The sequence below is a fragment of the Hevea brasiliensis genome, chromosome 16, assembly GCF_030052815.1.
Source record: "Hevea brasiliensis isolate MT/VB/25A 57/8 chromosome 16, ASM3005281v1, whole genome shotgun sequence".
Lineage (NCBI taxonomy): Eukaryota > Viridiplantae > Streptophyta > Magnoliopsida > Malpighiales > Euphorbiaceae > Hevea > Hevea brasiliensis.
The window spans coordinates 62,521,810-62,584,462 of record NC_079508.1 but is presented as its reverse complement, the minus strand read 5'-3'; the positions used below and the strand labels follow the sequence as shown (position 1 = coordinate 62,584,462).

Genomic DNA, 62,653 nt, shown 5'->3' with positions numbered 1-62,653 from the left:
TCTCGTTATAAATATATTAAGAATATTTAATAATATAATTAAATTAATTAATATATTATTATTATATATTATATATATTTATATATTATTATTATTATATATAATATATATATATATATATATATATATATATATATATATATATATATATATATATATATATATATGCTAACTCTATTTATAATTGCCTCTTAAAATTTATCAGTGAATAAATAGTAGGGTGTATGTTCAGTCAGCTTGATTTGGTAATATGAAGCCGAAAATTTTGACATTATACTAGATGGTTGAACTTATCAACTAGATACATTGAATTTTAACTATATATTCAATAAATAAATAAATAAATACAATGGGTCATGATATATCAAACAAGGGCAAAACTCTTAACAAGAAAAAAGCTCCAGATTTTTTTTTTTAATCTCATCTTAATAAATTGAATTAAATTATTTAATATATTGAATTAAAATTTTTAAATCAGTTTGATTCGGTCAGTTATTTCAAATTTAAATCAAATTATACTAACCCCTAATGAATAGTATACAATTTTTATACGTAATTCAATTAGAGACATAAAATAGCAAATCATATTTTAATTATAGATATAAAATAATTTTGGCATATATAAATTCAACTATATCATGTAATTATATTAGTTATACATACATTAATTTATAAATTTATAAATTTAAGCGTATATTACAACAATTAAGTATACATACATACATTAACATTTATAAATTTAAGCATATATTACAATAATTAAGTATAAATCAAATTTAATTTAATTGAATCATATATGGTTCTATATTTGTAAATTTGAAGCATATCTTATATAAAATTATGATTCAATTAGAGATATTAATTTTTTTCGACATATATGAATTGAACTAAATTTTAAAATTATATTAGTTATGCACACATTTATTTTTAATATATTCACATGTGTATATTTATACATTTATCCTTAATTCATATTTTCTTAATATATTCAAACGAGTATTTAATTAGTACCATTGAATAAGTAGTTTCCCATTTTCTCCATTTAATGTATTAAGGTTATAATTGTAATTTTATTTAATTTTAATACATTAATAGACACTTAAAAACTAAAAATTATGAAATTTCAACGGATCAATTTAATCTATTTAACATCCCTCAATATTTAATTTGACTTCTCGTATATGCTCGAATTTATATTATATTCATCCAATAGCTAATGGCCTGAGTTCAAATTGACCGTCAAGAGAATAGTCTATTCTGCCAAATAACTATTATTACATTTTTTTAATTATATTTAATATCACTTGAATAATAATTCATCAGAATTCATATAATATTAAATTTAGAACTTTATTGTGTCTACGACACTACTGAATTGATCATCTAATTACTTTTTTTCTATTAAAATATACTTATTTTTATTTTTATATAAATTAAAAAATATAATTAATTAAAGTAATAAATTTTATTTTATCTTTCTTAATACATCCTCCATGTATATTATTTCATTGAAAATTTAATATGCCCGAATACACCATTTCATATTTGAATTTAAAAAAAAAAATTATTATAGCACCCTAAACTTTTAAAACATTTCATTACACTCCAATCGTGCTGACACAATAATCAATGAGATGTTTTACAAGTTTAAAGCACTGTGAGAGTTTTTTTATAAAGTTTATGGTAAACTTGTGTATTCAGTTATTAAATAACTCATATTATTAAATTATTCTTGAAATTAATGAATTTAACTTTTCAATACATATTAGACAGGGATATATTAGTAAGCTAAAAAATATACTACTTAAAAAAATAACTTATAATTTGGGACAACTAAAAAAAAATAATAAGTTTATCATTGCATAATAGAGAGAGTATTAAAATTGTGAAAATTTAAATGGCATACTTAATATAAACTCGATCTGTTAATGAACTTTAACTCAATGGCATGAAGCTATGAATTCTTGAGTTTGAATTATAGTCAGAATCAATCATATATATATATAAGAGTTTGATTTTTATATAAACAGAACTTAACAATTCATAAATTAAATATTTATATTAAAATGTGCATAGAAAAATTTTTTCTAACTCATTTTTATATAAAGTCTAACTTAAAGAGTCACACCCAAGTTTGAAATGGACAAGGTTCCAACCATCATTGTTTGTTAGACTACGAAATCGGAACAAAAAATAGTGAATTAGTTAAGGGCCTGTTTGGTGTTGTTATTGAAATTACTGTTAAGAAAATTATTTTTTTAAATATACTAGTAAGAGAGTATTAAAAAATAATTTAAATTAAATTTGATAAATTTTAGTCATAAGAATACTAAAATAATAAAATATTTTTTTTCAACAGCATCTAATATAGTATTTTTATTCAAAAAAGTAATTTTGGCTCCAAAACACAATGCAAAATAGGCATTAAGTCGTTATTCAGGCTCCGTTTATTTTATAAAAAATATTTTCTACATTTTTTGGTATTTGGGGCTCTCAAAAAAATCGGTCAATTGAAAATATTTTCCTAATCAAAGGGAAAACTAAGTCATTTTTAAGGAAAATAATTTCTATTTTTTCAAGAGAAAATTATTTTTTATTTTCTAAAATTTGATGATCTTATTAAAATGTGAACATATTTACATATACATAAAATAAATACATATCATTAATTTAACATTACAACTAAATAATAGAAAATATTTTCATGAAAAGTATTTTTTTGAAAAATATTTTCTATCCATATACAAATTATTTTTGCTAAACAAATGAAACCTCAATATACTTACAATTTTTTCAAAATTTATCGACTAGAGTGTCAATTGATAAGTCTATTTTAAAAATAATTTCAAATCAGTAAAAAAAAGTTCTTGTTTTTTGTTAATTATAATTTTAAGAGAAAATGTGCAGTCGAACGTTAATATAATAATTTTAGTTGGATAGTTTTGTAACTTAAAGTATTTGATATATTATTAACAAAATTGATAAATTTAATTAAACAGTCCGACAAGGAAACATTGATCTGCAGGGCTCTTAAATCTCCATAATCCTAGTCATGGTCACAGGATTAGATGGAACGAGACTTCCTGTAAGGAAATAACCAATAATATCGTGAATTCAATGGGCGCTGAAGTCGAAACTTGCTTTCAACTTTGATTTTCCTGAAGACATCTATTATTAGATGAATAAAATATTCCATATTGGTAATAAAAGAGGCGAAAGAAGATAATACATAGCAACGGGAAGCCAAATCAAATTAGCATATTAATTTTCTTGAAAGAGGACTTGGAAGGACGAGGAAATCAAGCTTAAGTTTCATTTACTCAACTAGCCAATTATGATCTAACCAAAAGTACTGTCTCAAAACTTACCCAGATATGTTAAAGGCCCTGATATCAAGATATATATACCATAATTTTATGAAAATCCTACTGCTACTGATGTTATGTTAAACTTGGGACAATGAAGAACAAAGAACATAAGCCTAGAAGCCTTTGTTTCATCAAGATCACGATATAAAATGAATAAAAACACTCCTTGTTTGTCACTGCAAATGCCCTCAGGCATGAAGTGTTTGATGCAGAACAACTACTATTGTGATCCAGATCACCTGGTATACTCCATGTTTTGCTGGCACTACTGACTAGAAGAAAGAAGCTAAATCTAGAATGTTTTAACTTTTAAGACAATGGTGAAATTACAACATTTTCATCTTCAAATGAGAAGCTGTTTTTACAGGAGTTAAAATACATGATTTAGCTTAATTTGACTCGTGTTCTAAAGGTACATACAGATATACGTAAAAAATTACACTCGGACTTTATGCATGTTACAGAAGCAAGGGTTAAAAATAAATAACGTCTTCAAGTGGACCCATGCACATATTTTTATTGAAGAAGCTCCTTGTATAAGCAATCACCAGACCAAGCCTTTTCTTCTCCTAAATCTATCAACACGATCAGTGCTCATCCGAGACTTTTCAGGTTTATTTGGCTTCTTGGACTTCTCAAGTCTACTATCTAAACTATTTCTAGAGACTTCTGGAAGGTCAGCACCCGATTTAAAAGTATCTGATGTTCCACTCTCAGATGGTTTGTTCTGATTTTCCAACTCTACTGTTGTTTTCTTAGAGCCATTTGTTGCCGCTTTTGTTTTGCCTATGGTCAACACAAACTTCTTCAGATGTTTGATGAACTCTGGATAAAGCTCAAGATTGCAATGTCCGCCCCCACTTATCCATAATGGTTCATACTTCTCCTTGCAAAGCTCCCAAAGCTGTTTCCCATGATAGCAATCAACAACTTCATCTGCTGTTCCCTGGAAGAAGAAAAAATCATAATAACAATTTCATCTCTAATATCTGCCAACTAATGCCACACTGATTGTATCCTAATTCCCATCAACAATATTGTCAAAATAATTAGTATTTGATGATGGAATCTGTGAGGATCAGATGAATATTGCAGAGAATATAAAAATTGCTAACACAATATATAAAGCGAACAACAACGACAATAACAAAGTACAGATTATGATCTTACATTCATCCAACAATGTATCCCTGGTTAATTTACTATTAAAACAATCTTTTTACATTTGAAATTCTATAAAATAATAATCTAGCACATGAATGCATAAAATAATGCAATAAGACATCCTTCATTCAAGCAGCCAGCTTATTCGGTGGTTAATATTATGTCCCAAGCAGCCCAAACAAGGAGACAAATGAAGACAAGGAAGACAGTACTTACATGAATTACCAGAACAGGACAATTCACCATTCCAATTTTTTCGATGTTCTGAAAAGAAGAAAAATAAGTTATCACATGGAGAATTAAGCAGAAATATATAATAGAATTGGATTTAATATCACAAACATTACCTTGTAAATGTCAAACCAATACGTCCTCTTGACTGGGTATAATACCCTCATTCCGGACAAAATTGGGCTATGTAGAACCACGCTTCTCAAGTTTGGCAACCTTGAAGCAAGATCAACTGTAGGTCCACTACCAACAGACTGACCATAAAGTATTAATTGTTCATCTTTAACCCCATACTGTTCTCTAAGGCAATTATATGCAGCGTCTATATCTGCGTATGTATTACATTCAGTTGGCTGCTTTCAAAGAGCAGCAATGTTAGGAGCAACATCAGATAATTTCTTAATAAAATTTAACCATTGATGTGAAAAAACATGACAACTCAGTTTTTGATTCCAAAGGAACACAGCAAAATTGTATAGCAGCTCCAATGTACGCAGAGATGTCTCACACCATACTTTTTATTTATCTTTTATAGTCCAACATCAAAATTACTCTAGATGTGGCATAGACAATTCAATATTTAGTATCAAGTCCAAAGAAGTGTCAAAAACCATAGGAACACCTAGGCCTAATAGGTAAAACCGACTTGAGAATTTTAGCAAGAAATTCAAGAAAAAGAAGATAAGAAAAGGAAATGAAAAACTTCCATACACGTAATTGACAACCATAAGGATGTGTTTAATAAAAAGTTAAAAAATCAAGACTTAAATGTTATCCTTATAAGTTTTAACATTTAAAAAGTGTAATTGTTAACCTAGTCCTCCAATATTAACATTTAACCCCTCAGGAGGGTATAAACATTAATGAGATGAAAAGTTAATATAGTCTCTTTAAATATCCAAACAACATTAATGAGGGGTTAAAAGTTACAAGGGTAATAATTACTCCTTGTTAACCTTGTACCAAATGCCTCCTAATTGGAAATCAAAATGAATTGAAGTTCCACAAGAAAAAACATTAAAGGGATTTAGAATTCATTAATGAGGACCAAATACCACCAAGATCTTGTAACATTAAATATGAAGTGAAAATTAGAATGATATGGCTGGAAAATTGAGACAAATCATTTCCATAATAATACTTAACTCAACTCAACTCAACTCAACTAAATCTTTATCCCAAAAATTTATTGGGGTCGGCTATATGGATTCTCTTTCTCAACTCTAAACAATTTTTGGTAAAATCCTCGAAAATGTGTAATACTTTTACCTCATGTTGTATTACTCCCCTCCAAGTTAGTTTAGGTCTACCCCTTCTCTTCTTTCTATCCTTTAACTCAATATGCTCTACTTGTCCAATTGGAGCTTCCGTATGTCTATGCTTCACATGACCAAACCACCTCAATCTCCCTTCTCTCAACTTATTCTCAATTGGCACCACTCTTACCTTTTCTCAAATACTGTTATTACGGATTTTATCTAGTCTAGTATGGCCACTCATCCACCTTAACATTCTCATCTCCGTAACTCTCATCTTAGACACATACGGCTCCTTCATTGTTTAACACTCACTATCGTATAACATGGTAGGTCGTATGGCTGTACAGTAAAATTTTTCTTTCAACTTATTAGGAATTTTGCGATCACATAAAACTCCCGTGGCACGTCTCCAATTCAACCATCCGGCTTTAATCCTATGGCTAACATACTCCTTACACCCTCCATCTATCACCGGTTCGGCCTTCACTAAACTTGTAATGCATGTATTTTGTCTTCGTTCTACTTAACTTAAAGCCCTTTGACTCTAGAGTACTTCTCCAAAACTCTAGTTTTCTATTAACTCTTTCTCGCGTCCCATCTATCAAAACTATATCATCCGCAAACTTCATTCACCAAGGTATACTCTCTTATATATGTTTCGTCAATTCATATAGAACTAATGTAAAAAGACAAGGGCTCACAGTTGAACCTTGATGTAATCCAACTGAGATAGGAAATCTCTTTTATCCCCTCCCACTGTACGAACAATAATAATTGCTCCTTCATACATATCTTTCAACACTGATATGTACCTAATAGATACTCTCTTTTATTCTACCACTCTCCATAAGACATCCCTTGGAACACTATCATAAGCCTTCTCCAAATCTATAAAAAACATACGTAGATCTTTCTTCACATTTCTATATTTCTCCATTAATGCCTCAGAAAATAGTTCCCATCCCTTTCAGAATCCAGTTCTCATAAACAAATGTCCATTTTTCTAAAATGGTATATGTGTGTGTAGTGTGCGACTATGTGTGTGTGTGTGTGCGTGTGTGCGTGTGTGTGTGTGTGCGTGCGTGTGTGTGTGTGTGTGTGAGAGAGAGAGAGAGAGAGAGAGAGAGAGAGAGAGGGAGAAATTGGGTAGGTTCCATTAATACTACATGTGATAATGTGTAGTAATATTTGCATATGATATGCATCTACATAGCATATCAAGTCAATGATTCCATGTAAAATAAATTAATTCTATATGATTTAATTTTTTATTAAAACCTCTGAATTGTGAAGAGCATAACAAAACAAAGACATCTAAGTATGTGATAAAAGATGGATATTCAAAAAGGCACATGAATTTGGTAAAGCGAATATAGCATAAAGCTTCCGGTCAATCATTAAGAACTACGACGAGGAAACTTGGAATCTAACCTTTCCACTTGATTGTCCGTAGCCCGAGTAATCATACCTGAATAAAACCATGCAAATGATAGAAAAAATTAGCCAAAGCCAAACAAATATAGTTAAGTTCCCAAAGTGGGGTGAAAAAACCATCAACAATATGGAATATTAGTCTGTTTTGCGTTTCTGTTTTTGTCAGAGGAAATTTGTGTTTTATGTGCATGGCCAATCTAATGTTATACATAGTTTGTCACAAAGCAGTTATTATTTGTAAAGGAAGACCATATTAACAGTTCTGCAATCTGAAAAAATATTAGGGAAAAGGATAACTATCAAGGAATCACTTGAAAGATGGAGTTTCATTGCTATCATTTTCACTCCATAGACTCTGAATGCTAATTTTTTACTTAGCACAAAACAAATTGAAAATATCAGGACATATCTCTTCAACATTTTTTTTTCAACTTCTTGTGGAATCCCCAAACAAAAAAACTGCGAGTAAACTCAACGTTCACTAGAACAACCAGGCTAATTAGATAATACGAAAGCCCTTTTCTGGACAGATTCTATACTGCCACACTAGATTCCATTTTTGTTCCAATAGCGAATGAAGTTTTTCATTATCCTGCCATTGAAATGCACAAACACCTCCAAGATCAGAATGTGAAGTAACCACATCTCTCACATTGCTTAGAGAAGGTGAGAATGCCTTTCTAGCAATCTCTCAAGCTGTTAAAAACTATTACTTGTATCCAATTAAGCAGGTGTCATGCTGGTTGATAAAGGATTGTTAAGGGTAGGGTTTAGTTGGGATTTTTTTTTTTTAAAAAAAAAAGGAAAATAAGGTTGTGGCCAACTGTAAAGATGCTGGTTCTATAAAACAGGATATTTTATATGTTAAAGATATTTTTATGCTAATTGATAGCGGGAAGAAAGAACTGCAGATCTGTATTTCACTCCGCATTATCTGAAAATTTGAAGAAAAGATTGAAAGCTTTGGGATGTACTTCTAAAAGTCCTTGCCATCACACCTAAAGCCTTGTTGGCTCTACACCTGGATTAGAGTTCTATCAAAGAATCTAAAAACAGCTAAAGCTTCTGGTATTTCTGAAAAATTTCTACTCATCCATTAACAAAGTTAAGTTTCGAGTCAATATGATAGAGAGTCCTAATACTTATAGGACCAAAATGATATCACATCCAATCTTTTTTCCCTAAATAGATGTTCAAAAAAAATTTCCCTAAAAAGGAATTAGACAATTTTTTAGAAGAAAGAAGAAAGCAAGGGCTTGAGCAGTTGAGCTACCAGCATTGCAACAAAAATACCCAACCAGCAGACTATTGCTCAATGGCGGAAATTACATATTCAATCCCCAACAAGCTGCTCCTAAACTGCTTAGTTTTTTTATAGCCCTACCAATAGCACTGATAAAAGTAGAACTCATTTTTCCAACATTGTACTTCTTGAATTCACTCTCCAATAATATTTGTAATTAACTTCCCCCGAAACATACCCTATATCCCACAAGTATCAAGCAAGGATTGTAACAGAAAATCCATCAAATAAGTTTGCAGACATCAAAAACCAAGATTCCTTCTTAACAAATTAAAAAAAAAAAAAAAAATTTCTTCCGCATTTACAGGCAGAAAGCCCTCCGATAACTTAACGAACTGTTTCAGAACGATTAATTCAGACACCAAAAAGTGCATCTAATCCACCAAATTAAGCAACATTTTTTAAGTTTTATAGTCTACCTATGAAGTACTAATCAAGAAAAATCATATTAAAATTAAAGAAAGGAAATAACAATACCCCATGAGATTAATGCGAAGGCGTTTACTCAATTCGACGAAGAGCTCAAACATCTGCCCCAAATCAGCTGCATTTCCATGGGAATATAGCAGAGTTAATGATGCTCTGGGATGTTTTATATGAATGGCCACGATTTCGTTTCCTCGTCGAGTCCGGAGCTTCAGAACATCCACTTCATCGCTCCTCGGGACCTCCGGAATGACAAGTTTACCGGGGCTGGACTCGTCTGCTACCACAGTGTATGAGGGAGGATTTGGCGGGAAGAAAGCGAACTTTGCTGCTATTGACGAGGTGACTCCGCCCATCTTGTAATCATCAGAAGCTGTGGATTCATAAATTACTGCTGCCCACTCTCCTCTAAAGCTTCAGATCTTATACAAAGACAGAAACTAGAGAGAAAGAGTGATATGATGATCAGAGAGAAGTGGTGCTACTGGTGTTATTGATGGTGGTGGCGGTGTTAGTGGCAGTGATGGTTATTAGGGAGAGATGGAGGAAATAAACGGAAGGAAGTAGAAGGAGAAAAGAAAAGTAGAGAAAGTGGCAAGAAAGAAAAATAAAAGAGAAGGAAAAGAAAGGGCAAAAGAAGAAGAACCACAAGAGATCGAATCTGGGGGCGCGTTCACCGCGAGAGGGCGGAGCGTGAAAGTGAATCCAGAAAGAACCGTGTCAAAATTGGCCGAGGAATTTCACCTTTTTCGCAGAATGAGCTTTTTTTTTTTTTATGGGATTTGAAGAATAAGCTCTCAATTGTCGTTTTAGACTGGTTTTTGGCTTGAGAGAGAGACCGTTCAGTGGAGATTGTCGCCTGGGCTCAGGACGATGCCTTCTACAGCAAAAGGACACTATACTATGCCGTTGTTATTGAAGTATAAATATACTGAATACATAGTAGAAGATGGTAGGGTTGCTCAGGTTCGATTAATCCGAATCATTCCATTTAATTGTTTTTAATTTCTTCATGAGTTTTTTTTTTTTATGAAATAACGAAAAATATTTTAATATAATTTATTTAATTTAAATTTAAATTTTTAAAATTAGTTATAATATTAAATATTTTAATTATAAAATAAAATATTAATTTATCAATATATAATAATTAAAAATATAAATAAATTTATAAATCTGATTAATCGACTTTTACGAGGTGGTGGTTTTGGGGGGGCAGGGACCCACAGGTGTTGTATTGGCATGGAGAAGGATGGGGTCTACGTGGAAAATTGGTGACGTGTAATAAAAGGTATTGAAGATGTCATTAGCGAGTAGGTATTTTGAACGTTGGTGGTCCTGCGATGTCGCTTGGATGGATGTATACGCGAGAGCATATGGGGTGGACCTTCCCATATGGGAGTTTCCTTAGTGGATTTGTGGGGCAAGACTCAGCACTCGAGAGTGTGTTCAGACGTCAGTCGCACGCGCCTACTTTTTTATAATTATTCAAAATTTATTTATTTCAAAAAAATATTTTTTAATTTTTTAATATTTAAAATATTTAAAAATTAATAAAAAAATTTTCTTAATTAAAAAAATTAAGTATTTTTTATTTTTGAAAAAATATTTATATATATAATAAATTTATATTATTAATTTAATATTAAAATTAAATAATAAATATTTTTATTAAAAAATAAAATAATATTTTTTATAAAAAATATTATATATATATATATTATTTTTAGTGAAATAAATAAAATTATAATTTGAATATGTTTATTTTAAAATTTAAATTTAAGATATTTATTTATTTATTTAGGGTGAAAAGGAGAGTATGAACGAGAGTATGATAACCAAAAGCTGATGCCAAAAAAAATCGTCAACAGGGCCAACTATTTCCCTTCATATCTCAATCATTCATTACCGCTGCACGTGCCGAAGAAGCAACTGCCAAGTCCTTATGCTGCGTTAAAAAAGAAAAAAAAATCTACATCTATATTTTTTTTTGTATATCATAATATTTTTCTATATCTATTTTTTCGATTTATAAATACTAATGTCTCAAACTATATGGCCACCTCTCTATATTTATAATTGTTTTTTTCAAAAGGCAGATTCATGACTTAATTACAAACACAAATGGCTAAAACCAAGGCTCACCTAAGAGAATCCTAGAACTAGTGAGATAAAAACAAAAAAAGCCAAATCAATGTCGCCTGCCTCACGTTACCACACCGTCTTGCCAGATCGTTGAGAAGCTTAGCCTAACATATTAACAATAACCAACACGAGCAAGAATCGGGGGAACGCTTCCTTTGGTAGCCATGCACGGCGAAGATTGAACCATATGCAAGAATAGATCCATTGCAGGACACAGCACCCCAATCTCTGGATGTTGAATTATGTGCCTCTGGTGGAAAAGAATGACAGAGCTCTCAGCCTCTCAATTTCATGCGGCTATAGAATTAGTGATATTATAGAGAGAGTTTTCCTGCAATAACAATAATAATAATAATAATAATAATAATAATAATAATATTATGGAGCCGATAGTTATCAGTTATTTGATAGCAATTAAAAAATGAATGATTAAGAGTTAACATGTAAAAAATATCAACTAAGAGTTTTAGTTTTAGTAAAATTATAAATTATTTTAAAATTTTAATTTAGTTAAAAGCATAAATAGGAAAACTTTGTTCTAGTTATTCAATATTAATTTTTAATCGATTTAAATTATATTTTCAATTAATGGACTTTGATAAAAGGAGGAAAAGCTTGAAGGTGGGGTATGGAAATGGAAGTGGTAGGAAATGGATGGCACCTTTGATTTTTTTTTTTTTTTAATAAAAAAAGTGGGTCCCGCCCCAAGCACATAGATTATTCATCACCAACTTTCTCATAATTGAAGTCGGAGAAAAAAAAAAAGGTTGAAAATGGAAATAATCACTCCTCAATTTCACCCTTAATAAACACAAGTTCACCATCGCCCTCGTATGTCCTGTAATACCTTAAAATGTACACTAATACCATTTTTTTTTTTGGCGAATTATGATAAAGTTGTTAAGTAATTGCCTTTAATTTTAAATAAATTAACCTATACAAATGACAAAGAGCTGAAAATTTGGACGAAATTATTAAATAATTGATGAAATATATTGTGAAATAATTAACCTATGTTTTGCTCCATGTTGACAGCCTCTGAAGATGGTGGCGACAGCGGTTGCTATTTGGGGCCGTCTACCACAGCTAGGGTTTGGCAAGTTAGGCTGGACTTATGTGCTAGGGTTAGGTTTCCTGTGTTTAGCCAAGGGTTGATTTGTAATATGAACCCAGATTTTTTATTTTTATTTTTTTAAAAATACAATACCAATTAGGATAAGATTAAACGGTTTTTAAAATCATTACTACACTTATAAGTTTAGTCTATGGACTCTTACTCCCATATTGATACTTTTATCTCTTGTGGAAAAATAAAGGAGATTTTTTTTGGTCTTTTCAAATCAGTAAAGTAAAGCTGAAACCGAAAAGCATTTCTTTCTAATTTCCATAAATTTTCATTACAAGTCTTTTCTTTTGGCTTTCATTGGAAAGGCCATTTGTCCCCCATTTTTTTAACTCTCTCTCTTTGGAAATCATCTCTTCAGGCTTAATTAATAAGCCAATTCAAAGCGACAAAAAGTTCGTATTATTTTGATACTCAATATATCCATAATTTATTGCTCTCACATCGGTCGATATATATACATAGGAAATTGGGAATTGTCAATCCTGCTTGAATTATGAGTATTGTACAATCTTGTATGCAAAGAACTTGTATTATATATAATTTAAAGAAAATAAAACTAAGGTAGTTTAAAAAACGAAGAGGCCAACATGAATTGCTGCTCAAATTAAATTCGGCTAATGACCAATTAAAGAATTTCAAGTCGTTGTAATTTTAGCCTTTGTTGAGCTTCCATCAAAGGATGGCAGGCAGTTATCAATTGATTTTTTTGTTGGGGTTGGGGGGGTATAGTATCGATAATTTATAAATGCTGTATTAAGTTTAGATTTCTAATAAAATTTTGTTTGAAATGGAAATTTATTGGTGGGATGGATCTGAGTATTATTGTTGCTGCATATGATTTGGACCATCTCTTATGCTTGGTATTTACTTATGTAACACCATGTAACATCTCTCACAATTGTATACCCATTGTCCGTATTAAAAAGATTTTTTTTTCTCTTTTAGAAATGCATCACTATTTTTAATACGTATGTAAGTTCTATTTAGTATGACATAATTAAAATTATAATGTAATCATAATTATATTATATGTTTAATTATATTATTTGGTAATACAAACAAAATTAATGTAATAGAATGACATATATAATGTAATGATTATTATATATTTTAATTATAATTAATTACGTTATGTAATTATTATTCTATTATATTAAATTTTATTTTTGTTATCAAACAGCGTAATCAAATATATAATGTAATCATGATTACATTATAATTTTGATTATGTCATATTAAATATAGTCTTAGAGTATTCTATAATTTTCTGTGATTATCAATTGTCAAATTCACATCTAAAAAAATTTAAGTAGATCAAACTTAGATAAAGAAAATATATAAAAAATTAAATAAAGAAAAAGAAAAGCATCAGAGCAGGCAACACAAAAGATGCCCCCCCAAAAAAAAAATTCCTTCCATATCTGGTGCTTTTTTGCAGCCATAGGATCTACTGTAATTGACCAATTCTACTCTTATTCTTGTGTATTCAATTCCATTTATTACGAAAAGTTTAAAATAAACTCTCCATATGCAGTAATTTAATTATACATAATAAAATAAGACTAATTTATTAAATAAATAAAATTTACATATTTATATCTTAAATTTTATAAATTTAAATAATTTTTTTATATGCAGAATATATATGCAACTCCTCTTAGCTTAATTTAGTAATTAAATTATATATATATGGTAATATATTTGCAGCTTACAAAAGATGATAATAATAATAATAAAATATCAAACATGTTCATAGCCTAACTAGTGTATAAAAGATATTGATAATACTTGCCCAAAACCAAGTTAAATATTCAGCACTTGAAACAAATGATCTAATGTGATAATCAAAGTGTCGAGACTTGGTCAAATGGTCAAATCGAGTGAAAGGCTGCTCAACTATCTAGATTGAATAGGATTGAGCCGAGCAGAGGATAGTTCGGTTTAAACTCAGACCGAATAGCAATAGGAGAAGCAATGCTAATACTCACTTGCCAACATGAACATCACATATACTGGATAACAACATTGCCAAGTCAAGATTAAGCCCTGATTTATAAAAAACAATCTCGAGATATCAACTCAACGTTAGCGAGATTGTAGCAGATCGCGACAATAGCTATTTTGCTTAAACTTATAAATATTAGTAGCTGCTATTAATCAAGTACAAAAACTCTGTCAAATTTGTTATTCATTTGCTTTCTAATTTTCATTTACACACTCCTTATGGAAATTCTAACTAGAGCATTAGAATAGCTGGTTAAAAGATCACCGACCTCATATCTCCTTGTTTTATAGGTTTATCTGACATTGGAATTGAATTTCAGAGACTCACAGTAGCATCAACTATATAAATATTAAAAAAAAATCAATTATTTTTCATTATGAGATTCAATCACGATGGAGAATCCATCTAACTTTTAAAAGTTAAATTCATTAATTATTATTTGGTAAACGGTGAGATTAAACTTGACTTTGGAAGAGAGAGATTGTAACAGGTGATATTCAAATTCTAGTGTACATTCTGAAAATCTCATCTATCTTTGACAACCAAAATAAAATAATTGGTTTCTCCATATGGAATAGGTCTGCAAACTAAAGTCCCACATTTTATGTTTCTATTCACTTCCATTTCTTTGTACAAACCCAACTTTGAGTTTCAATATCATGTATGAATTGCTCTCTCAATTCAAAGCCCAAGTTCCTCATCATTCTCTAGTTTTTGATGACACTGTAACAGCAACTATTGTCCAACCAGAGTTCCTCAGTGAAGCAGTATTTTCAGGAGGTACTTATACTTCTTCTGTCTTCTCCTTTCTCACATTCTAGCTTTTTTCTACTATAATTAACACATGGGCATTGCAGGTAGTTTCTGGTATCTTGAAGCTGCCTTTGGTCGTGTAGATGGAGTCATCAAAACAGCTACAGGTTACTGTAGAGGAACCTGGGAAAAACCCACATACAGAGAGGTAATTAACAACCCAAAAATCTTGTTTATATTATTTTTTTTTCCTGATTACAGAAACTAAATTCTCTTTTGGATATTAATCTAATCACACAGGTTCGTGAAGGTAGAACTGGCCATACCGAAGCTGCAAAAGTCATATTTGATAACAGAAGACTCTCATACAGATTCTTTTGTGATATCTTCTGGGACACCCATGATCCTACTAACAAGGATTACCTTGTAATATTCTCCCCTCCTTGGAACTGCACATCACTTTCTTTTTGGGTTTTTTTCACAGCAGAGTATATATTATCTGATGCAGAATTTTTGTTTAAGCACACACTACAGATCTGCCATCTTTTACTACAATGAGGAAGAGAGGAAGCAGGCACATCAGTCGAAGATCAGACGGCAGATGAAGCTGAACAAGAGGATTGTTACGAAAATTGTACTATTGGATTCCACATTTTACATGGCAGAAAACCAAAATCAGAAATACTATTTGCAGAAGAGATATAGGGTGTGTGAAAGCCTGAGTCTCAGAAGCACAGAGCAGTTCGTAGAGTCAAACATTGCTTGCAAACTCAACGGGTAATATTCTGCATCGAAATCTAAAATATTATGAGAATATCTTTGATTAGAAGACATGTCAAATAAGCTAGTTATGCAGAATTGAAAACTGTTATTTTTAATTATTTTTTTCTTTAAAATATTAGGAGCATGATGCACTCTCTGCATAAAATGTTTAAATTTATTTTGACCAGCAGACTGAGGATATGACATTGACACCATGGATGACATTTCTTGGTTTCAATTCTCTAACAATGGCTAAGCTGGCATCATACCGTTTAAGATATTTAGAAATTGGTTACTAGGGCTCCAATTAATCCTCAGCCAAACTGAAGAAAAAGAAACAAACTGAAGAAACAGAAAATTTCCTGGTGAATTTTCTAGTCTTAGCGTCATGGTTTTCTATATAATACTTGACAATATCTCATGGCATGACCTGATTGCAATAAAAAAAAGTGTTAAATTAGTTCATTTTGTTTGCAAGGGTTGTTTTTGTTGATGGTAAAAATGCATAATTAATTCATATTTGACATAAGTAATTAGTTGTAAACTAATCGAAGAGATTATAAATTTGTATTTGGGTGTACGAATAATTTTTCGTTTTTAAATGTGCAGGATTCTTGCCATGGATGGGAAAATGATTGTTGATGTTGACAGCATTTTTAGAAACTAATGTCCTTCCAAAGCAAACCCAATCAGCATGTGCAGAAATAACTGATGATGTGAGTAAAAATTGACGAAGAGAAAGAAGTTAATTTACTCGTCCAAAGATCAAGTCAGGAGAAGAGGGCTGATTTTTCGGTTGCCGAAACAAAAACTCGAGATTGTGTTTGTGCTGGTGTTTGGGTTTCGGCTGACAGTTTGAGCATTATGGGCATTGGGATGGACGACAGATCGAATGTCTTAACAGTTATGGGCTTCATTACAAGGGTTTTATATATATATATATATATAATTTATTTATGTAACTCGCATATAATATAACGGCTTCAGGTCTTTGGGCTTGTACATTGAATTTTTATCTGTATTAATAAAATTATTATTTTAATAAATTATTTTATTATTATTATTTAATGAAAATTTTATTTTATGTGTTGACCGTTGACTATGTATGTACGTCCTATAATATACACGCTAAATTACATTAAAAATTTTTTGACTTATTTTTGATAGCAAAAGAAAATGTTGTGTTTTTGAAGAGATGTAGATTAATAGATAGTCTTCCTATCTTCACGTCCAAGTGATTATGATCTGCTCTTATCTTATCAATATCAAATATGAATTCTCACACTCCTATCAACACCAAAATGTTGTAAATATTTTAATGTGTTCATGTATGATTTTATCAATATATTATGTGGATTATTTAAACCAATTAAATTACTATTCATTCGATCGTCGATTATATTATTTCTTTTTTAAGTAATTTATGCATTATAAATATTTCTAAGTTTCATGCGAAACATAACTATAATAAGTGAATTCGTAATACAAATTAGACATTTCTTTTTCAAGTATTTATGTGGTCGCAAGTAATTTTTTTCAGTATAAAAAAAAATTTATCTTTAAATATCTTGTATAAAATTATGTAAAAAAAATTACTAATAATAGTATTAAAACAAAAATTAAAATTTAAAGATTCTTTTTATATTTCTATAGACCATGAGTTAAATAATAGGTTTTATTTGAATAAAAAAATTATATTTTTAAGAAATATTTTTTTTTCCTGAAAAACTGAAAATATACTATAAAAGCTGAATCAGCAGTTGAATTACTTTAATATAGCATATTTTAATTTTAATTTTTTAATAAGTAACATTTTAAATCACCTTTCAGTTGGCTATCATGTTATCATAGGTATTTATACCCTTAAATAATAAATCTGCATTACAATTATTTATGTATAATTTAAAAAAAAATGATCTTTAACCTTTATTGAAATTAAAAAAGAATCGGATAGCACAAGACTTTAAAGATTCGATTCCAATTGAATTTGGAATTAAAAATTGACGAAAATGGATAGTGATTTTGGTCTCTTTGCCTTTATCACGAGCTTATTTTAGTCATTTTCATGTATTATGTATCACATATTGACATAATTAATAGCAAATTCAATAAATAATAGAACTATATAGCTAGTGGAATGCTGGTAGGACAAGATAGGTTAGCAATCTAATGACCTTTGAATGTAAAACAAGCAAAGCAAAAGCTTTTTTAGCTTATGCTTCAAAGCAACAAAGATCGATTTACAAAGTCCAAGTGGACCTTAAGTAACCCTTAAATACAGGAGCTCAATTGCCAAAAAGAAGAACATCGTTCCAAGTTCAATCATGCTCTTTTTTTTTTTTTTTTTTTTAAATGAATAGCAACAGTTTTTGTCTTGCATAAAATAAAAATAAAAACTAACATTTGTTTTGGAGAAAAAGACAGAAAAAATATATTAATAATGTAAATATATTTGACATTGACTGGACCATGAAATTATCACATAACAGGGATTCTCAAACAATGTTTTACTTTTGCCATTATTATAAGTTTGAAATCCTAACAGGCTCCCTTCAAATTATTATTATTAATTGTTGGGGGTGTGTGCGTATATATATATATTCAAATTGTGAACTCTTCTCATGAGTGATTGTTAGCATCTTAATGTGTGATTAGATTAGTATTACAATGACAAAGTGCACATATGTCATAATATCAGAGATCATGATTTAAATGTGACTTTTTCTTGATGCTATAATTTTTTTTTTTATTGTTAACCCAAAATATTATCTTAATGCACCTCTAACCCCAAAATTAAATGAAATCTACATTAGCATCTCTACACCCCCAAATTCAAAGACCATGATTACAATTTAACTTTGTGTGAAATGATGAACATCATTTAAAACCCCAAAATTGGCAAATGTGAGACTCCACTAATAATGACAGAAATGTATATGTACCCAAATTAAAATTTTACAATAATTGAGGAGATATACAAAACAGGCATACACCACCCCTTGCCAACCACATAAAATCCTCAACACAATTATGGAACGTCCATCCCTGAGCACCAACACATGGTGGATGCAATCAGACAGACATTTTATTAAAACATATTAATTGTCTCGTATCTCTGTCTTTCTGCTTGTCCTCATCATCTATAGCACCTTCAATGCTTCTACCCCACCCAAAAATATTAAATATTTATATACACAAATAAATGAATCAATCTCAGCATTTCAAATCCCTCTATTTTTCTATTAAAAATTTGTATAGAACAAAAAGCACTTCCTTGGTCTTTCTGCCTTTTCCTTCTTATCTACTACTAAGCCATTGCAATATAGGATCTCTTCCTTTCGCAATTAATCCAATCTCTTTTTTTATTTAATTTTTATTTTTACCATTTTAATATCGTTAAACCACTTTAACCCTATTTCAATGCTTTCTATTATTCTAACGAACACTAAAAAGCCTAAGTCTCTTAATATGATCTATACCCATAGGATTTTCAACCTCCCTTAACAACTCCTAAGTGAGCTTACTGCTCCCTAGAAATTTAGCGCCTATGCTAACGTGCATCCAGTCAACACTGCACCGACTCTTTCTGGCCGTTACGCGAACAGTTAGATGCATATGCTAGCAACGGCCCCCGGTGCACATTAGCATGATATTAACATCTAAAGAATTATTCACTTGGAATTTGTAGATTTTTTTTACACACATTAAGTAAACACGAAATAAATATTAACAGAGAAATGGGACTATTAAATTCTAAAATGCTTTACGAAATTAGCTAAAAATTAAAAAAAAAAAGCTTTACGAAATTAACAAAAATGGAAAATTATTTATCAATTTAACCTTACATTTTTTTTTTGCAGATATTTCACTACTCAGGGATGGTTACCAACACCGGTCGCCAAGCTCTCCTCAGTAACCTATACCTAAACGTACCAGATACCGGTCTCAGCGAACCACCTCCACCGCGCCGAGCAGCCAAACCTCCAGCGCCACCGCCACCAGTGCCACTGGCACTACCGGCAACCGGTAACACCTCTACTGCATCATCACTATCATCCGGATTATCATTCTCCTTATCTTCAAAAGGCGGCGATGAAACGAACAGGTCCTTCAATTTCCTCCTAACTCTCTTTTTCTCTGGAGGACCGTTCTGGAGCTCAGATTGGTCATTACGGCGGGGAATTCGGCGGCGGTGGTGGTCAGCGGAGCGGGAGAGAAGCATGCGGAGTGTCTTGCGGCGGCGGAGGTGGACGACGGGGCTAGTCGTGGGACTTTGCGTAGGGCTTCCGGCTACTGCACATTGAGTGGCGAGAAGCTTGAATTTCTGAAGAGTCGCCATTGAATCCGTTGATTACTCGCTACCAATTCACAACCTGATTAGCAAAGGAAGTGAGATCTGAAAGAGATTAACGAATTGGCCATCTGATTCTGATTTGCTAATTATTATTTTGATTGGAAAATAAAAGCCAGCGATAAGAATAAAAACGGGCTTATGGGTCTTTGGAGTTCTTATTGCGTGCTTCACACGTGACATAGTGTGGGGAACCTGGAACTTTTTGCCGAATAAGCCCACCAAATATTAATAATATAAAAAGTTAAAATTTTTATATGATATTGTATTTTTGGATGAAATATCATATATTATGTAACGTTGATGGAAAATTAATAATAATTTTAAGACAAATTTTTTTATTTAAAATTAAAAATTCATACATATATAATAAAAGAAAATAAAACATTTAGCATTACTAAGGAAAAATTAACAAAATAAGAAAATAAGTAGGAAGAGAGATAGGGAGAGAAAAAGAAAGGAAAAAAGAAAAAAAAAAGTAAAGCAGGCAGAAGCCAGCAAAACCCATTACCATAAACCAATTAACAAGAACAGCATAATGGTGTTGAATGGATTACAAACACACTGTCATCGTTTTAGGTTAGTAGATGGAAACAAGAAAGGCAAGAGCAAGAGAGGATTACAAACACGTTTAACGTAGGGAAAGCAGTGCAATGCCTATCCAAAGCTACCTTGCCAGTGGACCAAAGCCAGGCGGGCTACATCTACTTGTTGAGGTGTTATTTACATTCAATTTCATATAATAGATATAAGATTTTGGCTTACTAATTCTTTTTTTATATTTTATTTTGCATCTTTTTTGTAAAGAAAAAACCTTTAGTGAAAGCTTAAATCATTTAATGGTAAAATCAAACTGGCAATTGAAGTTGCAAACCTAACTACTGATCTCACGTATTTGGTGTAAAATACAGAATCAGATCAATTGATGGACAGGTATGAGAATGCAACAGAATCTTCCTCACGTCAAGGGACGAACTTTGGTAAAATTAATTAATCATAATTATACACAGATACAGAAATTTGCAAGCTGAAAAAAAAAAAAATTATACATCTCCCAAATGCTGCATCCTACACCAGCGAGAAGGATGGATTCCCATTGTTCAGGAATGTTAGTGTCTTGTAGAGCTGTTTATTGACGAAAAAAAGCAAATTTTGTTGCAGACAAGGCTGAAAGTTTCATCTCCAGATCTGAGCAAATGCTCTCTTGAATCCCAAAAGCCAAAATTACTGAAAAATATTGCCATCCTATCTCGCAAGACCTCAGGTCACAGTGTTCTCATCATCCTCCCCTGTTACAAAAGATACAGAAAGGTAAAAATTTTAGAATGTCTTCCACCAGTTTCAAGTGCAAATGACTTCGGAGTTGAAACTCAAAAGTACATTATCTTCAAAACCACCATAGAAGAGGTATAAATGCATCCCACTGAAGAACAACAGTGTGAGTAGTGATGGATGATTTAATATGTACATTGCCTGAACCTACTTTATTAACAACAAAATAAAACAACACCAAGCAGATGGAAAGATAGTGACACTTCAACATACTCAACGGCATTTGATAGTAAGTGCACGATAATTCAACCACCTATTTTCAGGTTTTAAGGAAAAAAAAAAAAGGATAACCAAATCTCAACTACTAGAAGGAAGTATTATTAGTAGTAGTAGTAGTAGAAAGGCTAACCCATTTGTCAGTTGTCTCAATTGAGTCTGGTGAAAATGGAGGGACATGATTCAAAAGCCCAACATCATCCTCCTTTATATCCAGAATCTCTGCTTTCTCTGATCCGTAATCTTCCTTCTCAATTTTTTTCAGTGCCTCTAAGACTTCTCCCATGGTAGGCCTCATATCCCTCTCCTGTTGCAAGCATCGGAAAGCCAATTCTGCAATGGATGTTGCCATCTTCCTCACTGCATAATCCTTCTTGAACCCAAGACATGGATCTACCAACTCATTTATTGCATGATTTTGGATTTTGTTGACAGCCATGTTGGCCAAATTAATGTCAAGCTTATGCCTATTGGTGTCCACTGCCTGTAAAGATGATATAAGCTCGATCAATACCACACCAAAGCTGTAAACATCACTCTTGTCCGTGAGTTGGTAGCACTGATAATACTCTGGATCAACATAGCCAGGTGTGCCTTGGGGAGCAGTTGAGACATGGGTTACATCATTAGGGAACAACCGTGACAATCCAAAATCAGCGACTTTCACCCCGAAGTTGTTGTCTAGCAGAATATTGTTGGTTTTGACATCACGGTGTATGACATCTGAAGCATGTAGATAAGCCAGAGCATCGGCTGTCTCTATGGCAATGCTCAACCGAACAGACCAAGGAAGAAAACCAGATTTCGACCGGTTTCCGTGAAGATGATCAGCAACAGTTCCATTTGGCACATACTCATAAACAAGGATTAGCTCTTGGCTACGTTTTGAGGTGCATCCATAGAGTGACACAAGGCTCTTGTGCCGTAAACGAGTTAGGATCTCAATTTCATTCATGAACTGTTCAGCACGCTTCATATTGTTCTCAAACAGACGCTTGACAGCAACCACACGCCCATCATTGAGAACACCTGATCAATAAAAAAATCCAGAAGAAGAGTTGAGAAAAGGGAGATAAAGCATTTGATGTAACATAACATAGAATCAGTTTCATCTTCTAACCGTAGTAAACAGTGCCAAAGCCTCCGTCGCCTAGTTCCTTGGAAGGACTGAAATTGTCTGTGGCTTCCACAAGTTCCTCATATCTGAATACCTGAGTTCCAAAGTAGGTACTTCCCTTTTCAAGGTCAGACTTCGAGGAGGGATAAGAAGGGGTGGTTTGAGAGAAATTAATTATAGGAGCAGGTTGGCCTTTGCTTGAAGGAGGTGTAGGCAGGTCTTGACTCTGTGTCTGGGCAGCAATTCTTTTCCTACGTTGTATGATGAACAAAGCCCAACATACCAAACCAATACCAACAACTGCTGCACCTGCTATACCAAGTCCTGGAAATTTAAGAAAACAAAATGATTGCTCAGATTTTGTTTCTGCATTACTAACCTTCATAAGAATGTAAACTGCATTTGCAATGGAACATAATTATACCTACTCCAAGTCCAACGTTGCTAGATTTCCCCCCTGCAATGTTCAGGAGATCAAAAAATCAGTTAAGACATCAATGACCACACAAAAACAAATTTTTAGTAAGGAATTAACTGGTCAGCAGGCAATAATTATTCCTTCTAAAACGAACTTGTTGATTGCTGTTTTTTCCTTTTAATACAAATTAATTATTGAATTCAATCAGATTACATACATGCCATTGGCCCAAATAGCCTGCCACTGCAAAAGAAGAAGACGATTGGTTGTACTAGAGAGAAGGGCATATAAGTCAATACATGACAAATGAAACAAAAGAGAACTCTAAACTTTCTACTAGAGTGATGTTCTTCAATTAATTCATCAATCTATGAACATACTCGCTTCTATCAACACTTTCTGACTGATTAAAATGGCAAACCAAATGTGAAATTCAAGGTGATCTTCAGAATCAACAAGGAATTTAAGAAAACAACAAAGGTCTAACTTAATCTCCAAAAACAGACAGAAAATTGGCGCATCCACAGCAAATTTCAAGATGCATAGAGATTTCAACCTCCAATGACAGGGTAAAATGGTACAAGCAAATTGAATCCTCCACTTATCTTTTTCCCTAGCCACTAAATGAAGCAATTTCTTATGTCCTTCCCAATGGGATGAGTAGTTGACAACATCTAATGAACAAGATGCTCTGACCTAACAAGACTGGGACTGGTAGGGGCAGAATGAACATAAGACCTAAGGAGATGAAACCTAGCTAATTTCGAAGAAGACTTACCGGTGAAGATTAAGATGTTCCATTATCGAGCCAACTAGGAAATTAAAAGAGTCAATACCTTGGTACTTAATGTAATTCAGTGAAAAGCTAATTCATTTTTTACCTTGGCAACGCCGATCACCGCAAATGCAAAGGAAACTTTCCGAGCCTGAATCAAACCCGCAAAACCCGCCCTTGCGATAACACTCGGCACAATCACCAGCATAAGGAATAGTATAACTCACATTAAACCCCTCTCTCAGAACCTCCCCAAGTAAGGACCTATTGCCCTCAAGAATATGGACTAAACTATTGAGAATTGGCACCGTCATACTAACACTGCACTGAAATATGTTCATAGTGGGATCACTGGGAACCGGACCAAGCAAGTAATGCGCGTCTTTCTTCCCGTTTATTTCACAAGTGAATAAGTTATGAGGCTTAATTGGCATGAAAGAATCGTTGCACCCATAAAACAGAGAAAGGATTTCATTGTTGGAGCCGAGAGTGAAGTGGGTGTGATTGAAAGTGGTGTTGGCTGATTGCTGAGTGCATGTAGAATTGGAGAGGTCCGACCGCGACAGAACCATAGTCTGGCTGATTTGGTCCAGTTGGATGACTCTATAACTCAGCGAGTTAATCGTTAGAAGAGTGATGGAATCGTCGACACAAGTTAGTTGGAAACCAGGAAAGCCGCAGGAGGCAGGACGTGGGCCGCCAGAGAAAGGGTAGTAGATTTCTGTGATATGCCCACAATAGAAGGTCTGGTCGCAGCTGTAAAGAGTATTATCATTGGATGAAAACGACGTCGCAAAATCGACGTAGAAAACGAAAACGATGATGGTGAACGTCAGGGTGGTGGTGGTAACGGGGTGCATTGGTGGAGAAGGAGAAGGAACAAGAGTTGGGTGGGAAAAGGCATAGAGTAATAGGGTAGTGGGGAGATGGTGGGGTGGCTAGGGGCTTGGAGCTTTAGAGTTGTAACGCCAAGTCTCACCAACTTGAGACGTGCGGGCGTATACACCATCTAAAATTCTGATAGGGTTTATTTAAAATTATAATTTGTTAAATTTTTATTAATTAGGTGTACTTATATTCAGATGTGTGCAAACATTGTCTGGTTTTTTTTTTTTTTTTTAAATGATGAAGGGTACCATATCATCCTCAATTTCTTCAACTTACGAGGAATAAAAATTTAGGGATATTTTTATATTAGTAATTGGAATACACAAGCACCTATAGCTCAATGGTTGTTGAAATCCTGCCGTGTTTGGATACCCAAATTGACTTTTCCATGCCCACTATAACCTTCTCAAGCGTGGTTTTTTTTGAGCAAAAAGTTTTCGCTAAACAATAATGGGAAATCTACAAGTAATTGTTGTATTATTAATTGAAGTGGTCCCTGATATATCAGTTTTAAAGGCTAGATTTCATGTCCTGTTCAGCCTAACCACCTGAAGAGTGTAGAATTGGTTGAAATTTTATTAGTTTTAGAGTAAAAAAATATTGATTTCGTCAAAATGCAATATATTATATTCTAAATAATGCTTGCCAGTACCGAATCAGCAATAATTTTTTGCAATTTTATTTGTATTAATTTAGAAAACACATCATCATCATCAATTTTTTTTTTTAAGTCTTCTGGTAAACAGTCAAGTTAATTAATAATACAATTAAATTACACAAGAAGAAAAGACAGAAGGTAATGCCTATCCAGTTAGAACTCTAGCTTCTATTACTAAAACAAATAAATTTTTGCATTTCCACTTTGATTATTAAATTTGTCAAGGCATAAACATTACATATATAAGAAGAAATTACTTTAGGGGATTAACAAGTTGAAGGATTCTATTGAAAAAAAAAAAAATCTACAGAAAAGAAAATTGTTAATTTTTAATTCCAACATTCTTTTAGTAATTTTTTTTCCTTCAACATCTTTCTCAATCTTTTTTCCTTGTAAAGACTAGTCTATTAATTAGTCAAAGTAAGAGAAAATCAAATTAAATTTTTTATTACAAAAACAGTATAAAGTAAAAAAGAATTTATCATAGCTAATCAAGGCAAAAAAAAAAAAAAAAAAAAAATCCTCTAGTTAGAATAGCTAAACAAATTTCTGAACAAATAAATTCTATATTGGTAAAATTTGTTATCTTGCTGAATTAATTCGTTTACATTATTTTGATGGTTTAGCAGTAGCTTTAAAGTTATACACCAATGATAACATCTGCATTAACATATATATTTATTGTAAAATTCATTTTTTAAGAGTTTTAATTAATTAAATCATAAGAGAGTTCCAATTGTCAAATATATTAGAGACAAATAACATGTTTCCATAATCGATCAAATTCTCAACAATAGCAGTTTTTATATGACTTGATAGAATGGAAATGGTCAAATAATATTTGGAATTGAAGGGAGGTGTTTTCCTAAGTATGATTGACCTTTGAATAATGCCTAATCTGTTGCTTTCTCTAATAAGTAATTAATTTATTAATCAAAGGAATGGCTCTAGCTAACTTCCATTTCATTTCTGGGGTGTTTGGATGGAAGAACATCCTAACCTAGTCAAGGATGCTATACCCAGAAACAAGTTAAACGTTAGATCCTAGTTCTGCATCACCTAGTCTGGAAGAGTGGATCTACATGGGTTCATGAGCAGCGTCGTCTCCGGTTTCTAGTTCCCATTAAAAAGCATCTATGAGAATAGCCATAACTAGGCAATCTATTGACTGATATATTTCGAGAAAAAACAAATAGAAAAGAAGACACACCTGATGATGATTCGGATTGATTTGTTGTAGATCCTCCACAATTGTACTGCTCAGACTCAGTCTGATTAGTGCAATAACAAGCAAATGAATTAGTAGTTGTGTTGTAACCACACGACCCACCGGAAATTGTACACGTCTTGCAAACGGAATTGTTTGCTTGCCATTGCAATCCAAAACCTTGCTCTAGAGCTGTAACCAAATTCTCCTCGTTTAGACTTATTAGACTATTCCCTAAAGAGTTAATAGCTGATTCAGTTGCTGGAACGATAACGTTATTGTTGCACGACCCCAGGAGATTGATTATTGTAGAATTAACTAGATCAATGTTCCTCGTCGAGTAGAAACCATTGATATCCGTGTCGTTTAATTTACAATTAAACTGAGAAAACCCTGTAATGCCAATCGAGGTTGAAGGGGAGGAGCAACCGTAATATAGAGTTACATTCTGAATATCAGAAGCATAGCTGAAATGGACAAAATCCAAAGTGGTGTTGATAAGGAGGTTAGGACAGATGCTTCCTATGTAATCTGTTCTGGCAACCGCAAGATTCTTTGCCTTGCTATCGATTTCAAGCACTTGGTAAGTTAAATTCTTGATGGTGATCACGGCCGTTTGGTCAATGCAATTAAGCCTAAAGTTGGGGTTGCCACAATAATCAGGTCGGTTCAAACCCCAGAAAGGATAGCCAATATTTGTAATGTTTCCGCACTGAAATGTTGAGCTGCAGTTTTGATATCGCTCATCATTGGCAGACACAAACGAAGGAGGGCTGAGGAAGATTATTGTCATGATTAAAATCAAAGGCATAGTTGGGAAGAGATGGGGTTCCATTTCGTCAGAAAGAGGGACAAACAGGAAAGTGATGAGAGAAATGGAGAGAGAATTTGAAAGTAGTTTATTATAACAGGAGGAGGAAATCTAATTTGACATTTGACAATTGACAAAATGACAAGAAGGGGGTTGCAATTTCACATCTTCCCAAACATAATGAACTCGGCTGCATTTGACCAAGTTAAGGGGGTGAAATTTGTCAAGGAACCTTCTATTGGAACGGTTGAAATGGCGGTCAAGGCCAATTTAGTTGATATACAAATTGGAAAAAATATTTGCTGTAATGACTGCGCACCTTATTTTCTAAGCTTTTGTCACAGGAATCATCCAAGTTGGCTACAAAACTCAATACGCGGAAGGCATGGCGCATTGAGCCTCTTGAAGAGTCAAAATAAAACACCCACTTTTTCTCATAGAAAATTTAGCAAGATCATAAGTTAAAAATTTACAAATACACATTGAAATGATTTTTATAACTATTCTTTATATATATATATATATATATAAGTACTCTGTTATATAATATCCTTATAAATTCATGTAAACTATCGTATATAGAACGATAAGTCAATAGCGTGTAGACGTACAAAAATAAATAAGTTCTAAAATATAATAACTACCAAATAATTTCAAAAAAAAATTACTTTTGTATGTATATTAATATAAAATTAACTTGTTGTTTCATATAATCCCCTTCTATGGAATCACAGTATTGCTATAAAATTACACCTATGCGGGTAATAATTTTTGTTTGTTGTCTAAAAGTTTCGTATCTATCAGTAGGAAAATTATTAGATTAACCAGTGCACCAGGTTTACTTGATGATTTGGTACTCCACCCAACAAAAATATAGCTCATGTTTTGTATAATTAGCCTTGTTATAAATATTATTGCGGTTAAAGCATTTTTGAAAAGTGTGTAACCCTCTCCTCCTTCACCAACTCATCTCTCTCTTTTTTTCTATTTAACATATGAAATATGTCATATTTTTATTAGTTGGGAACATCAACTCAATCGTATGACATGGTATTCTTGGAGCATGCATGTAATAATTTCCCAGATGGGGAAATATGAAATGGAAGACTAATGTCATGATGTGAAAAGAATTGTCAAGACACAAGACATTCCAATGAGATGGAATGTATGCTGCAGTTTATTCGACTCAGGGCATGAAACAAAGACAGGTAGCAAAATAATTTAGGTTGGCAAGTGGTACTGTAGCCTCGTTCCCCAAGCATAAAAAAAAATAAGGAAAATTATATAATATTTTCTATGCATATAAAAAAAATAATATCTCCTATAAAAATGTGAGTTATACAACAGTGAGAGAGGATTCATGTGCACATAGAGCATAGGGTAATTTCCAACAGGACAAGAGCAAACCTCCCACTCCCAGGATGGCCTAGAATATATCGTTGATCCCATCAAATAGCCAATGACAGTTATACTAATAAGGTTGACTTGGGTTACAACCGCATTGCAAACCATATTCTTATTTTACATTGAGAAAAATTTTTATTTACTATATATATATATATATATATATATATATATATATATATATATATATATATATATATATATATATATTTGCAAAAATGACATCACCACAAAACCACCTTCTACGAGTTGCATCTTTACTTGCCAAATTAAACTTGATTCCTTCTATAACCGGAGCTGCCCAGCAACGACATTTTTGCTGGGGGTGTCTCGAGTCTCAACCAAACACTAATAGAGGGGGATAGGTTACTGATGCAGGGGCAATAAGCTTGGTCTACATGAGAGGTCTTGGCTCCCTCTCCTTTTTAGTTATGTCCTGCCTAATAATTTTACAAATATTTATTAAATGTTTATAACAGCCTCGATTTCTAATTTTAATTAAACCTAAATAAAAAAAAAAATTAAAAGCCTAATTTGAACCTATTATAAAGGGTAAGTACCATGACAAATTTCAAGTTCTGAAGCCATTTGACGAATTGCCTCTGTCGAGTTAAGCATGACAATAATTTTAGCAGAAAAGTACATTTTTAGAGAGCTAAATAAAGTTCTGAGGAGCTGAAAAAACTCATAAGCCATAGCATTGCTAAACCTTGAGTTATTAGAAAAGAAAGGTAGGAATTTTCAGGGTGCGAAAAGCGACAAATATATGCAAAACGAAATGCCAAATTAATCACTACTTGTAGAGGTAAGGTATCCCATTGCACTCAGGTCAGTCAGCGGCTACTAGTAATAAATGAGACGTTGGCTTTGGCTATAAGAAACATCAAGATAAGAAGACACGTACCTGGCCTGGAAGAACATGAAGTTGCAGTGGGTTGATCATGGCAAAAACAAGCAAATTCATTTGTAGTCCTGTTGAATCCACAACTCCCACCAGAATAAATGCACTTACTGCATTGATCATTACTTATTTGCCACTGCAATTCAAACCCTCCTTTAATGCGTCATTGATTGTTATTTTGTTGTTCTCTAAGGCCCAAGCATTTGTTTCTAGAATCGGGACAACGACACTGCTATTGAATGCATTGACTGAGAAATCTCTGGTCACACAGAAAACTTTGATATTTGTTCCATTTATGAAGTAATCAGATTAACGAAGAATTTCTGAGAATGAACCTTTGATTACAGAAGAGCAACCATAGAGTAGGGCCACGTTCCTGAGTTCTGGGGCATATTTGAAGATAGTGAAGTTCAGGGAGTTGTTATAGACAAATATATTTAGGGTAAAAATCCTCCCTGGCTACTGTAAGGGCCTGATTTTCAGAGCTGATTCAAGAATTCAGAATGTATTAGAAGCTATTTTGATAATTGGGACATTGTCTTGGCACTTCAGCTCAAATCCAGGTTGACCACAGTAATCTTCTCGGTTTATACCCAAGAAAGGATACGCAATATTTTGAATGTTTCCACATTCAAATGGCTGAGTGAATTTTGCATCCTAGTCAGTGTATCAAAATATAGTAGTCAATTAAATTTATACAACCTTGAATTTTTAAATTGCATAATTTTGAATTATTACAATGGAAAGCTACCTTACATCCAAGAAATGGCAATAGGCAAGCACTGGAAGAATTTGCGTTAAGCGTGTATTTCCAAAACGCAAACTAGTTAAATTTGTTGACAGAGCATTTGGTGGATGGGAATTCATGGGAGGAGATGAGGAATCCAACTTTTACGTTAAAACCTAATAAAGAGTCTTGTTAGATGTTCTAGCTAGTTTAAACATGTTATTTGACCTTAGGTATGCGAATTACTGAGTTGAAGGGTAATGGGAGTGGATAATTTTCCCTAGTTAGCAACAAGAAAATGCTTGGCTGTGCCCAAGTAAGTACCATACCAGAAACTCATTTTTCTCTGCTGTTCTAGACGCTGACAAAAACGTGCAACCAAAATTTCTTACGACTGGTTGTTGTGATAGCGACCCCGTTGAAAAAAATTGAACAACTATAATTTTAGTAGTGGAGGGGTGACCATTGCCTCTAAATACCCGTTGTTCATTCAGTCTAGTTCCGCAGTCTGAATCTCCATAATAGTCTCAATAGAATTAAAGTGAATAAAGAAAACTGGAAAGAAACTAATAAAGCGTGAACATCAAGCAGCCATTAAAGTTGTATTCTATAATTTTCTCATAGCAATGTCCATTAAAGGAGATGGATACATACATACCTGGATTAGCAGGAACAACGTCCGGTGAAGAAGGACATGTTTTTGTTGCTATAAATTGACCGGGACAATAGCAAGTTGTTTCATTAGATAGGAGATAATAACCACAAACTCCCTTGGAACCGATGCAATTCGTACATGCAGTATCATCCACCTTCCATTTCACCTGGAATCCTTGTTTTAAGCTTTCTTCCAAACCTGACAAATTGACCATTGCTGATGCCAAAATCGTTTCAGAAACCGGCACAAAGATGCTGCGATAACATAATCCAGGCCCAACAGCATCATATACGACATAACCATTTTGAGACCCGGTCCCAGTTATGAGGCAATTGAATAGTGCTGGGACTCCTAAAAGAGCAGGAATTGTGCAACCATAAATAATTGTAAGATTCCTGTAGCCAGGAGCATACTCAAAAAGCTGAGGATCAAGCGTGGTATTCAATAACTGAGGTTGACAGACTCCATCTGTGTAATCCTGTCTTGCAATCCTGAGACTTTGACCATTCTCATCAATTTCTAGAACACGGTACACCACATCATTGATATTTATTGTGGGGTTATCATTCTCACACTTGAGCTCCAAGCCAGGATTTCCACAGAATTCTGGTCGGTTATTTCCCCAGAAAGGAAAACCAGCCGTGATATTTCCACAGACGAACTGAGTAGTACTGCAGGAAGTGTACGAATCAGTGTTGCTCGAACACAAAGGAATTGAAACAGAAAAGAAGAGCACAAGAACTGAAAGAGAAAGAAAAGGAGGGAATGGGAAAGGTGAAGGATTCATTTCAGGCCTGAAATGGAGATACATATGAGATGAGTGAATCAGAGTCTGGTTGCTTCAGCTTTCAGGAGATATAGAAATGGCACATTTGACTAGGAATTAAAATAATAAAATTGAAAGGAATTGATGGAAAAGATATTTGAGACTCGAGATTAATGAATGCTTAGTTGACTACAAATGCGTGTAACCATATTTCTACTCAAGTTTAACAGTAATAGGATAGGAATTTTCTATTCTATGATGCAAGTGATAACTCGGTCTCAACAAGGTTGTACCTGAAAGAAGGGATGAATGGAGGCATAGATGAAAATTAAAAAAAAAAATTGGGCTTAAATATGGAGGCCCTGCAAATCCATTTTAACAAGCTGAAGCCCATAATTACGATGCTCATATCTACATCTCATAGAGGTCAATTCAGACTCAGTTCAGAAAAACAACGCAACACCAATAATGAGGGTCTTTCATCATTTATCCAATTACCATGAAACTCAGGGTCTTTTTTAAAACTCAGGGCGTTTGAGTTAATTTATAAATTTATAAATTAATTTAAATTTATAAATATTTAAAATTTTAAATAATTATATATTTATTTAAAATATTTAAAATTAATTAATTAATAAATAATTAATATATTTGATAAAAATAATTTGTAAGTACATTGATTGTTAAAATGACTTAAAATGATAAAAATAAAATATTTAATAAAATTTTAAAAAGTTAAATAAATATATTATAATAAAATATTTAATTAAATTAATTTATAAATATTAAAATTATAAAAAAATCAATCACTTTAATTTATTTTTTTAGCTGCATAAAAATTATTTAAAAAAATTAAATTTATTTTAAAAAAAATTTACTTTCGATTTAACAACTTGCTTATTGAATGTGGAAAGGGGAAGTCAATCAGTCATATCATCTAGAAATTATGATTTTTACAAGTTTTTTTTTTTTTTAATTAAAAAAAAAAAGAAAGTTTTAGAAGTGGAAGATGGCAATTTGCGACCGTTTGCGCATTTGGTACGTTCCGCCAAGCTTCCTCTATGAGTGGGAAAATATTTTTGTTGCAGAAATTATTTACTTAATCAGGGAATATGCTTTTTATACTTTGTCAAAATAAACAATTAAATAGTCATGAAAATATATAATAAATAAAAATATATTTTTTTAATACTTATAAAATTTTAAAGAAAATGAGAGTTATCAAAAAATTTGAACTTTAATTCATCTCCTACATTATGATGAGACATGCACTCTATGAAATATATTATAATACTGTATTATTATTCATTTTATAGTTAATCAAACATCATAACTAATTATAAACTAATGAAATTTTTATTTCTAACCCATGCCCAATAAAATTAAAAGAATTTAATTTGATGAACGAAATTACTGAAATATTATTTAACATGCCATAAATCAATCAAAATTGATCTAATCCTGGAAAAGCAGAAGAAAAATATATTTGATTATATTTTCAATAAATGGCTGACCAACTGCTGATTAATTCTCCGACAAACATCTTGATGTTTCTTTGAAATAGCCATAGCTGAATCAGAGCAAACACATGGCCCCATATCACCTGAGAATTTGCAAGGGGTCAGCACTTGTCTTTGGAAGAGTTTCGAAAAGGAAAGAATTCCATCAAATACCTATTAGATAAATCATCACCTCAAGTATATAAATTTTTTTGTAACAAAAATAAAAATAAAAACATATAAAAGGATGTTTGAGTTTATCAGGTTTTTAACTTTTAACTTAAAATATATTATTTAAATTATAAATTAATTTAAAAATAATTATTTAATTATTTAATAAAATTATTTGAAATTAATTTATAATTATTTTAAATATTTAATTAAAAAATATTTAAAAATAACTTAATTTATTAAAATAATAAAAAAATATATAATTTAACATTATAATTATTAAAATGAAGATAAAGTTGATATACATAGTAGTTTTAAGATCAATATATAAATTATAAGTAATTAATAGGTATTTTATTTATAATTTATAACTTATTTTAATTAATTTTTAATTTATAAGATAAATTAAATACTAATTTATTTATAACTAAGTAGGTTTAATTTACTTTAGTCAAACTAAACGCACACTAAACTACATAGACATATGATAAAATAAAATAAATAAAAAGCCATAATTGCCTTGCTTAAGATTGGGAAGTAGCTTTGGTTCCATGGCATCTCAGCACTTTAGAATTTAGACAGACTCGAATCTCCCAAGAATAGACCACAACTAATGTCAAGCATTGGAGATCCCTAACACAAGAAAATATGTAACTAGACCCCAACTTTCAACACTCTTAATTAATTTCCTCCATTAACTTTTATATTATTAAAAATATTGAAACTTACCTATAGGAATGTATATAAATCAAGTTATGAATGAGTTTTTGGATTTTTTTTTTTTATAAGTAATTAACTTTCATCGATCTTAATTTAAAATTTTAAAAAAACTTAACATGTATTAGAAATTGTCCGCTTTAGCCATAGGCCTCACAGTTTTGTCCCATAGGTGAAATTGAAAACTTTCCAGTAGGTCACCCATCCTAGGATTTCTCTCAAGCGAGCTCGCTTAATCTTAGAGTTCTTCCAACTCTCCAGGCCATTCCACCAAAAAATGCCTCAAGTGATTAGTTTTCCCATTTTATATATCATTACTTATTGAACCCAAAAACATCTCCATGCTTTGTTGACGTAGGATTTGCCTAAGGGAGAGAAAACGAGAGAAAAATATTATGAAAGATATCAAAAATATTATATAGTTGAACAACTGAAATGACTATAAAATTTTGATATTATAAATTCTATTATCTTTTTAAATGATTTATGAATATTTAAATGTACATTTTCCTTATTTCATGCAAGCATGAAAATTATTTTTGTTTGTATATTATACTTCTATTATGTTAGTGCACCACTAAGCAAAAATGCTTAGCTCGATGTTTCTCCTCGCGCAGGTTTAGGCGATAAGACCCAGTAGATTTTGAATATGGATTTTGGACTTATCTATAGTAGTGGTCATTGTCACCTCCACACATCATTCTGGTAGAAATCATTGGCCCACAGGAGTACATAATCATATATATTGTAATTAAGCATAAAGTTTATAAATAAATTTTGAGATGTATGATAAATGTACACATTTTGTAAATGAATGTAATGAAGGAAAATTTATGTATAGAAATGGATGTGATTAGAAAATGAAATATGAATTGTGATGTTGAAATTGTTAAATATTTGTGACTTTCCAATATAGATTATTTTAACAAGACAACTCTTTAACAGGTAAAACATTAAAAATAAGGAGAAACTCTTGCATTTTCCATTTAAAATTTTTTTAATTAAATTATGATGAAATTAAATTGATCATCCATTTAATAAAATAAGATTAGGTATTTTGACACGAAATGTGGCATTCCTTTACTCGGTTACACTAGGTAAGGAGGTGTTACAAAAAGTCTTGCAGGCACATAAATCTAGAGATTTTTGATATTAAATGAGGTAAATTCAAATTTAAATATTTCAAATAGTGAATTCAGATAAATTTGTATTACAATCCTTAATTGGTTTCTGTTTTATATTATATAAACATTAAAATAATGATTTATAAAAATTAAGTTTGACCAAAGTTAATTTAAGTTTCAAGATTTAATTGGTTAATAGCAAATAAATTTTTGTAAATTTTAAGTAGTGATGATTAAGTTGAGTTAAATTGAATTTTCAAACTTCAGTATTATAAATATCGTATTAATGGAGTCCAATTCGTGGATGAAAAGAACGTTGAAAATTTTTAAATCTTTAAAATGAGGCAAAGATTTTTATAAATTCTAGCTAATGGAAACCATAAGAAGGTAAAGAATTTTTAGGACTGTGACTTGAAACCATGCCAAAGTTTTGGATCATAATTCTTAATTTGAATAGGCGAGATACATTAAAGAAGCCCAAATCAAAATCTTAAGCGGAAAACTTGAATAGAATAAGGGCCATATATAATTAAAATCCAATTATTTATTTACATTTTGATATTTTTATAATTTCCGGCAAATAATTATTTGAATTAGCTAGAAACTAAAAATTATAAATAATTATTTTAAAGTAATTTATATATCTATATTTAAATTAATAAGAAATTGGAGTGTACCGTTGGAATACTAACCAATGCCCCTTTTCCTCTATGACTACCATGTATTTTTCCTCCACTCTTAAGCACCAATTTTTTTAGATTTTATTTTTAAATTTGTTTAAAATCTTTTAAGTTTAACGGTAATCACGACTAGGGGTGAGCAATCGGTTCAAACCGAACCGAACCGAACCGAACCGAATTAAATTATCAAAATCGAACCGTCAATTTTAGAAACCGAACCGAACCGAAATTAGTGAAAAATCGAATCAAACCGAACCGTTTTAATTCGGTTCTGTTCGGTTTAAACCGATCAGTTTGATTTTTGATTAATTTTTTAATTTAGACTTGATTTTCAAGTTATTTGGTCTAATTTTAACTTTGGTTTGAACCTAATAACCATTAATCAATGAAATTAAATAATTAATATATATAAAATTAAATATAATTCATAAATTTTCCATAAAAATAAATTAATTCAAAAATCGATTCAGTTCGATTTAGTTCGATTTGACTATATAAATCACTATTCGGTTCGGTTCGGTTTAACCGATTTTTTATCTTCAAAACCGAACCAAAATAACCGAAGTTTTTATAAATTAAAACCGAACCGAACCGATTAACTTTTAAAACTGAACCGATTGAACCGAATTGAATCGGTTCGGTTCGATTTTTCGGTTTGAACCGTATTGTGCTCAGCCCTAATCACGACGACATTATTTCAGATTTTTTTAAAAAAAATTTCTCTTTTTACATTAAAATTTTATTCCACTCATCGAACTTAAAAAGTTAAACTAAAATATATTGTTTAAAATTTTTTAATTATTTTTTTTTATTAAAATGTCAACCCTTCACTCGATTTAAAAGATTAAATTATAATAAGATTTATTAATTGATAAACAATATTTTTTTTTCTCCAAGGAGCTAACAAAGATAAATATTTTGTTATAATTCAAACTCTAAACACTTCAATTTTAGTACTAGCATGATTATTACTACCATACCACTATTTTTTTTTTTGTGATTTACATTTTTTTAATATCAAGTTATTGAATTATAGGAGTATTTTTGTGAAACCATCATACAAATATGCATTTCTTTTTATTGTTTTTAAAACTTTTTTTTTTCAATTTTAGTTATTAAATTTATTGTTGGATTTATTTAAAATTTGTGTAAAATTATTATTTAGATATTTTAATAAAAAAAATTTAAATAATATAAAAGGGATCATCAACTTTAGTATAAAACATATTTTTATTAATTTTTTCAATAATGAATATTTAAGTAATAAAAAAATTAAAAATTAAAATATATATAAATTCAAACAAAATTAAAAATAAAACATTATTATCATTTTTCGTTCTTATTACGCATTGCTATTTTCGATCTTGTCATGATTTTTTTTATTTTTATCATGCATTATACTTTTCTTTTGGTATGCACAATTTATTTATATATAATGCACTCATGATTTTTTATTATTTTTCTAAATTAAAAGTATTAAGAAATGATGAATAAATATTTTTTTATATGCTAAGAAAATGCATATATTCTTACACCTTTATTATGAAAAACAATGCAATAGAGATATATTATAAATAATATATAATTATATATTTAATAATGAGACATATAAATATATTTTATTAATATTTTATATATGATTTTTATTGATGTGAAAAAAAAAATCAATAATATAAGGGTGCTGCAAGCACTGCCGCATTTACTTGCTTTTTGCTATAAAGAAGTAATCACTCATCAGTAGTTCAAGCTCTAGTAAAATATTGTGCAAGTGATTTTTTTATTTTTAAATTGCTCAAAGTCTTGATGTTATTGAGCTTTTAATCAATTATGACCTAGGTTACATTTGTTTTTTGTGAAAAATATTTTATTGAAAAATATTTTTTTATTTTTTTTAATATTTAAGACACTCAAAAAATTAATTAATAAAAAATATTTCTTTGATAAAAAAAATTAAATAATTTTTAAAGAAAATAACTTTCTTTGTTCAAAATAAGAAATTATTTTTTAAATTTTAATAATCTTATTAAAATATAAAAATATTTATATATGATTATATAAATACATATCATTAATTTAAAATTACAGTCAAATAATGTAAAATATTCTCATTTATAAAAATAATTTTTATTAAAAATATTTTTAATATATATAAATTATTTTTCACAGAATAAATAAATAATGAAAACATATTTTGTTATCAAAATATTCTAATTAACAACATGAGAAACATCCTGCTTCTTTAAGTAAATTACTCTTACTCAAATAGTTTATTAGGGATTGATATTCCTTTATTATTGAATATGATAAATCATATTTGTATAATTTTAATCATTAATAATTAAGATTAAATTTTCAATATTTAACTCTCATCGCTTATTAATTTAAAAAAAAACTACTCGTTTTAAATTAAAAAGTGAAAATAATTAAAATATATATTTATTTTTATACAATTGACTCTAACTAAAACTTAAACTCAAAATTTTATAGTCTAATTATGACTCCCTTACCATCAAATTAAAACCGTAATAAAATATATGTTTATTTAGGTGAATAAGATATTCTAAAAGTATTCTCAGTTGATAAAAACGGCATCAATAAACGCGTACTAAGTAGCTATATATGGTGTCTGCATCGGATGTATTCCTCAGTGGTAAAATCATTCCCTTTCAGCTCTTTGAACAGTATTCCAACTATGTTAAGTTCAATAATTAATCAGTAAAATATAAAATTGAATTAAGTAGAGAACAAGCTTTTGTAATAATTTATGAATAACGACATTGATCTTTTGCTCATTTTGAGCACACATATAGGAAAATGAAGATAATTGCCCTTTTGCATCATTCACACGTGAAAAGAAACCCAGGAATCCATACCCCATGCGATTCCTGTGAATTAAGTACGCGATCTCACTGACAATTAATGCCGTTAAGCTTTCTTTCCAGGACCTCTGAGCAAATCTGGCCCATCATGTGGTAGAAAGACAGGAGATCAGATAACTGCTCTATCGACATTTTTCCCATCACATTTTTAGCTTGTCTTTCATTTTCCTCATTCAACTGCAATCTCTCAATGTAGGATCCACCATTCCTTACTGTTGCTCCTATCTGCTCTAGCCTATTCTTTTGTTGGAAACTCAAAGCTGTGTTGCACTGCAATGATAAATTAATCAAGTGAGATATATAGAGAATAAGATTATAATTTCTGAACAGATCGAGAAGCTAATTAATCTAATTTATATACCTGTAGAAATTCTGCTCCAGCTTTCAGCTCTGATTCTTTTGATGGGTGCAGCTCTTGGCCGGTGGTAAACATATTTCTTGCAAGTGAGAAGCTCCATTGTATAACTTTTCTTTTATTCTTCATTTCTTGATTTAGCTTCATAGGCTTTGGCACTGATGTTGTGATATTAAGCTTCTTCTTATAGGCAATTACAGCCTTCACAAAAACCTGCATACACGCATCTTCATGTTACTCCAAACGCATAGACTAATAATACATCAATTTATTAATGTCATATTAAAACATCTCATAGATACCTGATAAGCCTTTGGGCATCCTGGATAATCAAATTGATTGGTATCAGGCTGCCTCATTCTCTCCGGATGGAACTGAAGTCCCATTATAAACTTACCCTCTTCAGGATTATAGGCATCTGGATCATAAAACCCTTCAATCAATCCGTCAGGTGCATAAGCCATTGGCACAAGTCTTTGGGCCAACCTCTTAACGCCTTGGTGGTGGTAACTATTAACAGAAATTTCCATTTTACCCTCTTCCAGAGAATCCTTGTACCAATGGTGCAGAGGGCTGCTCTCAACTACATTAATCACGTGTCTATGCCCATCATAATTATCATAATCAATGTGCTTCACCCTCTGGGACTCCACGAACTTGTTTGATATCTCCTTTTCTATATCTAGATAAAGGGTACCTCCGCAGGCAACATTTAGAACCTGTGAACCCCTGCAAATTCCCAAGTAAGGTATGTTCCTTTCCAGGCAAAGTTTAGCAAGCCTTAATTCAATTGAATCCTTTTCTTTGTCGATAGCTGTATCGCTTGCGTGCAGCCTCCTGATTTGTTCCAACTCTTCTGGTGAAAGATTAGTTGTTTCAGCTTCATAGAGAGATGGATCAATATCTTCTCCTTCACAAAGAAGAACACCATGGATCGGCTCAAAACTGTCCAGCAACATATGCACCCCACTAACACGAGGCACAATAACGGGTAAGGCACCGTAGCCTACTATAAGATCAAGGTGATATTCACCTGAAAATTTTACACAGAAAATGCATGTTGGTTATATACTATACGTTTAAAGACTGAAAAGGGAAATTCAAAAAAGGAAAATCAACCTACCCACAAAATCTACGAACTTGTTCTTGCGAACGCTGCGTCTAGAGACGATGAGGACACGAGGAAGGATGACAGAGAGATCGGAAGCCATGAAAGTGAAGAAAGTAAATTATTAAACTTTGTATGATCAATTAGTACTGAAGTAGAGGTGGATCCAAGCTTAATGAGTTGGTAATCATTAAGCTTTCTTGGCTATTTATACGCTACAAACAGAGGAAGATAAAGCTTACACCTAATAACTCAGTATACATGCATATGTTTTATAATTATGTAGAATTTACTTTTTTGAGAAAGGAAAAATATTTTTAATATATTTAATAATTAGCCGTAAATACTATGTACAGAGGGAATGTGATACACGTGCACATATTCCTAGCACTGCATAAAACAAATATTTCCAAGGACTAGGGTTTGACAGGCACGATTAAATATTTCATAAAAATTTGTTAGTGGTTTTTTTTTAATCTTCCAAATCTAACATTAATATATATATAATTATAGCTGTAATAGAGGTTTGATACTTTTTTATTAAAAAAAAATAGTTATCTCTTAAAGAAAATTATATATTATTTTTTTTTTTTCTAAATCCGTCATCTCTTATAACCTAAATATAAACAACTACTTGTATTATATAATAGTATAAGTCAGTTTCTTTTCTAATGATAGATTAACCTTTTTTTTTAACTTCAATTAATTTTCTAAATAAATAAATTTTTATTTGAAAATTTTATCTTTCAAAGTTGTTTAAAATAATGTTTATATTAAAATCAATGCTACAATAAAAGGTCCATTAAAACATTTTTTTATCTACACTAATACAAAGCAACATAGCTGCAAGAATTAATATAAACAAAGATGGATGAGATATATGTAGGCCCTATAAGCTAAAATGAGCTTGATTTTAATAATAACAAAACTTAATGAAATATACATTAACCTTTTGTGCATAAGTGTTTGAAGTGATTTTATAGGTCATGATATGCAAAGACATTGATGGAATGACTATTCTATTGACATTGCTGATATAAAAGGAGTTTATCATCTTGTATAACACAAGACGAATCAAAGTCCATGAAGAAATATGATAGAAATTAAGTTCTTAGGTCCATTGTACAAGATTGGAGAATTTATGCCATTTGAGACCTAAAATCAATTTTGTTTTTAGATTCAAGGGTTTAGAAAGTGTTTTTATATCATTCCTAAGGTTTTTGAATGGTCAAAATAATTTTTACAACCTTTCTTCAAAAACTCAAAATTTCAATTTTTAAGTCAGGCAGTAGCGAAATTAGTTAACCCGTTGCGAAAATTAGTTAACTGGTTTTGATATCTAAAATTCTCTATCTTACAAAACTAGTTAACCGGTGAAAATTTTAGTTAACTATTTTTATGACCTGACCTGACTCAACTCTGCTGCACGACTTTCTAAGCAATAACGGCTAGTTTTTTGAAAATTAAAGAGCCGTTGGACACACTCTCCAGCAGACGTTTTTAGCAATGAAAAGCACTTATAAAATGCATCATTTATTACAATTCTAACTAATGAAAGTGCTCTTATTCATAGTGAATTTATTGTGGTATTTTTGAAGCTTTCATTCAATTACTCTTGAGCTTGAGTGACAAATCTTCTCTCTCAATCTTCTAGCATTAAATTCTGTATTTGAGAGTTATTGAGAGTGATTTCTTCTACACCAAAACCTATTTAAGGTTGTGTAAGTGTGAGGACACACTTGTGGAAGGTTTTCAAGCACCTTGTGAAGCTTGTGGGAGGTTTTCAAGCACCTTGTAAAGCTTGTGGGAGGTTTTCAAGCACCTTGTGAAGCTTGTGGTCTTTTGTGGGAAGCAAAGACGTTGTAAAGGTCCTCAAGCACCTGGGAAGCTTGTTGATATTGTAAAGGCTTTGAATCTTGCCTGTTGAAAAGATCAAATAGTAGAGTGACTCTCAAAGTGGGACTTTGGGAAGAGTGGATGTAGGCTAACAGAGCTGAACCACTATAAACACTGTGTTTGATTCTCTTCTTCCCTTAACTCTTTAATTTTCAGCACTTTGATTTTCTGATTATATATTGAATGTGTTGAGAATTTGTTTTATTGAGCTAATATTGCAAACTTTGAATTATATGTGAGAAAATACACTTGATATCAAGTAATTATTTTGTGTGTGAGCTAGTATTTGTGCATAACTTGATTGATTACTTAAATTACATCCTAGGAACAGAGTTATACATATACATAGAAGTGCAAAGCCTCAATTTTTCATTAAGTCTTGAGCAAGGACTGAAAAATTGTCTAAAGTGTCCAATTCACCCCCATCTTGGTCACTTTCTTTGGGACAACAATATACTCATTCTATTCGTTATGTAAATTATGTTATTAAGGGTTAATTTTTTATACTATTAAAAATTAATTTTTTTTATTAATATATATGTGTTAACATGTTGGCGTGCAACACATGTAGATATATTTTGTATGATCACAGTGATAAGTAGTACAGAAAAAGGAAATTGATTACAGCTAATAGCTTGGAAATAAAGTGTTTTTTTTTTTTCTTTTTTGGATAAAGATTGAAATAAAATGATGTGGGCGTGTAGAGTAAAAGTTAGGCTAAAAAAGTATCTTTTCAGAGCTTCATTTTAAAATTTGTTAAACTTTTCGATAGAAGAAAATAATAAAAACGTTGAGAATATGGATGGTTAGTTGTAATGAGAGAGAGAAGAACATACTATATGAAGCAAGAAAAAAAAACATCACGGCATATAATATTGAACGTGCACAGTACACGAGTTACAGGACACTAAATTAATTCAACAAAACATATGTTTCAATGATTGCGCCAATCCCTCCGTCTCTATTATATTAATTATTATCTAAATAATTTTTATTTATATATCTTTCTATTTCAACATTAATTTAAACATTGTAAATTTTTTAATATTGAAATTAATGTAATTTTTTTAATTTTTTTAAAAAATCTTTTGAAAAATACATGCATCGATATATTATGACCAATTAGATAGAATAACACGTGAAATGTGCTTCTATTATTATTATTATTAGTTGACAAATACATTAAACATGAGAATTCTTTTAAGAAAAAAAAAAAATATATATATATATATATATAATAATAATAATAATAACTAGTTGTTTATCTAAATATGCAGATTATTTATTATTTTATTTTAATAATATAAATTAATTTATATTTTTATTTTTACAATAATATTATAAAATTATGTAAATAATAAAATTTTTAAATAGTTATAATTTTATTTTAGGTGAGAATAAATAAATAAATTGATTAATAGATATTTTTTAAACTAATTGATATACCAATAAAATAATGAACAAAATAAAAAAAAACACCATTTTTTTTTATTTGAATCGTAAATCAAGTAGAACCTTAAGTTAAAAAGTTAAAAGTTAAATTTAATTACATTAGTTAATTAAATTTAAATTAATTCAATGATTTTTAAAATATTATTATCAAAATTCTTATACTTTAAATATAATAAATATTTTTGAAATAATTTTTAAATTTATAAATAATCGTTTATATATATAAATATAGTTTTTATAAAATAATTCACTATTTTTTTAATCTAATCGAAAAGATAATTTATTTTAGAGATGTATAATATAATGAGTAGAATTTTATAATGTCTCATCATGTAAACTTGTTAATTTTAGAATTCTTAAAATATATAGTAAATAAAATTTAAAATAATTATTATTTTCATGTCTAATATATAATTTTAATAATTAAAATTTTAAAATATTTCAATCAAAGATAATATTTAAAATAATAAATTAATTTTTATATAAAAAATATGAAATTAAAAAAAAGTGTGTTACATGTCAATATGATAAGTCATCTCATTTAATGAATTGACATATTTTTGTAAAGCCATTTTTAAGACTTGGTTTTAATATATATATATATATATATATTATTTAACTTATTTTTTAAATATTTTTTTAATGATGTATTTTTAAATTTTTATAATTAAAATATAACAATTTTCATTAAAATTTTAATAACACTTGGCTAAAATCTCATGTATCAGATTGCTCAGAAAAGTATGACTGCCGTTTCCACATATCATAATGTTCCAACATGGTGTAGGAACCGACCATGACTGCTATTTCCAACGTAAGACTTGTAAGAACCAAACATTGAACTTAGGAGATGAACTGCTTGAAAACACAACTCGCAAATGGGCCCAGATCCGACGGGCATAACAACAAGTCAACAGAACATGTTCAATACTTCCTTTTTAAAAATTTGAAAACATTTTACATTCCGGAATGGCTAAGTAAAATTATTAATTGATAACTTAGTCAAAAATTTATAAATTAGATTTTGTAATTTTAAAATTCACTTGCTTAGTTCATGACAGTTAAAATTATAGTTAAATCGTCATTCATTTTTATAAAAATGATTAAATTGCTTTTTACATATTTTATATCTAAAATAATTTATTTTATTAGTTATGACAAAATCTACATGTTAGTTTATGTGATTTAGCAAAATTTATATATTAATTTTTATATTTTTAAAATTTACTTATTTAGTCCTTAATATTTTAAAAAACTCATGATCAGTCCTTTTATTAATTTTTTCATCTAAATTACTAGTAATTTAAATATAAATATATATATATATATCAAAATGCTCTTCATTTATGAATTTCACTATACAAAATAGTTCTTGAGGTGTTGATTTATTAACAAAATAGTCCCAAATGTGGTAAATTTAAAAATTTTAATTATTTAAATTTAAAATTTACAAATTTTTCATGTTAAAAGTTTTAGTACCATTAATTACAAAATTAACTATTAATTAATAGGTGAAATTTTACAAAATTAACTATTAAATTGTATTTATGTTTTATATTATATTATTAAAATGTAAATATGAATTTGTAATTAACAAAAATATAAGGGTCTTAAAGTAATTAATTTAAATTTTAATAATTATAACTATTTACATATTAATCCTTATATATTTATTAATTATAAAAATATAAGTGCTAATTTATAAATAGTTATAATGCTTCGGGATCATTTTTGTAAAATGTATGGATAATTTTATAATTTATCAAAATTTTTAACATCTTTAAAAAATATATCTATATTTTTAATAATTATAATTTATAAAACTAATTTATAGGTTTTACTAAATCTAATTAACTAAATTATTTCATATAAAAATATAATAGAAGATATTTTGATTATTTTTATTAAAATTAGTATGACTTAACTGTGATTCTAGCGATACGGACTCATCTGTAAGTTTATTAAAATTTATATAGTATGACTACATAGATAGATTTAAAAATAGAAAAAAAATTATAGATTTTACTAAATCAAACCAAATTATAATTTATCTTTTTAAAAATATGTAAATATTTTAAATAAAAAATAAACCATAATCTTTTTTTTTTTTAAGCAAAACCTTTGCATTAACTATCCACAAAGGGCATTAGCAGACAAAATATAGCAGAGTTCTGACGGCAAATTACAAATCTAACTACAAGTTAATGAATTCTTAAATAAAAGTTTTGCAACACAATTGCTATTTTGTTAGCTTGTCTTTTAATAAAAGAGAACTGCACTTCTCTAAAACAAAATATGGTACTTTTAATTACTGCAACTAAGTTTCAATATGCACTTCTGAGCAGCGGATCAGATAGAGCTAAAATAAGCAATGCCAAATCTGATTTAAAGATGACTAAGATAGCACTAATGTTCTTAGCCAGCAAAAGATAACACTAAGATAGCACTTCTCTAAAACAAAAGATGGTACTTTTAATTACTGCAACTGAAGTTTGAATATGCATTTATGAGCAGCGGATCAGATAGAGCTAAAATAAGCAATGCCAAATCTGATTTAAAGATGACTAAGATAGCACTAATGTTCTTAGCAACCAAAATCACTTTCTAAAAGAGCCTGAGTTTCTCTAGCTAAAATTTACATAGTATGACTACATAAATAGATTTAAAAATAGAAAAAAATTATAGATTTTACTAAATCAAACTAAATTATAATTTATCTTTTTAAAAAATGTAAATATTTTAAATAAAAAAAATAAACCACAATCTTTTTTTTTTTTAAGCAAAACTTTTGCATTAACTAGCCACAAGAGCATTAGTAGACAAAATAGAGCAACGTTCTAGTGACAAATTACAAATCCAATTACAAGATAATGAATTTTTTAATAAAAGTTTTGCAACACAATCTGCTATTTTGTTAGCTTGTCTTTTACTAAAAGAGAAATGCATTTATTTAAAACAAGAGATGATACTTTTAATTACTGCAACGGAAGTTTGAAATACCAATTTATGATCAGAGGAGCAGATAGAGCTAAAATAAGCAATGCCAAATCTGATTCAAAGATGATTGACGTAGCACTAATATTCTTAGCCAACAAAACCACTTCTAAAAAAGCCTTAGCTTCTTCGGCTAGAGGGTTAGTCTAAATAAATTTCTTTGCTATACTATCAATGATCTCACTTTTGAAATTTCTAACCACTACTGCAATATAAGTAAGTTGACAATTATCCTTCCAAGCAACATCAGAGTTTAATTTCAAAGCCCTTTGGGGAGGAGGAATCCAAAAACTATAAATGGAGGAGGAAAGATTTCAGGAATTGAAGGGCTCCTGGGAGATAGGGCTCCTGATCGGATGCACTAATGATAGTATATAACTAGCATAATGCACATACTGTGAATGGGCAACTTATAATTTTTATTTTTTAATTTAATTTTTAATTACATTTTAAATAAGATAAATTATTATTATTAAATTAATTTTAAATTAGAATTTATCTCTTATTTAGTTTAATTTAAATAAATTTTTACTTGTTATAATAACAAAATTTTAATTAATTTATAATATAATTAATTAAAATACCTATTTAATTATTCTTATACATATATTAATAGTAGTTTTTATGATTATTTCATTTAAAATGTAATAACAATACTTTATTCAAAAATTAATTTAAATTTTATGAAATTTTTATATTTTATCTCATAATTTATAAAAATCAATATTTATTTTTTATAAATTACAAAAAATACATTAAATAAATAAGAAAATAATATTATTTTAAAAATATATAAATATAATAATTTTTTGATATTAATATAATAAAAAAATAAATTAATAGCAATGAATTGAATTATTTAATTGTAATAATAATGAATATGTATAACATTATTAATAATTAAAAATAAAATTTTATATATTATTTTTTAAAAATACTATATCTAAATATAAATTCTTTTTTTATTAATATGATATATTTTTAATAAAATAATTATTTGACAAAAATGATTATCACTTTATATAAATTTATAATATAAAATAAATATATTTCATAAAAATTAAAAATTAAAAATTAAAAAATATTTTTCTATTAATATAATAAATATTTAAAATACTTAATATTTTTTTTAAAAAATAAATTTCATAATTTTAATACTGTAACTTTAATTGTTTTAATTATATTTATTTGTAGCTACATTTTTTATGCAATCATATTTATAATTTGTTATTGAAATTCTAATTCTATATAAAAATATGGTTGAAAGATAATTTATGCATAAAAATTTAGATATTTAATTAAAATTTAAAAATAATTCTATTAAAAATTAATAATAATAAAATATAAATAATTAAAATATTAGTTATCATTACATTTTATGTATAATTATAATAAAATAAAATATTTAAAAGTTTAAGAAATATTAAATAAGAAATTTATAAAAATTTAATAACTAAATAAATATTAATTAAATATATTTAAATAAATAAATTTTAAGAATGATAACTAATAACTTTTGAAAAATATAATAAAAAATAATGTAAATTAAAAAAAGGTTTAAGAACATTTAGGTAAAATGAAAATATTTAGTGAGAAGAGAGTACTTGATGTATATTAAATTTCTTATATGATATACTATATATAAACAAATAAATAAAATTTATGTAAATAAAAAATTAATTTATAATTAAATATTATTTAATTAAAAAACTATAACAAACATTCAAATTTAATTTTTATGACAGTAAAATTTCTTATTTACTTGGCCATTTCAATTAAATCGTCATAAGTTGGCCACAATGATAATAATAATAATAAGCATTAATTAATTTTAGAAAAGTAAAATAAAAAAATATTAAATTATTAACATAAAAAATAATATATGTTTATTGTAAATGAGCCAAGTCTTTATATTTTATATTTATAACTTTTAATATAAACTACACTTTTTGCCTTTCAAAATTTTTAATAAAAATTTTAAAATAAAAATAATAAAAAATATAACAATATAATAAAAATATTTATTAAAGATATCAAATAATTTAAGGTTGAGTAAATTATATGATGGCTAATTATGAGATCACAAATTAATGATCAATTTTCTTTAAATCAATGACCATCAATGATTTATTATTATTATTATTATTATTATTATTATTATGGAGAGCAATATATGATAAATAATATTTTTACATAAATGAATTTATAAAACAAATGATATAAATAATTTATAAATATTACATTTAATCATAAAAAGATCTTAATTTTTTTAAAATTAAACAAAAAAATAATAATTTAAATCATAAATATTAATATAGTATTATAAATAGTAATAATAATTAAAAAAATAAAAAATTAAATAATAATTAGTATTTATAAAATAATGTAAATAATTTTAAAATATTATATTTAATTATAAAATGTCTTAATTTTTAAAAATTAAATTTTAAAGAAAATAATAATTTGAATAATAAATATGAAGATAGTATTGTAAATAATAATGATAATTTAAAAAGAAATAAAAAAATTAAATAATAATTAATATAAAGAAGAATATTTATGATTGATTATTAGATCATAAATTAGTAGTCAATTTTCTTAAAACTAATGGATATCAATGATATTGTATTATTATTATTATTATTATCTTTTAATTTTTTTTAACAGTTGTTGTTATTATTATTATTATTATTATTACTGGTAATATTTGGTAAATAATATTTTTTGCATAAATAAATTTATAAAAAAATTTTAAATATTACATTTAATTATAAAAAAATCTTAATTTTTTAAAATTTGAATTTTAAAAATAATAATAATTTAAATAATAAATGTTAAGGTAGTATTATAAATAATAATGATAATTAAAAAATTAAAAAATAAGTATTTATAAAATAATATAAATAATTTTTACATATTGATTTAATTAAAACAAGTTTTAATTTTTTAAAAATTAAATTAAAAAAATAATTTAATCATAAATATATAATAATATTTTAAATAATTATAATAATAATTAAAAAATAAATAATAATTAATATGAAGGAGAATATTTATAAAAGGCAACATGTAATAAATTTTTTAAATAAAATACTACATATCACCTTTTTAGTAATATCTCCTTGTTTTATATATATATATATATATATTCATAATTTAAAAAAAAAAAAATGGAGAAGATGGTTTAGTTTACGGATGAGAGAGAGATGGATGAAGCCCTCACATATTGGACGTTCATATGAAGCTTGTCTTAATTAGTCTGAGCCCAAATATCTTTCTGTGCTACAACGAAACGCACCGTTCTATTGGCCAAAATCCCACAATTACGCGCTTCGAAGCGGGTGGATAAAATGGTAAACAACATTTTCATCTTTCGATCATAAAAATTTGGTCAATTGACTGAAAAAATTCAAAATTTTATGTGAATTATTTATTGTATTAATTTTTTTAAAAATTTTGCATAATTAAGTTAAAAAACTTTTAATTTGGGGAGTTTAAATTCTTGTAATTTTTGTTTTTTTATAGAGTTGCAATTTGGGGAGTTTTTTATTATATGATTTTTATTTTTGATTGCATTCAACTTCAAATTGGTCGACTTTTTTTGTTTAATTTTCAAAGAAAAATTCTTTGATTCAACTTTAGGTTCAATTGAGATTTGATTGCTTTAAGAAGATCAATGTCAATATAAAATAAAATAAAATAACTTTCAATGAGATTTATATATATTTTTTTTATTTTTTAATCTTGGTGTAATAGTAACACTTTGATTGGTGAGATCCAATAATTAAACACTAAAATTAGATTATCTAGATCAAAAATAAAATATTACCGTTCATAATGATTACTCCCTTTATCTTATTTTAAGTATTTTTTAAAGTTTTTATATAAAAATTAATAAAAATTTAAATAATCTTATTTTTCATATTAATAATTTATTAAAATATTATTTTATTTAATTATAATAAAAAATATAATAAGAAGAGATAAATATATTAAAATAATAATAAATAAAAATAAAATTAAAATAAAACTTAAAATGGGAAAGGAATTTTGTCATCATAAATATGCATTAATTCGTAATCATCAATGTTGAATGCAATGATTAACATAAAAATATGTTGAATGCAAGGAGTGGGGGCAGCCGCTTAAAAGAAGTGGGGCAATCTTGTCCCATCGATCATGCAAATTAGAGGAAATTTTCACAAACGATAAAAACAACTCTTGCAAATAGCGCCCTTTTTTTTTTTTTTTACTATTTTTTGCATACGCATGAATTTTCACATACAATTAAGACGAGTCTTGCAAATAGTTGACTATTTATGTCAAAATTGTTGCCCAGCAAAACGACTCTGCTTCTCTTTGTTTGTCATGCGCATGATTTGACTACAAAATACCGGCAAAAATTATTTTCTACGATTTGTTTACCATTTAATATTAAAATATCAATACAAATCTTTGGGATCACAATTGTTTTAAATGGAAAAAAAAAAAAAATCTTCCACGTTATCGATTAATGAATTTTCCAGATAAGTAAAGAAGCACTGTTTAATTTAAATGGAGCTTGCCTTCCTTGAACTCGATTTTAATAAATATTTATGATTTTTAATTTTTGTTTAAATTTAATATATTATAAATTTAAAATATAAACATATAAATTTCTGAATACTTATTATTATTTCTTTTTAAAAATTTATAGTATTAGTAATAAGAGATTTGATAATATCTTCTAAAGACATGCCTTGATCTTAAGTTATTAATTATGATTGTCTTTAAAACTGAGGTTGCACTTTGTTGAAATTAGGGAGTCAATTAGGAAATGTGTTCCTTTATGCTCGATTGCTATAGCTAAGGTTAGAATGATTTCTCCATCATTGATTATATGTATTTGCATAAAGATCATAATTCCTTTGTGGTGGATCAGGAAATTCTCTAATTGCATTTGCATGCTCAATGGAATCCTCTTACAATATAGGACATGGATGTTCTTGTGCTACACATATACTACATGTCCTCACTTGTTGCACATTCTCTATAACTAACTAGCTAACAAGAGAAGTCAAATTATCTATTTGATTTTCTAAGGAAGATGTACTTACCTCATTGACTCTTTTTGTAGGTGGATCATTCCTTACTCCAAACTGTTGTGAATTTGTAGTCATATTTGATATCAAGTTCTTTGTTGCTTCAGGTGTCTTATCTACCAAAGCACCTCCAATAGCTGCATTTAGGGATGTTCGATTTCAGTTTGGTTTGAGGTTTGTCTAAGAATTAGAACCGAACAAAAATTTTAGTATAATTTCAATTCGGTTATTCATTGTTTCGGTTCTAGTTCAGTACAGTTCTCAATTCTTCAATTTGGTACGATTCCAATTCGATTCTCGGTTCTTAAAATAATTTTACGTAATTATTTCCTTAAAAAATTATACTTGAATTAGCATTTAATTTTTAAATTGAGTTATTAATACATAATATATCATATAATATATCTTTTAGTTATTTTTAAATTACATAATATTTAACTCTAAGGTGCATATATAATTTATGATTAAATATATTATATAATATAATAGTATATCACATAATATACATTTTAACTATTTATTAATCATATAATATTTAACTATAAGATACGAATGTAAATAAGAATTAATATATATATATTGAAAGCATATAATACATCTTAAAATATATAGAAAAAAAAGATATAAATTCGGTTCTTAGGTCGATTCTGGTTTGATACGGTTCTAATTCAATTCTTAATGAAGAACCAGAACTGAATCAAAGTATCAAAATAACTTTAGTTCAGTACGGTTCCTGTCGGTTCGGTGCAGTTCTTCGGTTTGGTTTGGTTCCCCCATGAACCTTGCACAGCTGTAGCTGCATCTAGCATGTCTCTGTCTGTAGGAAGAAGACCTTCATAAAAATGTTGAATGAGTAATTGGTCACTTCTTTGATGATGTGGGCAACTTGCACACAATCTCTTGAATCTCGCCCAATACTCACCCAATGACTCCCCATTATACTGCTTAATGCCACAAATATCTTTTCTGATGTTGACTGCCCTTGAAGCTAGAAAGTACTTCTCTAAGAATAACAGCTTCATGTCATTCCACGTGTTTAAGAAACTAGAAGGTAGGTGGTAGAACTAATCTTTAGCTGCATCCTCTAATGAGAATGGGAATGCTCTCAACCTAATTTGCTCCTCTGTAATACCTGTAGGTTTCATGCTTGAACACACAATATGGAACTTCTTGAGGTGTTTGTGAGGTTCCTCACTTGCAAAACTACGAACAGTAGACAATAAGTGAATTAAGCCATATTTCAATTCAAAAGGTACCGTAAGTGCACGATATTGAATGCATAATGGTTATTGGTTCATGTCAGGAGTTGCCTGTAACACCCCTGATTTTTTATATATTATTATTGGGCTTCGTGTAGGTATCCTCAATTCGCGGAAATTCGACAGTTGTCCGGATCTGTGAATTTCCGGCCAGACAGACCAGCTACCGGAAAAGTCTCCGAATTGGATCGAGGTTTTGGCTACCCTACCATTGTCAGGCATCCCGAGCACGTTCCCGAAGTCGGAATCGGCAAAGGTAAATCTGAACCTTGCTTTTTCGTAATTTTCTAGTGCTTAAATAGGATTAAAAATCCATAAAATATTTGTGGTAGCTTAGAAAATTATGATTCTTTTTGCAATAGCTTAATAATATTGCTAAGGACAGCGGGGCAAAGTTTTAGAATTTTTAGAGCTTATTTGGGCAGTTTTTGCAAAAATGGTCAATTATAGGGACTAAATTGAAATTTTACATGTTGTGATGGATGATTGAATTGGTGGGCCCAGGAGGGGCTGTGTGATGTGATTGAGTTGTGGATATATGGATTGTGGATATAGAAGTGTGTTTTGAGCCCTTTTGCAGGTTGGGTAAGTCCTAGGTATAGGGGAGACTCTGCCAGATTTTCGGCACGACTTAGGACGTATTGGTCTTTTTCTTTGTTTGTATTGAGTCAAATTTATTAAATGATTGTAATGAAATTGTCAGGTGAGCCGGGACAGCCTTCTTCCTCCGCCCAGCCGCCACAGTGATTGTCGTCAAGTCTGTGAGTAAAATATTAATTTTAATTGTAATTTCGATATTATTATATGTTCAGCATGCCCATGCATCACTTATATGCATATAATTATATAGTTAAACTCTAGGCACGATTTATGTTGCATTGATAACTGTTAAAGTGCCATGAATGTTGTTGCGGTAATTTGGAGCAGTGTGCGTGCGTTGGCGTGCGTGTGATGTGGTGTGGACTATGGATAGGATGGGTAGTCACGCTTGAGTTCTTCAGGGACCCGATCCTTCAAGGGGTAGTCACGGCTTGAGTTCTTCGCTGGGACCCTCGATTTGGTTATTAAGTGGAAGTCCGAGCTGAGTTCTTCGCTGGCACCAGGTTGGATTTAAGAGAGCTGTATAGGGGATCAGCTCCCATATGCTATGATGGATATTACAGGGTGTGTGAGTGCTCCAAATTACCTTTTTGATGCTATGATGTGAATTTATTGCTGATGTTACATTTCATTCCACAGGTTGCATTAGTTTTAGATAGTTATAGAGATTATGGTTAAAATTGATATTTTACTCTCTGAGTCGAACGCTCACTCCTGTTCAATATTTTTTTCAGGCTACAGGAGGATTTTATTTTGGTTAACCTGCTTTTCTCCTTCGCAGGTTGTTTATCAATATTTGTGTAATTTTATTTACTCCTAGAATTTCCGCATGTGTTAGAAGTATTTATTTGATTATGGTCTGTAATATTATTATCATGTTGGACCTGTAAACGTATAATGATATGCATATTTGATGGATTGGATGAGGGAGCTGAGCTCCCATTTATTTTTATGAGGATATGAGTATGTGGAGGGTGAGCTGAGCTCCCCAATTGAGTATTTATTATGTTTACAGGTCGGGTGAGTCGAAAACTCCCCGTTGGGAAGTCCATTTTATGGCCGGACTCTGTCCGTTTGTTTTCTTGATATTGGGCCCAAATGGGCCTTAGAGTTGGGTTAATGAACAGTTAGGCTTACTACGGGCCTCGGGGGCTTTAGGCTGGCCCAGGTCTTAGTGCCGGTCCGGCCCATAGGTTGGGTCGTGACAAATGTGGTATCAGAGCTTAGGCTCCAGATTCATAGGGAAAAATTATCTAAGTGTTGGGAAGAGTCTACTAGGAGTCACATGCGGAGTATAGGATTCTGTTTTGTCTTTTCTGTATCTTTGTTTCTAGATTCTGCGTTATACCTCGGGAAATATAAAAGTGCCTCATTTAGTGTCTTGATTTTTGTGGAGTACGTAGAAATGTGAAATAGAGTTAGTAGACATGTGAGGTCCATCATGAGGATACGTACTCCAAGAAATGCTATGTTTTTGTCTGTATGGGTTTAAATGGTGTGCCCATTTCGTGCAAGGCATGAGTACATAAAGGTGAGTCTTGAAAGTATAGTCGCCCTAGATAAGGATGAGGATACCACTGCAGGCAGTCATCAGTGGATGACCCAGTCAGAATAAGTTTATGATAATAGAAGATTCAAGAGAGATAAGAGATTAAGAGACCTAGTCTTCCAGGACGTATCGTAGTAACTATACAATGTTCTCGATGTCTGTTTTGTAAGCTGCAGATTACAGTACCGATATGAGATTATTGTGTAGAGCTGCGTACTTCCCTATAGTGCTTATGATGAGGATGTTGCAGGCAGTCTCTGTTTTGGTACAGTAATAACAGAACAGAGTTCTATATCTGCAGAGGAGTTGGGAACTCCTGGTTAAGAGTCTAGAGTTAGAATATTGAAAGGTCACAGTTGGGTGATAACTAGAGTCAGTGACTCAGTTACCCTAGCATGAGCTAGAGTTACAGAGCTGCCATCAGACTAGAGGTTTCGAACTGGTTGCAAGTAAAGGTGACACCTATAAAGTGAGACCGTCTAGTCTTTGGTATGGAATTTTGGATGGCTTTTGCAGAACGATAGACGTTTTGCTTAGAACTTAGTGAGAATATAATACCTTGTGTGTATCAGTATGGAATAAAGTACAACCCTACTACCTAGGGAAGGTCGAAACTATGAATTGATGATTCACAGAGCTATAATATGATAGGAGAGTCATTAATTTGACATGGTTTGGGCAACGTGGTAAATGTAGTACCTTTGTTGCAGCAAGTTAGGGTATAGTCCTATCTTTTCAGAAGGGATCGAAAGTTATTACTAATAATGGTGACCAACAAAATAGTGCCCCAGATGGGACTGTAGAGTGTGGTAGAGAGAAGTTGGCTCAGGTATCCTGCGGAGGATGCAAGTTCTATTATAGGAATCATATATAATCAGATCACGATGGATGTAAATCCTTTGAATTGGATGATGGGTTTGGGTGCCCGGAACCTTAAGTTTTGGCTAATTGAGTAAACATGGATAATAATGATAACAACAAATAAATAAAATTACTGCAGAATCAGTTCTCGAGGTAGTAAGGGTATTATGTAAGCTAAAGGATAAGAATAGAAATCATACGATAAAAGTATGAATGCGATTTCCTGAGTTCCTTTCTAACTTCATATTATTCAAAACAATAGTATAATCTAATTATAACAGTGTTAAGAGAAATAAATTAGCGAAGATAAATTATAGAAGGCCAATGGATAGAGAAAGTGCAGAATGAAAGTTTGGACAAGTGATTGCAGATACAATATAATCTAAATGCCAGTGGAAGTACTAGCTAGAGTGGTCAAAGGACCAAATCTGAGTAGCACAGATATGTGATAACGCGGTAGAGACTCTGAAAGATATAGTCAGCAAAATCAATTTGTCATGTTAGGAAGAGGAATGGAACCAGGGATAGAATAGTCAAGTTCTATTTTGGGTAAGACAAAGGAAATAAATGAAAGGACAACCTAAAGAGCGCAAAAAAAAAAAAAAAAAAAGAAAAAAAAAAAGGATCAAAATTAAGATATAGGGTAGGCTAAGTGTTATTTTTGGCAAGGTGAAGACAAGGATGGAGAACCCAAAATGGGACCATATTAGCAAGAATAGTGATGGAGGTATGGAATACAATAATAATGAGTAAATGCTAGAAGGTGTGTGATGGTATTGCGGACTACCTAATTAGGTAGAGAAAACGAAGTTAGTAAGTAGTCAGTTGAATAAAGGTCAATCTAAGGGATCAAATAGGTATGATGATAGGAAAAGAATGATAGATAATGATACATATGCTTAGGTTAGACTTTTGAGATAGTGAGAAGGTAGTTAGAGGTTCGTTATGAATGTCAGGCAAATATTTTTAGTGTGATCAACAGAATCACTTTGTAGTGAAGCAATAACGACAGGACAATAGTAGGGGTAGAACGAAAAGTGACAAGTCTGGATGGTTATAAATCACTAGAAAGTTCAAGGATCAAATTAATGACCCTAGATAAGGGTGGAATTAGTGTTGGAAGAATTTATTAGTGAGAGAAATCTTTCAAGAATCAACAAAAGTTAAGGGCACAATATAAACGATGATAGATATGAATCATAGGTCGAGTATAAGTAAAGTTAATAAATTAAAAAAATATTATGGCAGGAAGGACAATGGTACGGTAAAGGGTTCATGCAGATGATATCTTATAGGTAGAGCACAATTGTGCTAAGAGATGATGAAATTTGAAGAGAAAGACCAAGAAATATAGGTTAAACATTATTATATGGACAATCGGGTGTAGTTGAATATAAGAGGATATTTTTTTTCTTTTCAAGTTTAGCTTGTGCTTTTGGTTCTAGAAGGTTATATAAGGAACAGAAACTGAGTCAAGGAGACCTAGTTATTGAGAGTTTGGTAGGCACAAATTCATACATAATTTCCTGATATGAGAATGACAGTAAGTGCATACCTAGTATTAAGTATGAAAGGACGAACAGAGTAATGACAGGAGTTAAATTGAGTTAGCTACTAAGGCTTGCAACTGTTTTAAACTATGAGCTGGAGGAAATACTAATTGTGGATGAGTTTCAATAGATGAAATTATTGCTAATGGGTAATTTGAGATTGAAGTTTGGAAAGTTGTGGGCAGTATATGTGATTATATTAAGGAGAATAAACACGTGAAGTATCTTATTTAGAATTAAGGCATGACACACATTTCCCACAGCCGTGTTAGTTCAGATGGAACTTATAGTTTACGAGCTCCGATCCATCCAGGATGAGCAATTTCCTACTAAAGCTGGTAGGGAATGATAATGTTCTGATAGTTAAGTTGGGAAAGGGGTTACAAAAACGAATTTTCTATGGTTAATTATAAGTGTTACAAAAGGTGAAGAATGTGCTGGTAGGAGAAAATCGTAAGGTTAGAATTCCCGAAGTAATGAAACTAGTAATCAAGATAAGACCAAGAAATAAAAAGAAAGTTAAAGTTGATGATGGGATAGACATCTTTGAAGGAAAAGGTGTAAGGATGAGATAGGACTAAAATTAAGGAATAAGTACAGCAGGTTGAAAAGATACCAATAATACCAAAAATAGGAAAAGGGAAGTGGATAAGATGCAAAGGACAGGAAGAGAGCTCGATAGAGTCAGTTATAATGATGAGGATAAGGAGTGTCTAACCACTGCCCCTGTGTTAACACTACCTATGAGCGGTGAAGGATACACCGTGTACTGTGACGCCTTCAGAGTTGGCCTAGGGTGTGTTTTGATGCGGAATGGAAAAGTAGTGGCTTATGCTTCAAGGCAGCTGAAGAGGCATGAGCAGAACTATCCCACCCATGATTTGGAAATGGCAACTGTAGTCTTTGCACTAAAAATCTGGAGACACTACCTGTATGGTGAAGTGTGCGAGATATACACCGACTATAAGAGTTTGAAGTACATCTTCCAACAGAGGGATTTAAACTTGAGACAGAGGAGATGGATGGAGCTTCTGGAAGACTATGATTGCACCATCCAGTACCACCTTGGGAAGACCAATGTAGTAGCAGATGCTTTAAGCAGAAAATCTTCTGGCAGTTTGGCGCACATTTCAGCAGAGAAGAGACCGTTGATTCAGAAAGTACATGAGTTGATGGATCAAGGTTTAATCCTAGATCTTTCAGATGAGGGGGTCTTGTTGGCTCATTTTTCAGTGAGGCCAGACTTGCGAGATAGAGTTAGAGTTTCCCAACACAGAGACCAACAATTAATGAAGATCATAGAAAGAGTACAGCAAGGTGAAGGTAGTGAGTTTGAATTTGCCAATGATGGCGCCCTAGTGCAAGGTTCTAGGATGTGTGCCCAATGTGGACAACCTCAGGAATGAAATCATGCGAGAGGCACACTATACACTGTATAATGTCCACCCAGGTTCCACCAAAATGTACCATGATGTGAAAGATAGCTACTGGTGGAATGGCATGAAGAGAGACATAGCAGACTTTGTGTCCAAGTGCTTGACTTGTCAGAAGGTGAAGTTTGAACACCAGAGACCGTCAGGGAAGCTGCAAGAGCTCCCTATCCCAGAATGGAAGTGGAAAATGATTACTATGGATTTTGTGACTGGGTTGCCTCGTACCACGCGAGGATATGATTCGATATGGGTAATTATAGACCGCTTAATTAAATCAGCTCACTTCTTGCCAGTGAAGATCACATATTCTGTTGCACAGTATGCCCGACTCTACATTCGAGAAATAGTCAGATTGCATGGAGTTCCTGCTTCCATAATATCTGACAGAGGGCCCCAGTTCACTTCTCGGTTTTGGAGGAAGTTACAGGAGGCACTTGGCACACAGTTGAACTTCAGTACGGCTTTCCACCCTCAGACAGACGGACAGTCCGAAAGGACAATCCAAACACTGGAAGACATGCTTCGCATGAGTGTTTTGGATTTTGGAGGTCAATGGGATGAGCAGCTAGCTTTGGTGGAATTTGCCTACAACAACAGTTACCATTCCAGCATAGGGATGGCACCCTATGAAGCACTATATGGAAGGAAGTGTAGGTCTCCTCTGTGTTGGACGGAAATGGGGGAAGCGAAGGTGCATGATGTAGACCTAGTGCAGTACACTTCAGAAATAATTCCTTTAATCAGGAACGAGTAAACAAATTTTCAGAGGCGAGAATAGTTATGCAGACCCCAGACGGAGGGATGTGGAGTTTGCAGTGGGCGACTATGTATTCCTGAAGATTTCTCCAATGAAGGGAGTCATGAGATTTGGAAAGAAGGGCAAGTTGGCACCTCGGTATATTGGACCTTTTGAGGTTACTGATAGAGTTGGAGCAGATTGCTCACGGTTGGAGCTACCACCCAACTTTTCTCACGTTCATCCCGTGTTTCACATCTCCATGCTCAGGAAATACATTCCCGATCCTTCTCATGTACTACAGTCGGATGTAATAGAACTAAAGGAGAACTTGACATTTGAGGAGCAACCTGTAGCCATAGTGGACTACCAAGTGAGACAGCTAAGATCAAAACAGATCCCTATGGTTAAGGTTTTGTGGAGGAGCCAGTCAGTGGAAGAGTGCACCTGGGAGTCAGAACGAGACATGCATAGTAAGTACCCTTATCTGTTCAATGTGTAATCATGTACTTTATTCTGCCTTGTGTAAAATTCGAGGACGAATTTTCTGTAAGGGGGGAAGAATGTAACACCCCTGATTTTTTATATATTATTATTGGGCTTCGTGTAGGTATCCTTAATTCGCGGAAATTCGACAGTTGTCCGGATCTGTGAATTTCCGGCCGAACATGCACTACCTAGGAAAAGTCTCCGAATTGGATCGAGGTTTTGGCTACCCCACCATTGTCAGGGATCCCGAGCGCGTTCCCGAAGTCGGAATCGGCAAAGGTAAATCCGAACCTTGCTTTTTCGTAATTTTCTAGTGCTTAAATAGGATTAAAAATCCATAAAATATTCGTGGTAGCTTAGAAAATTATGATTCTTTTTGCAATAGCTTAATAATATTGCTAAGGACCGCGAGGCAAAGTTTTAGAATTTTTAGAGCTTATTTGGGCAGTTTTTGCAAAAATGGTCAATTATAGGGACTAAATTGAAATTTTACATGTTGTGATGGATGATTGAATTGGTGGGCCCAGGAGGGGCTGTGTGATGTGATTGAGTTGTGGATATATGGATTGTGGATATAGAAGTGTGTTTTGAGCCCTTTTGCAGGTTGGGTAAGTCCTAGGTATAGGGGAGACTCTGCCGGATTTTCGGCACGACTTAGGACGTATTGGTCTTTTTCTTTGTTTGTATTGAGTCAAATTTATTAAATGATTGTAATGAAATTGTCAGGTGAGCCGGGACAGCCTTCTTCCTCCGCCCAGCCGCCACAGTGATTGTCGTCAAGTCTGTGAGTAAAATATTAATTTTAATTGTAATTTCGATATTATTATATGTTCAGCATGGCCATGCATCACTTATATGCATATAATTATGTAGTTAAACTCTAGGCACGATTTATGTTGCATTGATAACTGTTAAAATGCCATGAATGTTGTTGCGGTAATTTGGAGCAGTGTGCGTGCGTTGGCGTGCGTGTGATGTGGTGTGGACTATGGATAGGATGGGTAGTCACGGCTTGAGTTCTTCGCTGGGACCCGATCCTTCGAGGGGTAGTCACGGCTTGAGTTCTTCGCTGGGACCCTCGATTTGGTTATTAAGTGGAAGTCCGAGCTGAGTTCTTCGCTGGCACCAGGTTGGATTTAAGAGAGCTGTATAGGGGATCAGCTCCCATATGCTATGATGGATATTATAGGGTGTGTGAGTGCTCCAAATTACCTTTTTGATGCTATGATGTGAATTTATTGCTGATGTTACATTTCATTCCACAGGTTGCATTAGTTTTAGATAGTTATAGAGATTATGGTTAAAATTGATATTTTACTCTCTGAGTCGAACGCTCACTCCTGTTCAATATTTTTTTTCAGGCTACAGGAGGATTTTATTTTGGTTAACCTGCTTTTCTCCTTCGCAGGTTGTTTATCAATATTTGTGTAATTTTATTTACTCCTAGAATTTCCGTATGTGTTAGAAGTATTTATTTGATTATGGTCTGTAATATTATTATCATGTTGGACCTGTAAACGTATAATGATATGCATGTTTGATGGATTGGATAAGGGAGCTGAGCTCCCATTTATTTTTATGAGGATATGAGTATGTGGAGGGTGAGCTGAGCTCCCCAATTGAGTATTTATTATGTTTACAGGTCGGGTGAGTCGAAAACTCCCCATTGGGAAGTCCATTTTATGGCCGGACTTTGTCCGTTTGTTTTCTTGATATTGGGCCCAAATGGGCCTTAGAGTTGGGTTAATGAACAGTTAGGCTTACTACGGGCCTCGGGGGCTTTAGGCTGGCCCAGGTCCTAGTGCCGGTCCGGCCCATAGGTTGGGTCGTGACATTGCCAAATCCCTGATGGTGTGATTTTCATTAGCATTAGCAACCATAATTTATAATTTTGAATCACTTGATGAATCTAAAGGTTTTTGTTCAAAAAGAAGAGAAGGAATCACTTGTAGTTCGTTTCTAATAAAAGTTTCAGCTCTGATTGGAGTGGATAATTCGGCTTGATGCTTGACGAATTC

The 62,653-nt window shown here is 30.8% G+C and overlaps 6 protein-coding genes and 1 long non-coding RNA gene across 11 annotated transcripts in view; 2 read left to right on the top strand and 5 right to left on the bottom strand.

The window, feature by feature from the left end:
- Window positions 1-3,689: 3,689 nt before the first annotated feature.
- LOC110637851 (uncharacterized) lies at window positions 3,690-10,147 on the bottom strand. Of its 2 annotated transcripts, none has more exons than XM_021788206.2 (5): window positions 9,237-10,139; window positions 7,454-7,490; window positions 4,880-5,116; window positions 4,749-4,796; window positions 3,690-4,314 (listed from the first exon to the last, which is right to left on the bottom strand). In XM_021788206.2, the coding sequence occupies exons 1-5, from the start codon at window positions 9,539-9,541 to the stop codon at window positions 3,913-3,915; spliced, it is 1,029 nt and encodes a 342-aa protein (XP_021643898.1). In that variant the 5' UTR covers window positions 9,542-10,139; the 3' UTR covers window positions 3,690-3,912. The 2 variants fall into 2 exon arrangements, with proteins under 2 accessions (XP_021643898.1, XP_021643900.1); XM_021788208.2 differs by having other exon boundaries at window positions 4,230-4,304; window positions 9,237-10,147.
- A 4,875-nt stretch (window positions 10,148-15,022) lies between these two features.
- Window positions 15,023-16,939, top strand: LOC110637886 (uncharacterized). Its single transcript, XM_021788255.2, has 5 exons — window positions 15,023-15,241; window positions 15,319-15,422; window positions 15,515-15,640; window positions 15,723-15,991; window positions 16,586-16,939. Exons 1-5 carry the CDS (start codon window positions 15,121-15,123, stop codon window positions 16,641-16,643), a joined length of 678 nt encoding a protein of 225 aa, XP_021643947.2. The 5' UTR covers window positions 15,023-15,120; the 3' UTR covers window positions 16,644-16,939.
- A 2,905-nt stretch (window positions 16,940-19,844) lies between these two features.
- LOC110637887 (uncharacterized) lies at window positions 19,845-20,315 on the bottom strand. Its single transcript, XM_021788256.2, has one exon. It carries the CDS (start codon window positions 20,313-20,315, stop codon window positions 19,845-19,847), a length of 471 nt encoding a protein of 156 aa, XP_021643948.2.
- A 948-nt stretch (window positions 20,316-21,263) lies between these two features.
- LOC110637848 (LEAF RUST 10 DISEASE-RESISTANCE LOCUS RECEPTOR-LIKE PROTEIN KINASE-like 1.3) lies at window positions 21,264-32,314 on the bottom strand. 4 transcript variants are annotated; one of them, XM_058137434.1, is made up of 5 exons: window positions 26,942-27,837; window positions 23,417-23,449; window positions 22,996-23,316; window positions 22,009-22,904; window positions 21,264-21,616 (listed from the first exon to the last, which is right to left on the bottom strand). In XM_058137434.1, the coding sequence occupies exons 1-5, from the start codon at window positions 27,771-27,773 to the stop codon at window positions 21,593-21,595; spliced, it is 2,106 nt and encodes a 701-aa protein (XP_057993417.1). In that variant the 5' UTR covers window positions 27,774-27,837; the 3' UTR covers window positions 21,264-21,592. The 4 variants fall into 4 exon arrangements, with proteins under 4 accessions (XP_057993417.1, XP_057993418.1, XP_057993416.1 ...); XM_058137435.1 differs by lacking the exons at window positions 21,264-21,616; window positions 26,942-27,837 and adding an exon at window positions 31,440-32,314 and having other exon boundaries at window positions 21,626-22,904; XM_058137433.1 differs by lacking the exon at window positions 21,264-21,616 and having other exon boundaries at window positions 21,626-22,904; window positions 26,942-27,849.
- A 6,980-nt stretch (window positions 32,315-39,294) lies between these two features.
- LOC131174399 (putative glutamine amidotransferase GAT1_2.1) lies at window positions 39,295-40,931 on the bottom strand. The gene is made up of 4 exons (XM_058137437.1): window positions 40,751-40,931; window positions 39,930-40,660; window positions 39,634-39,840; window positions 39,295-39,542 (listed from the first exon to the last, which is right to left on the bottom strand). The coding sequence occupies exons 1-4, from the start codon at window positions 40,836-40,838 to the stop codon at window positions 39,300-39,302; spliced, it is 1,269 nt and encodes a 422-aa protein (XP_057993420.1). The 5' UTR covers window positions 40,839-40,931; the 3' UTR covers window positions 39,295-39,299.
- Window positions 40,932-53,477: 12,546 nt separating this feature from the next.
- Window positions 53,478-54,893, top strand: LOC131174738 (uncharacterized). Its single transcript, XR_009144969.1, has 3 exons — window positions 53,478-53,673; window positions 54,121-54,178; window positions 54,752-54,893. It is a non-coding gene; the product is annotated as an uncharacterized LOC131174738 (long non-coding RNA).
- Window positions 54,894-62,518: 7,625 nt separating this feature from the next.
- LOC110671706 (uncharacterized) overlaps window positions 62,519-62,653 on the bottom strand; it is a 15,884-nt gene continuing 15,749 nt past the window's right edge. The window contains exon 3 of the mRNA XM_058138459.1: window positions 62,519-62,653. This exon is cut by the window's right edge and continues 47 nt beyond it. Coding sequence (XP_057994442.1) covers window positions 62,519-62,653 — 135 coding nt within the window.

Coding starts and splice junctions, on each gene's coding strand:
- LOC131174399 (XM_058137437.1), bottom strand. CDS start 40,838: ATGGCTTCCGATCTCTCTGTCATCCTTCCTCGTGTCCTCATCGTCTCT. Junction 40,661..40,750: donor CAAGTTCGTAGATTTTGTGG/GTAGGTTGATTT, acceptor TAAAATTTTCAG/GTGAATATCACCTTGATCTT. Junction 39,841..39,929: donor GATGCCCAAAGGCTTATCAG/GTATCTATGAGA, acceptor GCGTGTATGCAG/GTTTTTGTGAAGGCTGTAAT.
- LOC110637887 (XM_021788256.2), bottom strand. CDS start 20,315: ATGGCGACTCTTCAGAAATTCAAGCTTCTCGCCACTCAATGTGCAGTA.
- LOC110637851 (XM_021788206.2), bottom strand. CDS start 9,541: ATGGGCGGAGTCACCTCGTCAATAGCAGCAAAGTTCGCTTTCTTCCCG. Junction 5,117..7,453: donor ACGGACAATCAAGTGGAAAG/GTTAGATTCCAA, acceptor CTTTGAAAGCAG/CCAACTGAATGTAATACATA. Junction 4,797..4,879: donor ATTGGTTTGACATTTACAAG/GTAATGTTTGTG, acceptor TCTTCTTTTCAG/AACATCGAAAAAATTGGAAT.
- LOC110637886 (XM_021788255.2), top strand. CDS start 15,121: ATGTATGAATTGCTCTCTCAATTCAAAGCCCAAGTTCCTCATCATTCT. Junction 15,423..15,514: donor AAAAACCCACATACAGAGAG/GTAATTAACAAC, acceptor CTAATCACACAG/GTTCGTGAAGGTAGAACTGG. Junction 15,992..16,585: donor ATTGCTTGCAAACTCAACGG/GTAATATTCTGC, acceptor TTAAATGTGCAG/GATTCTTGCCATGGATGGGA.
- LOC110637848 (XM_058137433.1), bottom strand. CDS start 27,773: ATGGAACCCCATCTCTTCCCAACTATGCCTTTGATTTTAATCATGACA. Junction 23,450..26,941: donor TCAATCCGAATCATCATCAG/GTGTGTCTTCTT, acceptor TGAACATTGCAG/GGGGGAAATCTAGCAACGTT. Junction 23,317..23,416: donor CAACGTTGGACTTGGAGTAG/GTATAATTATGT, acceptor TTAAATTTCCAG/GACTTGGTATAGCAGGTGCA.